Source organism: Ylistrum balloti, unplaced genomic scaffold (assembly GCF_031769215.1).
Source record: "Ylistrum balloti isolate Yb309-2 unplaced genomic scaffold, AGI_CSIRO_Ybal_v1 Utg369956, whole genome shotgun sequence".
Taxonomy (NCBI): Eukaryota; Metazoa; Mollusca; class Bivalvia; order Pectinida; family Pectinidae; genus Ylistrum; species Ylistrum balloti.
The window spans coordinates 76,311-148,399 of record NW_026782056.1 but is presented as its reverse complement, the minus strand read 5'-3'; the positions used below and the strand labels follow the sequence as shown (position 1 = coordinate 148,399).

Sequence of the window (72,089 nt, the reverse complement as noted above, 5' to 3'; positions counted from 1 at the left end):
TCCTGGCTGTTGTGATGATATATTATCTCAAGATAACCGAACCTTCTGTCTATATCTAACTTCAGTTGTTACAAGGCGAGTTCTTAAAACGATCATCATTTCAACTATAACACTATATACGCTAATGTAATATATATATATATTCTATTTATAATATTTAAGGAAATGTTGTATTGGTATTATTCAAAACAGTTGTCACCTGCCTGGAAAGCACCAAAACTAACCTATATCCTTTTAAGAACCACCGAGTGTGTATATATCCTAAATGTTTCCGCTTCTAGTCACTTTTTTTGTGTAAATGTTTGTAGTATCTAATGGAGGAGAGGAGTTGATATACGCTTGTATATGTAATCTGTTTTCAAATGCTTTCCATTATTTGTAATTTGAAATTGTTTAGAAATAAAAAAAATATATATTGTTTTACCTAAAAGAAATTTATGGAATGAATTTTTGGTTGTTCTGATTAATATCTCGCTTGCATGTCTCGGAAACAGTTGAAAATTACTGACGACATAATTTAAATGATTTCGACTGTTGTCATGTGGCATACAGCCCAAAAGGGAAGTAATAATTTTGGTTTGAAAAAAATTAGAATAACTTAATGTTTTTACACATTTTAAAATAAAAACGGAAAAACTCTACTTGTTTACTTTCAAACTCGATCTATCTCTGTCTCCGGCTGACATTATAAAGAGATCTTATTCTTGGCTTCGCCTAAAATGAGACATTATTACAAAGTATCAATTTTCGACTGAGATAAATCGTTCTGGTACAGATACAAATAGAAATCACATATCCTAACGGCTAGAAACAGGAATGTTTAAGGAGAAGGAAATTCTGTAACCAACAATTTATCTGTGAATCAGTTGAGGTGTTGTAAAATGAATGTGATATTTGTGATGATAAATGATTCTATAGTTAAGACACGGACCTAAATAGTTGACATCAGCATATCTTGTCCTTTTTAAAATTATTGCTCTAGCTGCCGTTAATTTTCCTTACAAGATTACTCAAGATTAACCTTCTTTGACGTAAATTACCGACCGAGCGAAGCCATCGTCTGTAGAACGTTGGTTTATATAACCTCAGGTGAAGAACCAAGGTGTGTAGTTCGACACTCTCTATCCATGGCGGGTTGGGTTTCTCGGCGGAGAAAGAGACGGTCTGTGCTGACGTGGTTGTATCCTTGGGCAAGATACTTCATCTTAATTATTCTGGATGGCATGAGACGGATGTATGCTGATCGCTGAAGTAGTCCTAAATGACTACAAGGAACGTCGGATCGAAAATGACCCTGGTTGTTCACGGGACGATATACCCTGACACAAATATACTGGTGTTGTATATCAAGAAGTAATCAGTTAAAGATCACCACAAAGTTTGAAGAAATTATCAATATATAAATGTATACAAGTATTCATCCTGTTGGTATATTTATTTCATACGCCATACAACCAAACGTATCTAATACAACTACTTCACGCTGTATTTGAATCTTTATGAAGAGTTGGTTTGGTAGGGTTCATTTACCAGTGTGATTTCATGCCAAAAAAGTGATGTTATATATAGCTGTCATCTTTAACAAGGACGTTGGAAATAAGAAAACCCGGTGTTTAGATTCGCCTCTGTGATAGCAGTTACCCTGGCAATTTACAGCCAGACTACCGATAAAGTACCGATACATGTTAGATCACGTCTTCCAGTGATACTTATAACACGTACATTCTAAAAACTCTCCTTATATATTTTATTTGTCTCATTCTCAATGACACTTTTTTCAAATACGATGAAAGTATCAATGTACGGTTTTAATGTACAATATTATACCAGAAATTACACTTTGTAATATGGAATCACTGAGGTCGATCACAAACAATGTAACCTTGAGTAATAATAATAATAAACTTTATTTATTGAGAATATGAAACATGTTTAGTCAACGGCTAATCTTCCACATTGTCCTCTGGTTAGTAAAATAATGTTAGTTAAAATCTACAAAGTTACATACATTAATCAAGTTTAAAATACAACTACATATTAAACAACAATGGGATTTTAAACTACATCTTAGAAAAAAAATCACAGACATTAATTAAAATCATCACAGAATGCACAGTTACTCATGCAAAAATATTTCATCAATTAAATGGCAGGTGCCTAATATACATACATGCTAATATAGCAAACAGATAAAAATTGACATAGTTATACGCTAATATAGCATAGTCTAAAAGTTAGGTCAATATGGTGGTAAAAAAGTTGAATAAGAATGTCAAATATATCACAAAGAGATCTAAGACATAGATATAAGGTGTTGAATAAGTTTTATTTTAAAAGTGGAAAAACAGTGGACATTCTTAATATCGTTGGGTAAAATATTCCATTCTTTAATACTGTCAGTAAGAAAGTGTTTGAATAAAACACAGTTCGATGTCTTGGCATCAGAAACATATCCAGTATTCCTGCTGTGACCATTCCGCAGTAGTGATACATTGATTGACAAATATTCTGGAACAGTCTGGTGATAAGATTTAAATAACATACACAACCTTCTAAATTTGTAATACATATTAATTGGCATCCATCTAAGTTGCTGAAACATTTCACTGGAAAGTGTGTCAAAAGGCACATTTGAAATAATACGGGCTGCCTGTTTTTGATCTCTGAGAAGATTTCCCATTCATGTTTTGTTGCAACCTGACCACACAGTACTACAATATAAAAAGTGTGGAGAAACACAAGAATTAAGAAACCTAAGTTTACCTTCAGTAGGTAGATATGGACTAATGCGTCGTAATATACCAAGACTTTGTCTAATCCTAGATACAACAGATGTAATATGACTTGACCACGTAAGCCCATCATCATTGTTTACACCAAGTAGTTTATCATTACAAACCTGTTCTAAAGGATCATCACACATAAAAAGTTCAAGATTGAAGTTGTTCCTCCGTTGTTTTTGCTTGGGTGAGATACACGTACATTTGGTTTTTCGTACATTAATCATCATTCTGTTATCTACAGACCATTTACTAACATTGTTTAAATTTGCCTGTAGTGTAACTGTGATATCTTCCACTGACTTACCAACAGCAGTCAACGTAGAATCATCAGCATACATATCAGTGCTTGATAAAACATGTAGGGGCAAGTCATTGATAAAAACTAAAAAACATAAGAGGACCGAGAATAGATCCCTGAGGCACATCATGTGTGATATTGCAAACATTAGACATATGACCTACAAGAGAAACTATCTAGGTTCTGTTGTCTAAATATGATTTAAACCATGACATGGACATATGTTCAATATGATACAAAGACATTTTTGTGAGTAAAACATCATGGTCTACCAAATCAAACGCCTTTTTAAAATCTAACAGTACAACTCCTGTATTTAAACCATCATCTATATTTTTTTGCCCAGGAGTTGACTACATTCAACAGTGCAGTTTCACAGGATTGATTTTGACGGAAACCTGACTGAGAAGATCAAATTAAACTATGAGTAGTAAGATAATTGTAAAAAGTACTATGAAGATGTCTCTCAATAACCTTTGGTAAAACAGAAATTGGTATTAAGTTGCTAACATCAGCAGTTTTACCACTTTTATAGAGAGGGGTAACTCTTGCCAACTTCCACAGTGTGGGAAACTTACCAGACTGGATACTAAGATTAATAACAAATGTAAGTGACTGAGCTATTTCCTTATGAACAGTCTTTAACAGTTTAGCACAAACATCATCAGTACCAGTAGCTTTGTGTTCGTCCAGAGTACTCAAAACTTGACGACGAAATCAACTGACACTTTTGGTGTGACAAACTGGGTACTATTACTTAGTTTACTATTTACATATTCTTTCCACTTCACAAAAGAGGTTGTAACATTTTCTAGCTTAGAAGTTAATTTACCAGCAACCTCTGTAAAATAACTATTAAAGGGATAAGCCATTTCAAATACATGTTTCTCATTTATCTCTAACATGTTTGGAGATGGTAAGCCTTTCCTGTATCAGATTTTTTTTCAATAACTGTTTTGTAGTAATTTGTTTTAGCCGCACGAACCATGGAAGAAACTTTGTTACGTTGTATTTTGTATCTTCCATGTTCACCCTGACGTTTGAACTCATCTCTAACCTTTATGTTTTCAATAATATCGTCATCCATCCATTCGGGTTGTTTAATTTTTTTCACCCTTCTCTCCATTTTTGGAGCATGGCCATCCACAATACTGAAAAACAGATACATCCAGGTATCTTGTGCATCGTCTACATTTTCAAATGTCTCTATTATCGACCAAGGAACACTAGCAATTAGATTAACTCATGTCGATCACAAAAACCGTAACTCCTAGTCACCGAGGTCGATCACAAACTCCGTAAATGAGATTAACTCATGTCGGTTACAAAAACCGTAACTGCTAGTCACCGAGGTCGATCACAAACTCCGTAACCTACAGAAAGTGAGGTCAATTACAAACACGGTAACTTCATGTCACCGAGGTCGATCATCAAAACCGTAACCTTGAGTCTACAAGATCGATCACAAACGCCTAATTTGGAGTCACCGAGAGCGATCAAAAAGACCTCAGCAAGGCGTAACTGTACCTGAAGTCGATCACAAACGCAACCTGGAGTTAAAGAGGTCAATCACAAACACATTAACCTGGAGTTTTTGAGGTCTGTCACAAACACTGTAACCTGGAGTTACTGAGGTCTGTCACAAATACTGTAGTCTAGAGTTAAAGAGGTCAATCACAAACACATTAACCTGGTGTTATTGAGGTCTGTCACAAACACATTAACCTGGAAGTTGTAAGGTCAATGGCAAACACTGGAGTTACTGAGGTCTGTCACAAACACTGTAGACTGGAGTTACTGAGGTCTGTCACAAACACTGTAGACTGGAGTTATTGAGGTCTGTCACAAACACATTAACCTGGAAGTTGTAAGGTCGATGACAAACACTGTAGCCTGGAGTTACTGAGGTCTGTCACAAACACATTAACCTGGAGTTATTGAGGTCTGTCACAAACACTAACCTGGAAGTTGTAAGGTGGATGACAAACACTGTAGTCTGGAGTTATTAAGGTCTGTCACAAACACTGTAGACTGGAGTTACTGAGGTTGATCACAAACACTGTAGACTGGAGTTATTGAGGTCTGTCACAAACACTGTAGTCTGGAGTTATTGAGGTCTGTCACAAACACTGTAGACTGGAGTTACTGAGGTTGACCACGAATACCGCACTTTGGAGTCAATGAGGAGGGTCACAAACAGTGTTTACAATAATCATCAGCAGTTTCTCGATCAAAACATACTTAGCAGATGTCGCACGGTGTTACTTAACCTTCTTCAATTAATAAGCCAAAATTCCACTTCATGTTATACATTTGTAAAATGACTTTTTTTTCAAACTTCTTTTGTCTAAGTATTCATAGCAGTCATGTAATGAAGATCGATATTCACAATTTCATTTACTGTCACCTCCACCTATGCTTACACGTCATTGCAAAGTCATCATAAGTATTGTATAACTTAATTGATACCGCCATACATGCATCTGAAGCTGGTTTGTACAGAAGAAAGCGTGGTAGAAACGTGTTACATTGTTCTCATTTTCTTCTGTTTGTCATTAGAAACCTTTTCATAGTTTGTCATAACAACTTTATGTAAATCAGCCGGAAGCAATCACGCTGTGTCCGGTCTGTCCATGTCCTTTGTGGTCAGATAATGAATTTACTTGAAGTTCTGGATAGGGAATTCGCTTTATTCCTTAACCCAGCTCTAGAAATCACTTTAAATCCCTAGGTAGAAATCAGAGCGTGAATTGAGAGCAAGAACGAGTCTTGATGTCGTCGTTTTCATCCTTAATCAGGTAAAGGCGACACTTCTGGGGTCAACTATTGGGTAGTGGACACGCGATAGTCAACACAGAAATAATGTTTTACATTTAACAATATAATGTTTTAATGTATTAACATTTAGGGTCGTCACCAGACGATCATCAATGACAATAACAGTCCTGGAGTCGGTAATTAGGACGTGTCAGCTGAGTACGATATTTACATAAATCGATGTGACCCGACATTTTACGTCAGTAGATTTTTTAATGAACCCACAAATGAGCAGAGGATTGTGATATACATACAGAGATATATTTCATATATGTCACACACATATATATGTATTTATCCTGCAACTGGCAGGTGAGCGAACTGTATTTTAACACATGCGTTAATTCGACAGGATTACTTTCTTACTTATTTAAATAGTTCATCTAAAAATATGAATAAGCTATCTTATTTATTGTTAAAAACAGTTTATTTTCAAAAAATGGTAAAATTGCTTTTTATTTCCATTGAAGTGTGGAACTATATTCCCGCGTGGAGCAATTATTTTGACCTGCGAGAACAGGCGCAATTTAATATAACGTCACCCTCAGGTAAACAAAGATTGAATAGCCCTAACAAACCATTGAAGTCTGAATTCTTAATAAATGTTACAGGATAAATAGAATACATGATCAATGTCTTAAAGTAATTGATGCATTTTGGTTCGGGACAGAAAGACAAAAGTGGCTCGCCGCGTGTTTTTCTTCACTCTTGTCAAATTATAGCTTATTTTTAAGACACTGACTAAATATTCTCTGTATATATTACAAGATAATGTATAATCTATGTATGTACCATTCTCTTCTTTTCTTTGTTTTTGCTTTGTTGCTTTTTATTATTATTACTAATGCGAAATCGTGTCGTATTTTGTCTAGGAATTCATATAAAAAATAAGAAATAATTGTTTTATCTATTTGAAAATGACCATATTATATTTAGATGCATGTCTGTGAACGTTACACATTGACATCTACCCTCAAAGTGTGGTATAACTGGTATACGAAGATTGTACGAAACACACACAGGCATCACCTTTCAATGAAAAATTTGAAAACAGCTACAGTAGAGTCAAAGGATGAATTGAACTAAACCAAACAGCTGTTTAGTCCTTCCAGAACTCGTTGGGGATGCTAAGGGCCTCAAATTTGAAACGTAGAAGGCGAATGGCGGATATCAAAATTGAACGAAAGAAATGTCAAAAGCTATTGGGATGTGCACTAAAGACACCAAGAAAATAACAAGCATGATAACATAATCACGATTCAAACTCAAATTCCACAAAACTTTGACAAAATATGAACAAAATGAAAAAAGAGTTACGAGGTAACTCCTGAAAAAGTGGAAGGAGAATAAGACCAGGTGTTCCGAAAGAGTAAGCAAGCATCTTCAGCTTCATCAACGATACCCGCCATGTAAACCTTGGTCAATCCATGTAAGTAATGTCACGTTTTCAAACGAGAACAAGGTATACAACAACGGAACCAACAGGCAAACTAACGAGCATCAAATACGTCCAGCTTCATACCGTACAACGGAACCAACAGGCAAACTAACGAACATCAAATACGTCCAGCTTCATACCGTACAACGGAACCAACAGGCAAACTAACGAGCATCAAATACGTCCAGCTTCATGTCAAATAGAAGATTTCTTAATGTGATCACTTTGACGACAAAGATCTTCTCCATGATTTTCATTTACTTGCATCTTTTGAACCCCTGTGTTACGTGTTTGTCGTTCAATTGGGAACAGGCCCTTGGATATCTAATCAACCGTGATATGTAAATACCGTAGGTTGGAGAAGCAAGATACTGCAATCCAGAAATGGAAAATTCACAATAGGAAAAATTGAAATCATCACGTTTATTATACAGCTTGATGGAAAGTTGCCCATATTGATTTCGTCGTAAGAAAATATAGAGATAAGCAGCTGATGCAGAAGAGTCTGTCATATCTCTGAGTTACGGTTCTGATGGATTTATACGATGGACGTAGTCAATATATTTCTTTTTAGGTAAAGACAAGACGTCATCAATATATCTGAAGCTAAAATTTAACGACTGTTCTTATAGAAGAAATGTTATATTAGAAGGTGTTGAAGAATGGTCAAAAGCTCTTAGGAGTTCGGGGTTCTTCTAAAATCCACATACTATTAATTCCACTTCTTGAATAAACAGTATCACAATAAGACTGTAATCCACATTTGATATAACTTAGAATGGTGGTTAGTAGTTAAGATAAAGGCGTGGTTAAACAGTTAGACGAGGCAGCCATAAAACGTTGTTTTTATGGATTCTTGTGAAGTTTGGGGATCCAGTATTAACGAGGGAGGTCCGTTTCTTTATCAGTAATAGGTAATCTAAATAATTGTAATACCGAAGCATGTAGCTAGTATTCATAGCTGGGTTTTTCTAGTTATCAAGCAAGGACAGTTATTTTTGTATACAGGAAATGCAATAATGTTTGCATACAATGATCAAGTTATTGAACTCCTTTTCGTCAGGTACAATTACATACCTGCCATGTAAATCTTGAAGTGTAGATTTCACATCAGGAACGAGGAAAGCTGACCTTTTTTTTGTTTTCATTTCCGATTTCAAGCTGAAAATGCTTTTACGAATGATGGACATAATGGACTTAACCCACTCAGAAAGTGAATCCAACATAGCATGTTCCCGTTTCGCTCATTCTCTGACATAGTTTTCAACAGAATCCATAAGTATCTTAAAATTCACATCCCATTGAATAATGTTTAATTCACCAGTTACTAATGTGCCCAGGTGAACCATTGTTATAAGTAGAGGTAGAACATGTTGACGGAGGACTAGTTCTAAGGTCATCTACATTCAGTTGCTGCAGAGTTACTAATCTTATAATTGAATAGATGTCGTAATTTTCACATATCTACTAATGTCTACGATTAGAATGAAATAAAACGTGGCATGCAGGTGACGGAAACCCTAATAATTCAGTAGCAGTGTCTACCATCTGCAATCTCGAAGTCTGTACAAAGGACACACAAATGAATAGCGCTTAACAGTACAAAATAGAATGTGTACCGAGGAAATGAAATAAACTGCATCACAAAGGAGTCCTTCGATGTCTCATATATCCAAATATTCGTTATTCTTATATCAATCTGATTTTAGATGGCGGTTAAACACAGGATTCGATACTCAACTACGTTTGATTAAACAGACCTTGAAATACGAGGATCGATCAGTTAAAAACAAAGCAATACTAACATGTCTTGAAAACTAATATCCATCCGAAGGAAAATAGAGAAATTCATGGTAATGTACGATTAAATTGTGGGTGATCAACCAGGAAGAAGGATGTAATTAACTAAAATGTGATATTTGTGGTAATATCTTTACTACCATCGATCGATTCTGAGCAGAGAGACTCGTGTCAAGGATTTGAAATTCATACCATCCTGTAGGTTTTATATGGAAATCTGAAGAATTGAATAACATAGAGTTGTGCCCACACACCGCTTTGTTTCATCTGTGTACAGCTTTGTTTGAGAATTTTTGAATTGATCCGTGCAAGTGGATATGTTTCGGTTTCGTATCGTCGTACATTCAGAAATGTTTCATCAAATTCCATGAAATAGTTAATATTTTATTGGTATCTGGTTGTTTAAGAACAATATCGAAGGTTGAAAGTTGCTGGAAATTTGAAACATTACATTAAACTGATAGTGAGCTTTCATCATAACAATTGAATAGTTTAAATACAAACAAGCAAATGTTACACACAGACCAAACAAATGTAACACACAGACAAAACAAATGTAATACACAGACAAAACAAATGTAACATACAGACCAAACAAATGTAACACACAGACCAAACAAATGTATCACACAGACAAAACAAATGTTACACACAGACAAAACAAATGTAACATACATACCAAACAAATGTTACACACAGACAAAACAAATGTAACATACAGACCAAACAAATGTTACACACAGACAAAACAAATGTAACATACAGACCAAACAAATGTTACACACAGACCAAACAAATGTAACACACAGACCAAACAAATGTAACACACAAACCAAACAAATGTTACACACAGACCAAACAAATGTTACACACAGACCAAACAAATGTTACACAAAAACAAATGTAACACACAGACAAAACAAATGTTACATAGAGACAAAACAAATGTTACAAACAGACGAAACAAATGTTACAAACAGACCAAACAAATGTTACACACAGGCAAAACAAATGTTACAAACAGACCAAACAAATGTTACACACAGACCAAACAAATGTTACACACAGGCAAAACAAATGTTACAAACAAACCAAATAAATGTTACACACATACCAAGCAAATGTTACACACATACCAAAAAAATGTTACATACAGACCAAACAAATGTTACACACAGACCAAACAAATGTTACACACAGACAAACAAATGTTACACACAGACCAAACAAATGTAACACACAGACCAAACAAATGTATCACACAGACAAAACAAATGTTACACACAGACAAAACAAATGTAACATACAGACCAAACAAATGTAACATACAGAACAAAAAAAATGTATTATACAGACCAAACAAATGTAACACACAGACCAAACAAATGTAACATATAGACCAAACAAATGTAATATACAGACCAAACAAATGTAACATACAGACCAAACAAATGTTACACACAGACCAAACAAATGTTACACACAGGCAAAACAAATGTTACACACAGACCAAACAAATGTTACACACAGACCAAACAAATGTTACACACAGGCAAACAAATGTTAAACAAATGTAACACACAGACCAAACAAATGTAACATACAGACCAAACAAATGTATCACACAGACCAAACAAATGTTACACATAAACAAAACAAATGTTACACACAGACCAAACAAATATTACACACAGACCAAAAAAATGTTACAAACAGACCAAATAAATGTAACATACAGACCAAACAAATGTAACATACAGACCAAACAAATGTATCACACAGACCAAACAAATGTTACAAACAGACCAAACAAATGTTACACACTGACCAAACAAATGTTACACACAGACAAAACAAATGTTACACACGAACAAAACAAATGTAACATACAGGCAAAACAAATGTAACATACAGACCAAACAAATGTAACATACAGACCAAACAAATGTAACATACACGGGACTAAGGAACCATTAGTCTGTCAATATGTTAATACACACAGGACTAAGGAACCATTAGACAGTCAATATGTTAACACACACAGGACTAAGGAACCATTAGTCAGTCAATATGTTAACACACACAGGACTAAGGAACCATTAGTCAGTCAATATGTTAACACACACAGGACGAAGGAACCATTAGTCAGTCAATATGTTAACATACACAGGACTGAGGAACCATTAGTCAGTCAATATGTTAACACACACAGGACTAAGGAACCATTAGTCAGTCAATATGTTAACATACACAGGACTAAGGAACCATTAGTCAGTCAATATGTTAACACACACAGGACTAAGGAACCATTAGTGTCAATATGACAACACACAGGACTAAGGAACCATTAGACAGTCAATATGTTAACACACACAGGACGAAGGAACCATTAGTCAGTCGATATGTAGACACACACATGACTAAGGAACCATTAGTGTCAATATGTTAACACACACAGGACTAAGGAACCATTAGTGTTAATATTTCAATATACACAGGAATGATGAAACATAGGGGGCGTTATCAATCTATTGTTTTTGTACTATAACTTACAAAGGTCAATTATGAGGTTAACACATAATTTAGATAAAAGTGTGACGTCCTCATGAAGATAACAGATATTGAGTCAAGAGGTCTCGAGAGTGACATAAGAAAGCGCAATTTCTTCAATATCTATGATCATGATATCAGAATGATCTTAGTTTGACTACAGACTGAAAGAATAGAAACTAATTCGAAATCTATATCGATGAACTATTTACCAATTTGTTTCAAAACGAGATCACAAATGCATAAATAAAAGTCTAAACGACAATATTTCAAAAGATAAAAAAACAAAACAGAGACTGCACCGAAGCACTTTGTTAATATTCAGAAATCAAGCACTCTTATCTCAGATATTACGTAAATTCATTTAAAGTAACTTTAATGTCTATGGATGCGAAGAGATAAGCGGTGACTGTGTCGTTTTTGTGTTCAAAGCCGTGTGTGCGTGACCCCATTGACCTTTTGATGGACAGACTGTGACATCAAATGTCATAAAGCACGGATCAACATTATCTTAAAAACGTTATAATGTGACTGCCTCATCTGCACTGCCGCCACTCCATCATCTTAAATTGTTATAAATCGGATTTCTCGTGTTTGCTTTTGGCAGCTTGATCAGAAATTAGATACATACTTCTATGTTATTAAAGTGAAATCCCTGTTCTGTCAGTTTTAAATTATCATTCTTAACAAAGAGTTGGATCCAATGATCACCAACAAGTTTGGTGATACTGAGAGAGTCTATTTCAAACCTTACATATATAATTCACTTATTTCTGATTTGATGGATAGCACTGTTTGCTAAGGTTATCACAATTTTTTTGAGGCGATTTTGTATATAGTCCTTGCATTTTAACTTTGACGATCATTGATAGTAGCATATCCAGGTTAAACTCTTATCATCTTCAAAATCCATCCAAACTGCACTTTCATTAAAAAAAAAAAAAAAAAAAAAACCCCGTGAAATAACAATTTTCTATGATATGTAATTAAATGATTTCATTTTCTATGGAGTTTTCATAACGACAAGACTGCTATAAACATTTTGTTTGATTGCAATGCTTTGAAGGATTTTCTCTTTTACTGTTCACGTCTAAATGTGATTGTCTATTATATAAATTGTTATAGTAATACCACACAGGTACGCTGTATCCTCTTGATACAAGAATTCTAATGGTTTTCTTTATTTGAAATGATGTATGTCACTTCTGTAAATTGGCGTTTGCGCTGTGAATTTTTTATATATCTACATTCTCTGTTCCAGTTGAAAAAATATTTGAGTATCATTATAACGTCATTTCGTTATTGGTCTGTATCAAATAGAATGGCGACCTGCTCGCGTGATGAATGGTTGATATGCAGAAGATGCAGTGGCGATCTTCATTATAATGATTGCGAAACGCAATGCATCATTCCAGAAAGGGTTGTGTTACCAGCTTCTATGACCGGACGACACTATGATGTATGAATTATGCCTCTGGAAGTGAGTAAATGATGAACGAAGTCGGCAATATACTGAGCGTTTTGTCGACGTTATTCTTCTGGGATACATCACGAAACTTTCCAGTGTTTTCCCTTTATTTCTAAAAGTTTCTGCTTTGATGTTGGTCCACTGTTGATGAAGCTTTCATGATGAATCATATTGTGAGCAGTTATCAAGCACTTATTGCCCTTACAACTTAGATATACTCTTTGTCCAAAGTGGAATTAGGAGCAACATAAGACATGGTAAATACATAAACCTACAGATATTATATTGACATTGCCTAAAGAACACGTTAATACAAATTAATAGTACAATACTATTAAGTCCTAATTAGATATGTATTAAAAGTTTTCAAAACAGGATTAAGTTCAAACATAACACATTGCAAGCATAATAGATGTATAGAGATCAAGGTAAGTGTTCTTCAAGGTAAAAACGGCTGACTATACATGTACAGGGTGAAATTTTAGGTTCACGTAATCAAACTCATTCACTAGTACATGCTATACTTAACTTTAGATTTTTCTCCAAAGATGTGTTTTAAGGAAAGTTATTGATGAAAAGGTTACAATCAACCCTTATGGAAGTTTCGAACGTTAGATGAATTGAGAATATTAGATTCCATAAAAGGAAGGTTGGAGTTGGCGAAAGTAAAAAGTACATGTTTCACAATCAGATATGTATATAAATATATGGTCAATATTCAGCATTCTCTGTGAAACTCTGTTAGAAAATTTCATCAAGATACCTAAGTTTTTACTTTATAAATACACTGTTCCTTTTCATTCATCATTCACATAAAGTTCCATTCAATATAAATCTGTTTACAAAACATAAGCGTCAACAACAGGAATATCAAATATGATATCTTTTTTCATTTCGTATAAAACTCAAGTCTTTCCAGCGTATCTGAAGAATCACGACTACTTGTCTTTTTATATAGCCATCTGCTAGATAAGCGAAACACTGAAAAACAGACTTCTATTTCAACGTCATCAATACAATCATTTAAATCGTTTATAACGCTTAGAACGTTTAAAGTTTTCTTTGGACATAATTTCTCATATTTTTTCAATGCATTTTTTCTTTTTCTCTTTTTAAAATATTTTTTAATTGTTTCCACTGTCCCAGAGTTGAAGCGAGGTAATGAGAGTTTACAGATTTTATCACAGCTGACTCTTTGTTTTTACAGTATACGTCCATGTGATTTTGACGTTGATGTTCCTTATTTATATTACTGCGTTTGTATTCCTTCTCTGGTTACCGGTCACGGTGTTTTTTAGCCGATAATTGAATTTCTTTTTTATGTTTGTTTGAAACATCAAAGTCAGCGTATGTACCTCTATTTTTGTTGCCTGGTTATCAAGTCTTTGCTTGTTTTTCTGAGATTTGTCGGAAATATCAGGACAACTGGCTTACATATACAACTACCCTAATTACGACCCAGTGGTATTGATGACACGTTAAGACGGATTAGAGGGTTCAGAGTTGCACAGCGTCTACCAACAGATACATCACTCTCTACTGCTCTCTTGTCCTTTAACAACACAAGTAGTTTAAGTAGTTAGATATGATAGTTAGGTATGATCTTTGTTGACTAAACGTGATATATATCATACAACATATTTTCTATAACATATATAGGTCACAGGGCTATAATGATTAGGATTGATTTCTTACATTCGCCTTCACTCTACGCGAATGCTACGTCACAACAATGTCGTGTTTAAGCTTAGAATTCTCGACGGTGCTGTATTGTGACATTTGTGCTTCTGATGGTGACTTCAATGACAAAACACATATCCCCATCTGGGTTTTACTTCCCAGATATATATAATTGTTTACCCGAGAAAGCAAAGATTGTATAAAAGACACACAAGTGAATATCGTCTTTAATACAATTTAGAGTAAGATACCGTGGGAAAAAGGAAATGAATTACAACGCATCATACATCTGTTTCATCCTTCTAGAACTCGTCAGTGCTAACATTATTTTATGTGATGAGAAAAGTCATCTCTTTGACAAAGGCATGTGACAATTCCTGATGTTTTCAGTGATGAGCTCAGATTAACAAATTGTTGACCACATGATTTGTTTTGATATGAACAGTCTTAGCTTTGCTTAAGTTTCATGCTTAAAACCATTTCTAACAAATGCAATGGGCATTTAACTAATTATCTTATTAGAATCACTTGTTGGTGTGATTTCTGCGAATAGTTTCCTATCCTTTTCACGTGAATACAATCATTAGTTATTCTGTTACCTGATTTAATTAATTCCATTCCTACACGTACAGACGCAATCTTTAAGCTAGGTGATGTTCTGATTGCTGATCTCTATATGTATAAACGTTTAATACCAATCTAATTAAGAACGACATAGACATGCGGAGATCCTCCACTCGTTTTGTTCAGATGAATGATGTTATCGTATCATTTTATCAGATAACCGTCATATCTCTACAAACTTGAGGGATTTACTCTAGCCATAAGATTGTTCACTGAAGTATGAATTCTGTTTGAAATCTGCATGACGTTCAGTCTAAGATAGGACCGTTACCTAGGAGATATGACGACGCATATCTTGGGCTTAAGTCACATGGATCTTCTCAGTGTCAGTGAAGCCAAAAATAAGTGACAGGTGGAGAGACACGAGGGTATCTTTGATGACAAAAACAATTTGGGCATTCATACTTTTTTATGTTTTAATATCTATGTGTAAGAAGAGTTTGTTTGTTTGTTTATTTTGAGCCGTCCCTGAATTTAGACATTAGCTAGATATTAACCTACAAGCGACAAGATGCCGTGCCGATTTCATTAAAGACATTATCCAATATTAGTTTCTATGCTTTCTTTGCTCCGAATTAATCCGAAGATTAAAATGAATAAATACCTTAGATCTCTTGATTATGTAACAATAATCCATCACTTCGGGTTGTCACCCAGTCGCAATTTTATCAAAAAGCATGTGACTTAATTCTACCGAAGGTATGCATGAATTCCATCAAAGATCGAAGAAGATTAACCCTGAGACAGCTTATCCTGACCTCATTTTGTCTAACAGTAATATTATCAATGTCAATTCTCATAAACATCTTGGTTTGTTTTTTAACAGCCATGGTTCATGGTCAGATCATATTAATTATATTTATGAAAATAGATGCTCTAAACTACAAATTATGCGAATGCTTAAACATAAACTTGATAGAAAGTCACTTGAAATTATCTACAAATCATTCATAAGGTCATTACTTGAATATGGGAATATTGTTTGGAATAACTACACAGGGTGAAAGTGATCTTCTGGAATCAGTTCAGTTAGACTGCCTTCGAATTATAACTTGGCTAAGAAGAGGTACTAGTCATAACTTGGAATTGATACATTGAAAAAGGGCGTTATGATCATCAATGTATACTATTCTTCAAAATACTGCAGCATGACTGTCCTCATTATCTGTATGAATGCATTGTATCATATTTTAACACTGATACTAATTTCCATCTCAGACACCAAAGATTGTTTGCATCTCCCTTATGTAGAACTAATCTATATAAGAATATTTTCCCCCCAAGTATGATGACCTTATGGAACAAGCCAGACAGTAATTTCCTACAAATGACATCATTAAGACAATTAAAACATGAAGTACACTTTCTTTCAATCCGTGTGATTGTAGCAACATTTTTAAGTATGGTGGTTCAAGGAAATACAATATGATACCATGTCAACTACGTAACAATGCAAGCCAACTTAACTATGATTTGTTTATGGATCATCTACCTGATAATCCAAATTGTATTTGGGGTGATTATATTGAAGATGTAGGTCACTTTTTCTTTACTTGTCCGAAATACGTCAATGAAAGACAAATTTAGTGAAATTAGTAATATCAAAATTGATATTAATCTCTTTACAAAGGGTGACATTGACTTAAGTGCTCATGCTAATGTTTTATTCTCTTCTGTGTCTTGGAATACATAGAAAAATCTGAAAGATTTCACTAGCTGTATTATATTAATTATTATAATACTTATTACTAAATGATTCCGTACAGCTCCTGTATATAGCTATCTACTAATCTTAGTAACAGTAATCGTCCCACATGTAGCTGTCTGCTAATCTTAGTAACATTAACGTCACACATGTAGCTATCTACTAATCTTAGTAACAGTAATCGCCACACATGTCTGTACTAATCTTAGTAACAGTAATCACCCCACATGTAGCTGTCTATTGATCTAAGTAACATTAATCACCACACATGTAGCTATCTACTAATCTTAGTAACAGTAATCACCCCACATGTAGCTGTCTATTGATCTAAGTAACATTAATCACCCCACATGTAGCTGTCTATTGATCTAAGTAACATTAATCACCACACATGTAGCTATCTACTAATCTTAGTAACAGTAATCGCCACACATGTGTCTACTAATCTTAGTAACAGTAATCACCCCACATGTAGCTATCTACTAATCTTAGTAACAGTAATCGCCACACATGTGTCTACTAATCTTAGTAACAGTAATCACCCCACATGTAGCTGTCTATTAATCTAAGTAACATCAATCGCCACACATGTAGCAATCTACTAATTTTAGTATGATTGTTAGTAAAATCTCTTTTGAAATATTGATCTTGTGTTAGAAATGATATCATGAAACAGTTGTCCAAGTTATTAAAGCAATTTAGTTCCGGTCTGTGATATGTTGAAAAGGTAGAAACAAAGTCGCATACTTTCTGCGAAAGACAAACTTGAAATTACATTAAAGTCAAATCATGGATTAAAGTGCACCATACAGTTGCTTCGTCTCTCTCGTGGTAGGAAGATACACTGAACCCATAATTCAATAAATTTCGATTTTTCACATGTTTATGCTGAGCTGATACTCTAATCGAATAACATGGCATGTAAAATACGGAAAAAAATGGAAGACAACTAAATGAATAGTAACTGATTAGAAATATAATTTAGACTTATCCAAATATTAAAACTATTGGAACAAAGTGTCAACATCATCATGATTTAAAATCAAATTCAATAAACATAGGGCAAATATAAACGAAAGAAAGATTTACATCTAGTACAAAGAGAATGAGTTTTCCGGAAGAATAATCGTCTTCTGTATCAATCGCCATGTTAATCTTAGTCAATCCAAGTAAGAAATGTCGCGCTCTTAAATGAGAACAAGGCATACAACAACGGAACTAACCACAATCAAGCAGTCGCCAGTTCTAATTTCATGCTGCGATAAAAACTGTTCCAGCGACCAGTTGTTCCAGGCAATTACATTTGCAGTTTGTTCAGTATGTTATTTTCATCTACCTTGGATTTCCAAAGACAATACTAAAGCGCACGGGAAAACATCACTATCCCCCTTGTAGCTTGAGATTGCCTTGACTGATCATTATGCAATCTATCAAAGTAAGCAATACGTCCTTTTTTGGTGTATAGTAACATTTCCCACGTACATCGTATCAGACACCCAAGCATGTAAGTATCAGGTCGTCATCTTTGGGGTATTGTCAAAAATATGCATGGTTAAACAACGGAAACGTGTTATTGTACCGGTATATTATGTAAATCTAGACGTTTTTCACAGCAGGATGACATTTCTTGAAAAGCTTTATGGATGGCAAGACATTAGATCTGGGCTCTTACCAAGCCGGTAACCTTATTTTTTTTGTGTTAGCATTGATTGTCAGGGTTTAGAAAGTCGACCTTTAAAGGACGTGTTGATACATCAAGTATTCCTCTCGAGAAAACTCGGATCGGTTCGCCTCACAATCAATTCTAATCTTCATTATCTCTTAACATTCACCTTCTATGTAATAAACCACGCCTTAATCTATCATTTTTTGTATACTGGCATGCTTACCTACAGTACGGCAATAACCAACTAATAATAATAATAGTAAAAAAAAAATTGAAGTTTAAGATTCTAAAATACAGAGAAATGCCTTTTGATTCGATACTGAATACGGAAAAAGTCACTCGTCGCTGTGCCACAATACTTAACGTTAAGAATGGAGTAGTAACTACATTATCTAAAGACTGGTATGTTCTGACCATGGGTTAGAAACCAAGGCCTGAAAGTCAAACGCCAATATGATCAATGGGAACACGAAAAAATGGTTGTTTTGAACAAATAATGTTTTTGTTCCAAATTTAATCGTCTCTTTACGAATCATGCAGTGGGAACGGCATGTACAATTATAACACCGTAGCTGAAGGGCGAATTTTCAAAGTGGGAAAGAAATAGGGGATATCATTTTCACATTACAAAAAACTTGAAAATGCAAGGATAGTTGCTTGTCGAGTCTTTAATAATTGTCTTTGGTTGATGACTAATTTGTTGTGCAATATAAAGCAATATAAAAACAAGAATCAAATTCAGAAGCCCTGTTTATGTTTTACGTAATGTGGTGAACGTTGAATACATAGATATATCAAAATGTATGGAAATATCTACCAAATTACGTGGTGAACGTTGAAAACATAGATCTATTAAAATGTATGGGGATATCTACCAAATTATGTGGTGAACGTTGAATACATAGATACATTAAAATCGAACTGAATAAAACATTTAGATTACATTCCTTGGTGTTGGTGGTAAAGATCTCTGGTAATGAAGTAGTCAGTGTAGGGTACGCAAAAAAATTTCTCACTCCTGCCTAGGTAGAGAGAAGTAATGACGAAGATTGATTCATCGGCTGACTTCAGTGTGTCTAATTCTAAGTTATATTAAAAGATGTAATTCACTTGTTTTCTATTGAACAAAATGAAAAAAATGTATCATTGAATAATTAAAAGATAAGACGTGAGGTGGTCAAGACGCAAAGTGTTTTTAGCGAACACGGATAATGTAATCAAGTGCCATATAAATGCTATTTTTATTATGACATGTACATGATATGTAGTTTATTCATAATCCTTTGCAATCCATTCAATTAAAAATATGGATTTGAAATTGTGTTGGTTATCGATTTCTTTGTAGTGTACAGATAATTTGCTGGTCAATATTTCAATGGAACCTTATTGTGGGTTGAAAAACTACAGGCACGATTGGGTAATTTGAAACACATCTATATTTATTTCCACATCAACAATTATCGACTACACATCGGTGTAGTAAAAAACAAGTCATACTACAGTATTTCTGATAAAATGGAACTCCTACATAAGAGATATATACACGTCAAATGAAAAATTAATCCAAATATTAAACCACGATTCAATTATATGTTATACATAGAATTCTAACTAAACAATTCTTTTACAAGATGTGAAAAATCAATGAAGTAAATAAAGACAAAACGTATATATAAATATGACATATCCAATTAAAATGTACAATTGAAAACAATAGAAGTAGGGACAATTTTCGTTTATGATCATAAAGCTAACAATGATATTAATAATCATGCACAAGTTGACAATGATCAAGCAAGTTTGCAACATGATAATTGGTAGAATGGAAAGATTTGAGAAAAAATTCACGCTGAACACATTTACTTAATATTTCATAAAAAATATCTTGCATAGCGCTCAGTGCGAAAAAGGATAAGCTGTGTGTTTGGCCATTATTGTCGACATCTCATGTCATACAGGTCTGTCAGTGTGCGGCTGCCTAATGATATTAATGCTTTTAAAGTGATATTTTACCATATGCATAATGATGTTAACTATTAAAAACACACTGACACATACTAACAATTAGAAAAAAATATAAGACACAGAGATATACTTTTTCCTTAAATACAAACACTGGCATTAAAAAACATGGGTCAGGACCATACACCTTTTAAACAAATGGGATATAAGATATAACCAAGGTCTCACAAACAATAGATTAATATGTTCCTTTTAACAGAAAAGGGATATTTCGGCGGCAGTACCTAGTTCTTTTAAACAGCGAAGCGATACTTCAGGGAAAGTCTCGAGTTCTTATAAACAATTTATGGATACTACACAACGGGCAATATCGATTTCTCAACAACAATGGAGAGGGGGGGGACTTTGAGGGGCAATGCCAACTTTTTATAAACAATTCATGGGTCATCCAGAAGCAGTGTTGAGTTCTCATAAACAATGGAGGGATACAGATATGTCACAGGGCAGAGTTGAGTTCTTCTTAGCAAGAAAGGAACACTTCAGGGAACAATATCCAGTTTCAATATATAAAATGAGGATATTCTAGGAGCATTGTCGAGTTCTTATAAACACGTAGAATAATAAGAAAGCTGTACTTATAAAAAGTAATGAATGATGCTTATTAACATTTGACTAAATCTGATGTAAGATACCAGTAAATGAAATACAAACCATTAGCACAAATAGGTGAATAACGAATGCACATTTAAATGGTCTTAACAACAATTGTATTGCTAATGCAAATTAAAATGATTACTTAAGTCATTCAGGAAAAAAAGGATTGTAAAAAACGATTGATGCAATAGAACACAAATGTCATCTCATTTTGAAAACTTATATTTGAACGCACTAGGGATTTACAGTCACCCAGAAATTTATACCATTGTTTGACCATTAATCTTTATCGTTGTTGTCGATCGTGAACTTTTACATCTTAATTTATTGACATAAATATACTGGAACGCCTTCTGGAAGTCGTTATTGAAAACTGTGTATATGATTGGGTTAAGACTGGAGTTGACGTATCCGAGAACCACCACAAACATTTCAACGGTGGCAGTACCATCCTTCATACAGCTCGGACAAAAGGGCATGATTACATAATACAGAAAAAATGGAAGCCAACAAAAAATGAATGCACCCATGATGAACCCAAGGATCCGAGCTGCCCGCCGTTCCTTGGAGAGGGAAATCCGCTGTTTTTGTTCGAAGAAACTGGATATTTTTTGAGCTGATACTTGGTTGTTATTAACGGCTAAGTACACACGAGTTTCCCCAGAGGATCCGCTAGGGTCGCTCGCAGTCACTGTTTTAGACTTGGCCTTTAAGTGTTTATTTTCTTTCACAACTTGTTCATTGCTTGCTTCGGACGCGGGATCACTGCTGATATTTGGGCTAGGTCGGGTTCCAGACATGCAAGAGAGTTTTGTGGCAGCAGACGCCTTCGCTCTTTCTCGGAGACGTTTCCTTGTTGCCAAAAATATTTTCAGATAAACAAAGGACATTATGGCAAGTGGAATATAGAATGAACCACACGCTGAGTATATGACGAAACCCTTTTCCTCTGTCAGATGACACTCTCCACTTTCAGGATCGAGCAAACTACCGTGTGTTTTATCACTCCATCCAAATAATGGTGGCACGGAAATGGCGGCGCTCGTGACCCAGGCTGCCACTATCATAAACAATACACGCTTTATAGTCCTTTTAGCGGCATAGTTCAACGGGTCATGTATGGCAAAATAGCGATCCAAAGCAATGACACATATATTTAAAATCGACGCCGTACACAATAAAATGTCAAAAGTCAGCCACAGGTCACAAAATGCAAATCCGTAAATCCATTCGTTGAATAATATGTTAGAGATATGGAATGGCATGACTAGTATAGCTACAGCCATGTCGGCAACAGACAGGGAAATAACAAAGAAGTTCTGTACGCTCCTCAGTGGTTTATAGATAAAAATGGCGACCACGACATACATGTTTCCTACAAGTGTCAGGACGATCAAGAACGACAGAAACACTGAAGTAACGTATCCTTCCCAATTTGTATTCGGTGGGAATGAAAAGTTGCTGAAATTGTTTGCCATTTTGTTGTGTCTATCGAAGTTACCACAAGAGACCACAAAATTCAACGGAAATAAATTATCTAGAATATATCAATATGGAACGCCAAATGTTTGTGTTGGAAACTCACTGTTGTTATTGTTACATATCATGTTTTGCAGACAAGTCTGTTATAGTCGATTGTTGATGACACGTATTTTCCAAGCTAAACTTCAATATCTTAAAATACCATGTAATGCATGTACACACACATATATATATGTACTGTCTGGTGTCCTGGGCGAAGTCGTTATTCTGCCGTTCAACTTGAACACGCTACTTCAGTAATCCGGCTATACAAGTCACCGACCAGCTGATGAGATCTGGTTTTCTTTCAGAATTTAGCAGAATAAAGGTAAGAAATTACATTAAATATGTTTGTAATTAAAGCACAATCCACTATAAACATCCGCAAAAATGAGTTTCATTTAGTGAAAACCCTAGATTTAATATGGTACTATCTAGAACATACTTAATAAGTATGTTGTAATTTGCAACTGGACTAATGGTGTCTTTAACTAACTCCTCACCTATAATCAATCTACTATCTGATCGATTGATGATAGTCTATATGATAAAATATAAGTTCCCTGAAATGAGCCAGTCAGTTCAGTAGCCTTGACGCTATGACGCCAAACAATCCATTCTCTTCTGGGAGCGTATCCGTTTTGTGAAATCAAATATGCAAGCACGTCCTTCCTGTATAATTCCACGATCGATTATTGGGAATTTACCTGCTAATTTGTCTAATGTTTATATTGTCCTGTTGATGTATGTGTAAATGAAGCCCACATAGACGTGTGCTCGTTTTCACTTCTTCTCATTGATGACCCTTGGCACCACTCACTTACAGAAGAGTCCTACTTTATTCCGGGTTTATTTATAGCTTCATGTTAGACATAACAATGATCCCATATTTTTATTGTCTCTTTACTGTCTTTATCTGATATATAACGACCGAATATCGTCAGGATCACAGATTTTTCTGAGGTTCCGTACAATGTCCATTGCAAATGTTGTATGTTAAAGAATTAAGACAGTCACGCGAACTACACGCATACTGTAAACGAGTGGTATTTTCAAACTGTGAAATCCGTCAGAATGACCTCGTTATCGATCTGATCATCAGGAATTCCATCAAATGCGTTTGAAAGTAAGTAAGAGTCTCTCGGTATAACACGCTATAAATTGCAGTTCTTGACACAGATTCCCCAAAGTTGTACACTAATGTCCGTCTAATACCCTTCAATAGGACTGCAATTTATCTCATCACCCACAAAGCTTTTACATATAACGTATTTCCGCTGTGTAATTTCAACTTAAGACGCGAAAAAAAGGTTTCCGATTTATTTCCCAGCGAAATGACGTAGGATTAATACGTGTTTACTAGTCCATTTGATAATGGTGTCACCAGAAGCTGCTGTCACATCCGAGGATATAGTACACAAAAGGTTTTCCAATGAATGTGTTGTGTAAAACAAGTAGCGTGTGCTTGATAATCTGGACACTCTTTAGATTCTTGATATATAGAGCGACATCTTGTTAACATACCATCGACTCACTTTCTAATTACCCCGACACACTAGCTAGGTATAAACACAGCAGGGTCGTAATCATTTAACCATAATAAGTAAACCTAATATGCATAATTGTCTATAATGATTCAATGGTCAGACCTTATTGGTTTTTTTTTTTCAGGTAACTAAATAGGTCATGCTGAGAACAAAGATCAAGAACGTCTGTACCAAAAGTTGGAATTGAGGTTTTTCTGTGAATGTTAGAATGCGTGTGCTCAGTATGACCACTCTGTGTCGTAGGGTTGAGGGAAGAATCGTTCTTGTAACGACGTATCCCGGTGTCCGTCTTTTCTGTATGTCGATGAGTACCACTGTTCTCTGCCGTGATGTGTGCTGGTTTTGTTGATGTCCTGGGTTAGCCGTCTAAGTCAGTGCCAACTTGCCTGTAAAACACCAGATCAGATGTTCATGAATGACACTAGGAAATCAGAATACACAAACCATCATCACTCGATAATAAGGCACGGCAAAATGTGTACAGCAAGCAATAACCAGTGGGTAACATCTATTTCATATATAATACACAAGCTCTGCATTGATTGCATTCGACAAGAGTTTGTAATGAAGTGTCCTGAAATGTACATTCTCTCTCCTAAAGGAATCGTTACAAAACAATATAGCAATCGGTAAACTTACTTGCATTGTAAGCATGATTTCTTGTTTCAAAATTCAGTGACCCTATTAGACAAAGTATCCATACTAATAATACAGACCACTCTATTACAACCTTTAAAGAACTCCTGTTAATACATATAGCACTACTGTAAGCTTTTGTGACAGCATTACTCAAATGATTCGTGTTATGACATGATATGACCAGATAATGGAAGCTTGGGCACAAAAGAAAATTTGACATGATGTTTCCATTTTTTTTATTTATTCGATATCGAGATTTACGAAAATCCTTTTATGGTTGTGTTATTGCATCTCTTCATTTAGTTTTTGTCTTTTATTTCGACCAATTAAGGTTTCCTCATAAATACTTTAAATCCCTTGATTAACTGACGAGTCCAAGTTATTATTTCGCTATGTTGTGTCTACTTCTAAATATATATTGGAAGTGATATTCACTTACGTTCGTTAGCCCAACGAAGATTAACCTTATTTGCCAGTTAGGACCATTAGAAGCTTAAAAAATATAGATATGCAGTTCAAATTGATTATATAATATATATATTTAAAAAGTTGTATTGATACAAATGATTCATCACATTAGAGTAATTAACACAAAAGCGTTATCCTGAAATGAAGACAACCACATTTCTTTATAGATTGCAGAATGTTTGGTATGATCAATTCGATATACGTATTAACATTGGGTCACTATCTGCAAACACAGGGTAAATCATTGTAACTCGGAGAAGTATGACTAGGATCCAAAAATAAATACCAGCTAGTCTTATTGGATTGTTTCAGTGTCCCTTGTGTAAATAGAAACACATCATGCTTCGAATTGATACAGCAAATTAGCATATAGAGACAGTCAATGTCAGCATATGGCCAATGACATCCTTACGGGAGTGTAGTACAAACATCTATATATCACCTCCGCTAATTTGAGCTTATTGATCAAAACGTGATAAGAATCACAACTGACAGCATAACTCTATATTTAATCACTTATCATCTCTTTGATTCGTAGATATTTTAGCATAAAGTACGACAAGCATTAAAAGCTTATTCAACGTTTCCCACAACTGAACAGAGATATAATTTATTATAAATTCATAATGACATCGTCCTCACAGACACAGGTGCTTTCGAGAAATTGCCATTATTTATTACACATAAAAAATGAATCATTTTTAGAAGAAATACTTTCTGTGTGTGCTTTCAGTGAAACGTTAATGATCAATTGCTTTCAACGAGAGATCAAATATGATTTTATAACATTGCTCTTACCTGAGAACGTAACATTACATACTTGAACTGACCAATATTTACATGGCGGGTGTCGGTTGATGAAGCAGAAGGAGCTTACCATTCCGGAACACATTGCCTAATCTCCTTATACATTTTGGGTTTCTCTACGAAATCATTTGAAGTTATCTATTAGTATTCGAAATACAAATAAATATTCGTGATTGACTAATCCTTACCCTCCACAATCCATGAGACATTGTCAAGATACATTTTGGTGATTGGTAATAACGTGACGTGTCGGACATCTTTTTTTTTTTCTAACTTAGATGATCTAGCATTGAAACATCAGTGTTGTCTATTCTTATAAAGATACCAAATAAACGTGAGAAATCGAATGATAATGTTCGGTAACTACAGCGTATCGAGGCTCTAGCCTAGCCCAGTATCTTTGAAGAGAGCATTAGATAGAAAATACCATTTGGATGGAAAGCATAATGATTTAATGATTAGGGAGCTATGGATTTTCGTGACAGAACGGCCTTGTACAGCAGTAATAGCCATTGTTTGTTGACAAGCATAGATACCGTATGTAAGCACGATCTAGTACAAGACGAGAGGCAAAGCAACACGTTGTGTGTTAGATAACTAATGACATCCAGTTCAATATCAATTAAATTAGTAAACTATTTCAAATCAGTCAGTGTTATCGATGAACTATCTTCAACAGTGGTGAGTAAGGTGAAATCACTATAAGGCACAAACGATGAAAATGTTCATTGTATAAATATATGGTATTAACCAAGTATTCAATCAATTTTAATCTCTGAAATAGTTATGTTTGTTGTATGTGTTACAAGTCCTTTTAAATTGTAATCTTTGAGGTTTTTATGATCTTATTATTTTTTTCATTTTTCGGGGATCGAATATAAATCTATATAAAAGGCAATGCAAATTAGAAACGAAAAATAGTAGTCGATTTCATGACGTTGGTGAGATATCCATCAAACCATAGAAATTTGAGTCATAAAAAAAAAAGAAATCATTGCACTAACAGAGGAGGGTATTTCTGTAAATGCTTAATTTTGCAAGGTGATTTGATTCGTGTTTGCGCTAAATTCCGTTCACATATATTAAATAAATATACATTCACATTGTCGGTAGGCAATTTTCTGTACTTCATTGTGATGAATGAAAAAAAAAGATAAATTGGTCTCATTGTAAGTATGACCAAGGACATAGCCATCAAGATCCCCTGCCCATGTTCATTTGTCAAATATATATACATTTAAAGTGGGCAACATGGAAAACTGGAAAAGATATCAGCCAATCAGGTCACTGCATTAAATGAACGCAAAATCTGCCAATAATCACACTTGAATAAGGGGTTACGGTAATTCTACCAGGAAAGTCTCATCATAGTTAATTTGTTCCTTCAAAAGATAACGTGCGGAAAGTATTCAGTTAAGGTGCCGAAAGATATCAGCCAATCAGGTCACAGCAGTCTCATAAAATGTACATATGATTTGCCGATAATCGAACCTGAACAAGGAATTACGGTAATAATTCTACAGAGCAAATTTTCTAAAAATCTTATCATTCCTTCATGAGATAATGTGCAGAAAGATTTCTCAGAGTGACGGACGGTAAGACGGAAAGACGGACGGAAAGACGGACGGAACACATATGAATACCCCCGCCGCGGGGGATAATAAGTGAATAATAAGTTTGTATCAACTACTATGCCATGCGACATTCTTGTCTCTGTCTTCGAACAGGAACTCCAAACAGATAGTTAATATCTGTTAATGTCTAGTTAAACACCACAAAATCTGTTTTCATCTAACCTGTGTAATAGGGTCCAATCATTATGTTTTACAAGTGTTGTAGTGGATGACTGACTAGATAGAGATTTCTTCAAACAGATCAGTCAGCAAATATGTTTTCCTTATACAATAGTGTGACCGATTTATATATAAAAAACCCTGACTAGTGGTGGATATATAGTACAAAGATTGGATTAAAGGCAGCCGCATGAAGGTACAAATGCATAAGTGATGAACAACTTGCAGAAAGATCGGTATGGTAAGATCGGTGATTGTACAACTGGATAAGTGGTCTATTGCTAGTAGAAAGAACGGATTAACTGTGCTTTCATGGTAGTACAGCCGGATAAGTTGTGTATGGCTAATGGAAATGTCATCTTCATGCTGAAACAAACAGATTACAGGTAGATGGTAGCAATATCGAATTAAAGACGACGTAATGATACTACAAGCGGTTTAGTGATTTAACTATTGAGATAACCAGAACAGCGATTTGATAGTGGAACAACCAGATGTGTTATGATAATCAATAGATTTTCAGGAGTAGTGTTGACATTTCTAGCGATACAACCGGATAAGTGATGGCTGAATGGTAACCAAAACTGTTTGTGATGAAATGACACAACTAAACACAATAACTCAAAAAGGCAATATAAATTTTACTTTTATATTAAATTTTCTCCTAATCATACCCTGTTTATTTCGCAATTGAATAATAAACAATGACAAAAATAATGGTTTTTCGTCGATTATTGAAAACTTCAATGATAGTGCTAAGTATAAAGTAAACAGCACTTTTTTTTTTATCTTCTCGGTTGTATATATGTTCTAGATAAATCTATGATTCACTTCAATTAGCTGTGCGAGTGCTGCGTAATATTTTTTTCTGTATAGATTAAATTAGAAGCATTACAAAATCAATTAAGAAAGTCCGTTTCATTAATAGATTACCTTACAGAACGCCCCGTACAACCCTTGACATTTCCGACCGTTCAGCATGAAATTCAAGCACTCGGGTGATAATAACGTGTATGAATGGGAATTTAATATGCGTTCAGCAAGTTCTATTTCTGCATATGCTCCATAAGACTCCAGTTGCAAGATATAAAACCATTTCTTGGGGAAAATCAATTTGATTTTCAATTTCTTTTGCATAGAAATGTTTCTAAATTCTCTTAAAGTGCACATAGCAAAGCGACTATTGGAGATGATATCTCATACAATATCTCTCCAAAGAACATTGTCAGATTTCCATTGCAGTAATTTGTAGTTATAAATGAATTTCAGAATACGAAAGTGATTTTCTGCTGCTAAGGGAAAATTATTAAATTTCTTTGGGTGGTAATGTTAGTTTTTTTATTAATTTACGAGAGAATTCAACACATTTTTGGAATGTTAAGTTTGACGCTATCTACCACTACCTATGAAGGCATAGTGCCATTGTTTCTGGTAAATACAGTGTACAGTATCACACAAAAGTAACTGTGGATATACGCCTACTTGAGTTCAACACATAATGAAATCAAGCAAGCCTGCCAAACTTCACGAATAAGTCATACAAGAATGTACAACCAATATCTTAATATCAATTGACATTTCCTGATGCCGACGATTTGATTTTCTTTTGTTTAAATATAATGCCATAAAGCATGAATCATATTAAGTGTTAATTGTTTTTAAACGTGAGAACAAAGCAGCTCATAAGTTTTATGGATTTAAATTATTTCATTAAATCACGATTTGAATTGACCTCCTGCACGAAAGGGTGAAGCAATAAAAATGATTCCATGGCTCCAATACATCCCTTGTATTCTAAACGCTATCAAAGTATACACTTTACTTCACTGGTGTTTCCTTTAGTTTAACTCCTACGTACTTTACGTACTTGAACTTGTCTTTTAATCCAGCTCCGCCCAACGTCACAGCTTATCACGATTTGTCATCATCCTGATGTTTGAAGAAATCCAAAGAGCTTTGAACCAATCTTCAACACCCTCTTTAAAAAAACATTTCTCCTGTAAGAACATTTGATTTTTCCACCCTGAACACCACCATATCCCATTCTATATTGAAGGAACGCCTTCGTTTTCTTGTTATGAGAGCGTTCTTCTCAAAGAAATTTGAATTGCGGTATAAATATATGGTTATAAACTATACTGTAGCTTTTTTTTTTTATTAAAAAGACTTCCAATTCCTACAACGAAACCAACATGGACAGCTTTCCACCAAGCTGAATGATAAACGTGATGACTTAATTTTCCCTATTGTGAATTTTCAATTTCTGAATAGCAATATTCGTGCATCTCCAACCTATGGTATTTACATGCTACAGTTGATTCGATATTGAAGGATCTGATCAAGTTATCACGATTTTCGTCAACTGATGGACAAGCTCGTAAACAATGGTTCAAAAGATGAAGGTTGATTGAAATCATGGGGACGTTTTATGGTCGCCGTACTGACCTCATTGAGAAATATTACGTTTCTTTGTGCGATAAGAAGCTGGGCTTGTTAGATGCTAGTTAGCTTGCTTGTTGGTTCCGTTGTTGTATACATTGTTCTCATTTGATAACTTGACATTACTTACTTGGATTGACCAAGATTTACAAGACGGGTGTCGGCAATGAAGCAGGCGTTTGTTCTTTCGGAACACCTGGTCGTATTTTTCTTGTCATTTTTGAGAGTCTGCGCGTTAATCTTTCTTTTGTTCATAGCTTACCCTAGTTTTATATATGTTGAGTTTGGATTATGATTATGGTGCTATAATTGTTTTTTCTTGACTTGTTTTGATTCAACGACACGTCCGGGGGCGAGTCTCAGAGCAAGCTGATGTGTTGATTGGTGATGTTCTAAAATTTACGCTCGGTGTCACATTACGCATGGCCTGTCAACATATCGGCGTTGCTTAGTGTAATTTTCCGAGAATTTATACAAATCAACAGGCATTGATCAGTTAATTTGATATGTTATACGTCAATACTGTTTACTTCTGTAGCACGAAAAACGGAATCAATGTACAATTTAGTATCAGCTATATAGAGCGACGTGACGTCCTAGGGGAGAATTCGCCGGCACGGGTTGTGCTATCGTTTGTAATGTATTAGAACTACAACAGATGACGTTTAACGATACAATTTTCAGGCGCAACGAAAAATCACTACAAAAGTATACATGTATATGTCATGGTATGAACACGTCATTTGAATAGGAAAATGTTTGTGTTCCGTGTAAGATTAAGTCCGTTATACTCTGAGTTCCTTATCATTGTTGTACATATTTTCACCCAGAAACAAGTAAGGAGAAAACCTTGACCTGAAACTAGTTAACAGAATCTATTATTACAGCCTTGACAACAATGATAAATAAATGGTTGTGACCATGACGCATTTCAAGTTAAGAAAAAGACCAAATTTCTGAAAAACGCGCCAAATGTTATCCATTAAATAAAAATAAAGCCTTCATGGACTAGCATTTTGTTCAAAATTTCTATTTACCATGCATGCTGAAAAGCATTCAAATGAAAAAAAAAAACAACAACAAAAAACAAAAACAGACATCACATAAAGTAAACATCAACCGTCACGATTTGAATCTCAAAATTGCACATCAATAAATAAATCAGATATTCAACGGGAGCGTAATCCAACACGTGTTGTTTTTCACGTACATGTATACTAATTAATTATCATTCTCTTTGCATTGAGCTGATTTGAGAGGCGATCCCTCATGCCTTCTTATAAAGATACTGTTAGCATACTTTATCAAGCTAATGACTACTCATGCTTTCGTCTCACGAATGTGCTTTTGCAATCACCTAAAGACATAAATATTACAGGACATGTCGGCAAAGCTTATGTTGATCATCAGTGTTATGTTTCGGGGCATTTGTGACTGGCTACCACCAGTTATGTGAGAAATAATTTCTCCTCAATACCGGGTTTGGGAAATGATTATAATTATTCCGGATCATAGAAGCGCTTCAGCTATCAAGTACATTTGAGTAATCTACAAGAGTCGATATTTCTCCTCCTTCTGTGCCTGAGAAACCTCTCATTTGCAATTGCTAGACGACAATCCTGTTTGAGGAGGGGTCAATCACTTCACACGAAGGCTCTTACTCTTTACAGTGACCATTCTTGACTGTACAACACAGCGATATTAACGTAAGAGCAGAAAGTATTATTGTTCTCATACCAAGACTCACTTTTACAGAGTTCTGATCGGAATAAATTCTACCGTTTGAGGTTGGGTTATAAAACTATGACAACGTAGAAAGCCATCAATATCAAGTGTTAGGTAAAAGTATCGGGCTGTTGGTTTCATATACTGTCAACAATATATAACAGTGTGTTGTCGTGTATTGTGACGGCAGTATTTCTTTCTTGCCAATGTTTCTTGTGATGATATGAAAGTTGTTTGCGTTTCTCGCCGTTACGGTTGTTATCCATATTTACATGTGTTCTCCTGACGAAACTATCTGAATTTTTTTCACAATTAAGTCATCAGCATTTTAAATGCCTATTTAAAGTTGCTATAACCGATATCTTGCGGTCTCACCACTGTGTAAAGCTAGTAAACCCCAGATCCCATTGTGTCCCAGAGAAATAAAAACTGAAATGGATATTAAATAAAGGAAAAGAACCTAAATAGAAATACTGCAAATATTACGAGCAAAATATTGACAGCGGTTTAATATATATAGAACATAAGATATATTTTGTAAATTACAACAGTGATAGATGGCTTCGGATAGCAATAGTGCTTCCGAATCAAATAGTGTAGTACAGGTTTCTGTCATTGTGTTAAGATATGATTTTGTCCTTGGCTATTGTTTCTAAATGATGTAAAAACTTCATTTCATTTTACAAATATGTTGTTAAATCAATTTGATTAATTAGGAATTAGCCGGCAGACAAAACCTTTACATGCCTTCTCCCTCAACGTGTATAACAGAGTCACCTGGAACTTTATAATATTAATCATTAAATGAATCAACACAATCACTCAAAATCATACAAAATTAAAACTTTGTAATCCTTGCATACATGTACATATCCCCATGTTGACATATCAGTTATTTTTGTTCTATCCTTACAATTAGTAGACCAGTAATTGAGCATCGTCAAACCAGTGTCATATATACATACAGCATGGAGTATATAACAGTATCCAGATTTCCTAGGTAACGTACACCTTTACAGTTTTGAGCCATGCCTTTACTACCATATGAAGTAAGTACATTTCGACATCCCAGTATTTGTGTTTTCTTTTCATGAAATACACAGCTAAGATTTACATTGGAAATAAGATTCTCCCAAGACCGAGTGTCGACCTCATAAGAGCCATGCTATTGAAACTCCTCACCTCACACTAGGATCAGTTACTCTAATTCTTAGCAACATGACAATCGAACAGTGGCATGACTATTGCTTTTTCTACAGCTTTTTAATAACAGTTCTGAAATGAAAATCCTACGACTATCAAATCAGCATCACATGATATCTTATCTCCTTCGCCAACACAAAATATCCAATATCCCGACCATCATAACTGTCGACATTTATCCTTCCGTTAAATTACTTAAAAACGCTTCGAGGTATTACGAACATCAGCGGTTCACAAGGATGCAGATATTGGAAAAAAACCCACAGTTGGTTCAATGATTTGTCAAAATCTTGAAAGCCATGCATCATTTTATCGGGTGACTTCTTATGTTAAAGTTAGTAGAAATTTATGCTGATCTTGGATAGCTAGACGCTGAGACGAGAGTATAGAAAAATACTGGCATCGAGACTACCTTTCAGTAAACGAGAATTTGCCATTCGCTTGGTCATCTTAGAAGGAAAGCCTGCTATTGCTTACGCGGAAGTATGATGGTCCGGTCTATGAAATAAGATATGATTTAAACATTTACGTATCTGCATGTTCATCTCTATGTAATTAGTTCTGTTTATCATGTAATGCTGGTGGATGGGCATTAAGATACACGTAGGAGCTCCTCCAGTGGTTCCAAAGTGGTCTAGAGATAACATGGCTATTTGAGAATAGTAATTTTACCTTAACAAAAGGTGTGAATATAATGTTGACGCGAGATAGTCTATATTACAGCTGTCTTAAAGGTTGTATTTTACGATTGGAAAACAGTGGGTCTGAAGTACACGTCAATCTGATCAAGACTTGCAGGAAAAAACAAGAATCGTTCCATCAGAATGTTATACATATTAATAGAAATATATATGAAATTTCATTGTCCTTTAAATGGTATTCGGACAAATAGTCAGTTACAGGATTGGTCGAAATATGTCTATCCAAATTGTATTATTCTTTTGTCATGAACAGACTAATTGACCCGGAGGATGGAGACGAAATGCGATTTAGTTACAGTATACTGTCTGGGCACAATTACATCCAGGCGTATGACCACAGGTGGACACACTAATAGAATGTAACAGAATCAGGAAGAGGCAACATATGTCGGCGAAACGGACAAAACAATATCACACTTACTCAGTGAATCGTATAATAGATTACAAATCCTCTGACATAAACGTATTGAAATGTCCAAGTTCCTATTACAAATCCTCTGACATAAACGTATTGAAATGTCCAAGTTCCTATTACAAATCCTCTGACATAAACGTATTGAAATGTCCAAGTTCCTATTACAAATCCTCTGACATAAACGTATTGAAATGTCCAAGTTCCTAACAGTTATATGGTGCAATGTGTTTTTTCAATAAAAATTATCCGCAAAAACATTGTTTGTAATCGATGACAAATAACAATAACATATCATGACAGCCATACCACAACGTACCATTATGGTATAAAATATATGGTGAATGTTGTTCATGACCGCATACAATATCGATACAGTCCTTTTTTCTTCGACCGAAACATGTTCATATCAAGTAGTCTTCAATGTGTCATTAAACTTACTAATGACACACAGAAGGTATTGTTCGCTAATGTAAACAAGGACCAGTGACACAAAGCCTTAAGATGGTGTTACCATTTGTTCTGTCGTTGAGCACTGGTTAGAGACCGGAAATCATCATCTTCCACAGTACCCTATACTTTGTAGAGAGTTAAGAGATTGCACTTACAATTACTAAAATGAAAGGGTTATCTGGAAAATCTTGTGCATAATTAGGTAATGTCCACCACGAAAAGTTTTACCTTCAAATAAAGTCGTAGACTGAAATCACTTAAGTACCTAGTAACATTTCATTTTACACGACCCATAGACGAAACTATACATGAACACGCGAAAAATCGTATTTGAATCAAGGCTTATCAGTCATATTGTCCTTAATATAGCAAACAAACGCCTACAATGCCTCTCATCAACGGAAATATAATAATTTAGTTGCCTTAGGTACATTATCCTAGCTTATAATTCCTGTGTTAAACCTTTCTGAAAACAATTTCAGAAACTTACCTTTATTGTCTGTAGATCTTGATTACGTCTGAGTTAGTATTGATACTGTTAAGCTGAGTCGACACTTACGTCAAGACGTTTCTAAAGATGTAGGTCCCGGGTGATCATTTGGATGTAACCTACTGTTTGATGCTTTCTGATTGGTTTAGCTAAGCTCAAGGGCGGAGTAAGTAGACAGTGAACGAAACTTTAAGTCATATCACTGAGATTGATTCCAACAATCAAAGCAATTAATTTTCGTTGTGACAGCATTCCTTGAAGGAAATACAGCAGGTGATCCTACACAGTAACTTGAACAACAAAACGGAAAGCTTCGAATGTACGTCAATCAGAAAAAGAGCCTCTTCCTCCATTATCTGTGCCTGCCACGAGACTACGAATCTTTATAAATTGTGTGAAAAATTGATTTGGGAAATAAATTATGTTGTTGCTGACGCTTGCCAAGTTACGAAATAAGAATCTCACCTATTCTTGAAATGTGATAAAACTGTAATGAAATGAAAAATTCTTCCACAGATATAAACAGGACGAGAGCTTGAGTCCAAGAAGTAATTGTGTCCTAAACTGTTTAACGGCAATTCAGTAAACTTTGACAGATTAAATCTAAGAAAGGATAGAAACGATTGTGTATGTAGGAGAGTTACTAGGACAGAAAACGAACTCCAGATCTAACAACTTGCTCCATCCATCTACTGCAAATATGTTGTATCGAGTTTTAAGGGACATCCCTCACGGGAGGTAATATCCTGTATATCGAGTTAAACTCACCATACTAGGCCAGTTGGGACACCAAAACATCATTATCGACATGCCAATATCTTAATTATACCATACAGAAATTTGTATTTATTTTCACGTGGAATCGATTCTAAGGGAATGATGTTGTTTTCACTCACATCAGTTACTGACCTGCTTTTCCAGTCGGCCTAATGATAAACGAATTTCGTGTTAAACTTAATGTCAAAATAATCTAATTTACATCGCAAAATACGGTTCAAGATTGTAAAAATGACACACATGTGAATAGCACATTTCAAAACAAGCTAAGAATTACAAAATATTTATGCTAAAAATACGCGATGAAAATATGTCATTTCTGTCAAATAATGCTTTTATTTGTAATGTTCTTTCTAAATAAAGCTGAGGAAGGATAAATGAGAACCTAGTTATTGTTGGAAATTACATGTTTGAATATAAAGAACAATTACGTAAGGCCTGGATTCAATCCGTTCGTATAGATTGCTCAACAATCTAATGAATCCGAACGGAATGTTGGAAAAAATAAGAGAAATTCCAAGCCATTTATTTACATCAGAGCAGATTCTAGCATATAGAGGGATTTTATAGCTTGTAGCACGATGTGAGCAGGAGTGTGTTAGCTTGTTTATGAAAACAACAGAGATATTTGAGACAAGCGGGGACGAATGTATCAATGTCATTACGGGGAATTTGGAGGGCGCCGCAGTTGCAATTATGACAGAATCAAATTTGATTTGAAGGTTAGTTTTGGGACCGTTTGGAAGTAGGACAATTTCAAATAAAGTTTGTGCTGGGTCTTCTTTAATGACAGTTATTTTACTGTACAATGTTCCATCCTCTACACAGACTCTGAGCAAGCGAAAATTGCATTCGTACTTAAGTAGAAGATGTATGACTCGTTGACTTACCCAGTCATTAGTTGTGGCAGGGACACACCATGTATATGATTATACGCAGAACTCAGCTGTGATTAACGAAAGAAATGCACGCCTTTTCAACAACTGGTATATCTCGGCGCCTCATACATTCGATTAGCCTTTACTTTCTACAGAACAAATACCAACTTTTAATTAGGACATGAAAATGCAGTGTGTTTTGCACAGAATCTGCAAGGCACAGTTCATCGAATCAGGCATAAACCAAGCAAAATTTAAAGCCACAACAGACATCTCCGGTCTGTGTGTAGCAATCCGATTATAATTTGCTTGAGACTGAATTGTATATGATTTGAATGATATATATTCTGTTTAATGGAACAATGTAGTGTTCTTCTCTGTATATATTGCGTTAAAATAGAATATCGTCTTACTGTAATTATATATTGTATACAGAAATAGACTATAAGATTAGATTCCTGCTGTCGGTCCAGCATTCTTTGTGTTTTGTTGGCTATGATATATCTCATATTACAAAAGCAAAATAACGCCACGTGGTTCAGGACACGGGGAATAGGTCTGCAATATGCCGTCACATAGCTCAGCACAGTTGTATCTTGTCACGGGGAATAGGTCTGCAATATGCCGTAACGTGGCTCAGCACAGTTGTATCTTGTCACGATGAGCAGGACTGCGGTATAAGTGTTTCAGGACGGTTATATCTTGTCATAGAACTTCACTATACCGCGGTGTGACACCGCGCGGTACTGTTTTGTCATTGGTCATAACGCATGAATGTATTATGTCCTGATTAATGACGTTCGTAAATGATTTGTATATATATATATATATATATATATATATATATATGAGGGTTTCAAAAATGTCAAGCACAATGAAATGCACACATGTAGTTGTGCTCAAACCATAAAACGTGTTGAATTTCTCATTCCTATCATGGACAATGAATTTATATATATAGGATGATAGCAATAAGAAAAGACAAACGTTACAATATCAGTCACATGTGTAATATTATACAGAATACATAATAAGAGGAGATGCTGTCATATTTTCTAGTATAATGAAAATAACTTTTTGGGAGGGTTTCAAAAATGTCAAGCACAATGAAATGTACACATGTAATTGTGCTCAAACCATAAAACGTGTTGAATTTCCCATTCCTATCATGGGCAATGAATTTACCGTCGTTCTAAGTAACGCTAGTACGTTAACTGTTCATTTGTTTAAATTAAAAACCACCACGAAATTGTGTACTTCTGTGAGATGGAATCAAAGTTACGTAATTGGAAGGCGGCCTACAAACATAAATATCGCATCAATGTATACTAAAATCAAATAGAGTGTGTGATTCATTAGTGCGGTAAAGACTGATTCTGTCTGACGACATGTCCCGAGTCTACAGCAATACTGATTAAATAATCTGATGGCAATATCCATCAAATGACGCTTCATTTGGTACAGTAGATTCCGAAACCAGCATGTTTCCGAGGTGTTTCAAATTGCACTAATTTATTTTTCTATAAAATATTGTATTTACCGGGACGTTGATTACTCGTCGCTAAAAATATCCTGAACTTAGCATGAGCCCGGCAATTTTGCTGAACTGGTATGGGCAGGGGTCAAAAGGACAATTGCCTGACCTCCACTATAACAGTAAATAGTGACATCGACAAACAACGCCTTTTTATACTCTGTCTTGAAACAAAATATCATGTTATTGATACGAGGAGATCGGCAAATGTGTCATAAGAAGGAACATACACGAGGTGCATATTGTATGTTAAATCTGCAAATATGTCATAGTAAAGACGTAAAGATATGCGTGGAGAAACACATGGAAATAAAAAAAGAAAACACAAATATTTATCTGTTATATTGTATGCAAATAATTTGGTTTCTTTACGGTATGCGATTAAATACACCGACAAATCCTCCAGAATAAGTAACTGGGCACAGTATGTTTGATACATGTACCAAATGTATAGTGTATGTTTTCTGACCTGCAAATAAACTGAAAAATATAATATCATTTGTGAGCATGCGATAGTGTTTTAGAGCAATGTAATGTTAAAACATTCTTACGTAATAGTTTTATAATACGTAATTTCCACTTAAATTCGAACACCAACATACAGCTCCGTGGCTTTCGTGTGTGAACAAAGAAGCAATATACAGATCTACTGTTTGAGCACTGCATTATATTGAGATATAAGGGCATTAGCCATCATTGATTTCTAAGAAACTTGTCACGATAAACGAATCTTATCTAAGTCTGTGTTTAGTCCCTTTCACAATTTCCATATAAAAATGCAATAGTCCTGTGATTGAGAAGAAATGCTGCCTTAGTTCTTTGATCTAAGACATGCTGATATCAGGTCTGTTATATAGATTTCATAAATCACATCTTCATACGTGTAATTTACTTTGTGGCTTTTAAATCCATCACTTTCAAGCCTATGTAAAATTGTATGTCCTAAATTGAAGGTTGTATTTAATACGAAGATAGCAGCAAGCCTGATCAATTATTTACTCGTGACGTAAACTTTAAATATTCTGGTAGATAATGACACGTTACAGTCGAATTTAAATCTGGTCTTTACGATATTGACATTATCAAATAAATCATGTTATATAGCACATTATTCAGAAACCAAATAGTTTGATGTTGAATAATTCATGTACACAAATACTATATCACTTGGCAGTTTTGAATAAACTACATCATACATATTCATGGCTGACGTCAACATAGCCCACGAAATGTATTTTTAAAGCAGCTGAGAGCGCAATGGTACATTCTTTGGCGGTAACTCGATTGACTACCAATGGGTGATTTCCAAATGCGCCGTAATAGAACAATAACTTTATCAAAATAACATGACTCCCTATTATTCGTTTGCCGATTTGATTTATTACACACTCACCGAGAGTCCATGAGTCCTTTGTTGGCCTGACATCATACTGATATAGCGTGATGCCGATTGTTTATTGTCATGTCTTTTTCAGGGACCAACAACAAACATCTACACTATGCATAGACTTTATCATTGATTTACTTAAGTCAACAATTACGTAGATATGTGGTGTCAAATCATAAAGTGATATCATAATTTGCTTAAAATTTCTAACTACACGTGAACACGTCACGTGACGGATTTAGAAACGATCGATGGACCATTTTCCCGGATTTTTATGAATTGGAAAAATATTTCAGCTTGTTACTTGATCTTGGTGGAAAAGGAAACACTTAAATCACGGAGACACCTTTTTTTGAATCATTAAAAGTATCATCGAAAATCTCTCTATCCAAACATAAAGTCTCTTTTGAAGTTTAGTCCTTGATGGTCAAATAAAGGAACATTTTCATTTTTCGGATGATATGCAGTTTAAAGATCGTTTAATCAAGTGAAAAATATAGAATTTTTACCTTATTTTTCTGATTATCATAGAAAAAACTAGTATGGCAACATATATAGTTTTTGCTTTTAACCTACTTTCTAAAGTCAAACGTTTAAAAAAGTCCTCACCAGAAAAAATGTGAAATACTGGATTTTTTTTCTCAGAAGAAACATTCCTTACAGTACGGAGATATGCGCCGACTTGTATCAAAAACCTTTATCAGTCATGTAGAGAAAGTATACGTGTTCGTATACTGTGTACGTTTTTATTGTATCACAATAAGAAATGCTTTTCAGTACTTACAAGAATGACAAAAAGCTTCAGAATTTCTTATTTAATCAACGATCGTCTACAATAGTACATTTTGATTTGGTATTTTCATTTGATTAACGCACGATAACTCTGTTATCAAGGACTAGACGAGAAGGCATCTTAATCGTGTCAATATGTCACTCATTGGAGGTATCCTCCACTTCAAGTAGTCTTGAGAGAATAACAGCCTTACGTACCGTACACAAGTACACGCACTTTCTAGCATATATCAGGTACAGACCAAGGGACATTCGTATCATTTCTCTTTCTGGCACGGAAGTCATGAATTTATCGCTCCAGTTCGTACCACTAAATAACCAATCTAAGTATTTATGTTAATGTATATATCTATATTTCAATAACAATCTTGGAAAGAAATCAATATAATTTTCAGGTTTCTCATACCAAATGTAATTATGCGTGTGAAATATTATTGTAAAAGTAAATAAAATACTGTTTAAACTAAAAGCAACCTAGGGAAAACATTCAGAGAGGAGAAGCAAACATCAGGGCGTATATGATATACTACATAGTTTATAAAATGAGCTGGGACATTCTACAACTTCCATTTTTGTAATAGGCAGTGTAATAAATATTGGTTGAGCGTTTTGCTTTTAAAAGGCAAAATGTCATTTGAAGAGTGTCCACAGAAGAGGCATTCCACCGAAGAGGCTGTCGATAGAAGAAGGTGCCCACAGAAGAGAGTGTTCACAGAAGAAGGTGCCCACAGAAGAGGGTGTTCACAGAAGAAGGTGCCCACAGAAGAGAATGTTCACAGGAGAGGCTGAACAAAGAAAATGGCGCTCACAGAAAAGTCTATCCACAGATGTGACTGTCCATAGAAGAAGGTGCCCACAGAAGAGGGTGTCCACAGAAGAGTCTGTCCACAGTAGAGGCTGTCCACAGAAGAGGCTGTCCACAGAAGAGGCTACCCACAGAAGAGGGTGCCCACAGAAGAGGCTGTCCACAGAAGAGGGTGTTCACAGAAGAGGGTGCCCACAGTAGAGGCTGTCCACAAAAGAGGGTACCCAGCGAAGAGGGTGCCCAAAGTAGGAGACAGGCAATTACATCAAGGGAAATTATAACTCGGGTGTATTTTAGCATGCCATATTTGACTGGCAGCGAGCGCAGCAAGTGAATCTCGGAAAGTAAGTGGCCGAACGAGGCCTGGCTGAGGAGAAACTTGGCAAATATGTCTGTCTAGGCAGAAAACGAGTTAGCCAAGCGGAGGAGAAAACTAGGCAAACATATTTATCTGAGGAAAAAAATGTTTTTAACCACGTCTATTTTAGAAGACAACCAATTGACTGGATCTGGAAAAGGGGAAAGCTACTATAGGTTCGACTGATGAGGCAACATGTTTAACGAACCTGATTAAGAGACAAGTGATTTACAAATTTGACTAACACCACACATTTACAATGCTGACTAAGACCACAGATTCACAACTGTGAATAAGAAGATCACAGATTTACAAGTCTGATTAAGATGACCACAGATTTGAAAAGCTGAGGAGACAATACATTTTCTAAAAGGTCTGGCTGGGAAAAAACATAATAACCATTTTTTGTTTTTTTATATTCACAACAGTGGGAACAAGAAGACGTAAATTTCATGTCAGTTCACCGATATAAATCACTTCTAACCCGTATTTATGGCTTTAATAGCGTAATCCTAGCAACTGTCGTATTACTGTATCTGTCGTGTCAATTTGTATCGTGTTAACACATCTGTTCTTTAAATAATACATTTTCTTGATAAATTCCAAAGTAACAGCTTTATTTTCATAAGATTTATTGAGAGTTTCAGGAGCGTTACTTTTTCCCTATTTCAATCGAGCACTCAATGTTATAAATCAATGGCAAAAGTCCTACTGCTCCACTATGTCCCGATGCATTCAGATCCTGAACAGACGATCACGCAACACACAACTGTAAACTTAATGACTTGTCATGCCTGACAAGCGTTCTCGTGACATACAGTCTTCTGTATCCACCATCATTACAGGAATCTTGATGGCGAACATTTCAATATTTTTGCATTGTATCAAGAATGCTAATTGACATTAAGTTGTGTACTATACTACAGCACATTGGAAGACGAAACGCAAGATCTATCTCTTCGTTCTCGCTACAAATACATTTGTATCACCTAAAGGAAAGTAGGCTTTGTGATCCGTATGAATACAATACAATGCTTACTTCATTTACTTAAAATGTTGCACTTTCATAGCATAAATCTCACCTTGAAAACCGCGGTCAACTTTATGGAGGAAACTAATTGAAACCTACAACAAACAATGGCAAGTGATCGGAGAGCTACATAGTAACTTTAGCAATATATCTAGTCTTTATGGTGGTTGATGATAAAGTCTCGGTAAACAAACAGCACTGTCCTTCTTGCTCAAATGTTCAAAATTCAAAATGATTTTATTTTTTTAAATGTAACACTGGCTCGTGGTTGGAAATAGGGAATTATACGTGCAATTACCAAATATTGCAACGATATGCAGTTTCATTTAAGTAAATAAAAGTAGTATGAACGATTTTTTGATTTGGTATTGTGTTACTGGTGAAGAATCGAATTACGTTGTCGAAAAAGATGGCCGTAATTTCGATTTCAATACCTCGGAGTAACATGAGGAAGTTGGTTGGTTTTGTTTGTTATTTCCAAGAAGCAACATACGAGTATTGCATGGTCATCGTTAAGATACGAAATCTCTGACATAGTGTTAAGTATATCGAAAACGAAAGTCAGAAATAACTCATTATTGAAATATGTGATAACTCTGAGGGGAAATTACGTATTAGTTCCGGTATAATTCGATCCTAGATCGGTTACAGATGGGGCTGAAAAATAATTTTTTCAAGCTACATAAAGGGAAATAAAAGTTTCATTTTGGCCTTAAAAAAATCATGCCAAATATATCCATGACTGGAAAATATTTTCCAATCATGGCTACAGGAGACTACAATGGCCAAAACATTTTCATTCTGTTTCTTTTAAAATTGTATCTCTGTTTCGGATGTTTTCGTGAAATGTGTTCAATGAGTTGAGACAAGAGGTATCGATTTCCTATTAGAAAAGTAGTTGTGAAGAGAGGACCAAGAACCTTTCAGGTTCTCCATCTGACGCTCGTTGAAATATTGCCCCAAAGCATTTTAAAACAAATTTGAAAAAAGAAATCGCTGACTTTATGAATATTTATAAAATGCAAATTCAAATAGAATTACGCATACTAACGACTGCATTTCTGCAAACATTGCTAATTTGCATATAACTTGGTTGATATGACCCTGCTATATTTTCCCAAATTAAATGCACATGTATGAAATTCTGTTTATCACTAACAAAACTGATTACAATAGGAATGTCCAGTATCTGTCAGTTTCTGTTAAATTCAGACAAATACTTCATCAAGCATCTGATGTGGAAGTGTAAAACCGTGTATCTTTACTAATTGATATATATATTTCCTTCTGAGTTATGATTCTAGAATCTGTACAGGAACGCATAAGGCTCCAGTAGTATGCAAAGTGCGAATTAGAAGCCAAAATACTATTGACACTTTTAAAATACAACGTTGGAAATACCATTTGTGTGATACTTATTGGCAACAAATTCATAAGTCGCTTTCTGCAGGTTTTCGATTAATAGAACGATAATGAAATTATTTGATCTATTCTACTTCACATCATGGACTTAGATGTAGATAGACTTTTCTAAGTCCTAGTTTACACAAACGACGTCATAATCCCCACGCCAAAGCTTACGTCTAATTGTCTGCAGCAACTTTTGGTAGGGCAATTGTACCACAGTGGACAGTCACAGTGCGCCATATTACATTTAGCTGTGGCTATAAGAATTATAATGTTAACATTGAAGACGATTTTTTTTATTGAAAGCGAGTCTTAATTTGTTTCTTTTCTCAATAAAATCGAAAAAAAAAAATATAGTGAACCATATATCAGAAATTTTCTTCGTGTCAAGGCAATCAATTAAGTGAGTAAGCAGTGGTATCTGTGTAATTATCTGAGGCGCCACTAAGATATAATGTATTTAAACGACGGATTATAAATGATTAACAGCACAAAGAAACAGGGCATTACAGTAAGATATACCTTAAACTTTAGTTTAATTAGTTATAAAGAGGATGCGGGAGCGGAATTGTAATTATCTTTGGTACGTGTTTCTCTTGTTGTAAACTCGTAAAGAAGCGAAAGAGAGAGAATGGAAAGGCAGACATTTCTTAAAAGTAAAAAAATCATTGAACATATATCAGTTTATAGCTGAGAACTAAACAGAAAAGTGCGTGCTTTTATCAGAAAAGCGACTTATTTTTTGATAAGGCCATGAAGGATGTCTTACAGCTTTTAGTGGTAGTTACATATAAAAAAAAGCTGAAAGGCTGCAGCAAGTTTAATTCTACGAAGATAACATTAAATGGATTAGTCGATCATTGTACCGGATTTCTCTTAGCCTTAGTATCGATCTACGACATACTAAATTTCCCCCGTTTATGATTTTCTTTATATTTTTAACAATAACTCTCGTTTAGTAGCACGTTATTAACAACGTGCTGGTCTGAGAACACCACGCTAGATATAATGGCGCCGAGCCGGACCCGCGGGTATCTCTTTTTGAGTGTTACTGTTGTGCGGCTGTGTTCCGTACATGCTATCATTGCAATTTTCACAGATAAAACCGTGGCATTAGAGTCTACTAAATCATTCCCCCGTAATTTCCCGTAGAGCCATTTTAATGTCCATGGAGGGGCGAATTTTCATTTTCAGAAAGTTATTAAAACTCTTTGTGTGGTAACTTCTCTCCTGAAATAGGAATGGTGTCTATATTTCAAGATCTATGAGTGATTCAATATCTTACTCAACAGGAAAACGCTCCAGAACACTTATCCTGCATTTCGCTTTATATATCTTTATCTAATTCACGATTTAGAAAGGATGTGCGGTGGATTCCATTGCGATGGAAAAAAAAAAAAAAAAAAACGCGGATTATGATACCAGCAATGAAGTAAACGTTTGAGGTTTGAGAGCGTTACTACTTTTCTCTTGTAATAAAACCAATTTGTCAGTCCCTTCCACTACACAGTGTATCCGCTCTTGAAAGCTAGCAAACTGCAAGAATTTTAAAGGATTACTGGACAGGTAAATGGGTTTATTAGCCACCGCTCTCTTCGATAGCAGTCACGAGGCACAGCGTGATACACTCAAAAATAAAAAAAAAAGTAAGTAATGTCTTGTTCCCAAATGAAAACATGGTAGTCATCGATGGAACCAACAGATATGCTTAGTAACGAGTAAAAAAATCGACCAACATCATATCGCGTATTTTCCATAAAGATAAGTATGCACAAAAATCGTGATAATTAGAAAAATGTCGAATCTGTAACATGTAAACACCATGGGTTTTGTATGAAAGGCATTCGCTCTCAAAAAATCGAAATTCACAATAGGGAAATTGAAAACGTCATGCTTATATAGTTTGGTGAAAAATGTTCCTGATTCGTTGAATGTAAAGATCGACATAAGAGAGCCTGTCGTGTCCTTGATTACCAGTTCAGGGTATATATATTATGGACATAGTCATTAAATTCCCTGTTATCTAAAGAGAAGACATCAACAACAAATCTGAAAGTGGAAATTGTAGGATTTCGCAGGGTCGTTCTTGATGATCAGCTTTGATAAGCTCTTTAATGAATTAAGCGTCGTATAAAAAGTTTGTTTCCATCGGAATTCAAAATATCGAATCTTTTTTTATTTGGACATATTTTCTCACAAAAAACACTTAATTACAGTTAACAAAAATATCTTTGTACTTCCTTTCACCTTCATAGGAAACGGAAGATATCATAGGTAAGCACGAAGCATTCTTTTAGTTTGGAATGGGATTATGGAAGTATACACAATGGAAATATCAAATGATTGACGTTATAAAGGAATGTTAACTCAGCTTCACCTACATCACTCGACGTTATAAAGGAATGTTAACTCAGCTTCACCTACAACACTCGGCGTTATAAAGGAATATCAACTCAGGTTCACGTACATCACTCGACGCTAAAAAGGAATGTTAACCCAGGTTCACGTACAACACTCGGCGTTATAAAGGAATATTAACTCAGGTTCACGTACAACACTCGGCGTTATAAAGGAATGTTAACCCAGGTTCACCTACAACACTCGGCGTTATAAAGGAATATTAACTCAGGTTCACGTACATCACTTGACGTTATAAAGGAATATTAACTCAGGTTCACGTACATCACTCGACGTTATAAAGGAATGTTAACTCAGGTTCATGTACATCACTCGACGTATTATAAAGGTAATGATTTCTAAATTTCCTTTACAAATATGTAATTGATATTTCAACGACATTTTGACTCTCTCCTGTTTGTTTCACAAGATATGTGGCGACATGAAACTGTAATATCACATCTGAGGCAATAAAAACAGTTACTCACAATACTTATAATAACGTGAGGACGAAATCGGACACCGGGTATTGTAAAATATATGTAATAACATTCTGTTATCCTATTACTGCAGTTTGATTTAAAAAAAAAACTACTGGTGTCAACACTATCACCTACTGAAGTAGTTTTTAGACTTGCACAAGTCATCAAGTTATGTAATTGAGCCGAATATCTCATCAGCAGAACTAGGATTTGGGTTAGGAGCGTTGGTAATTGTTCGGTGACAGCGAGGCAAAGAGCAGTGAGCCAAATTAAAGTTCGAGACAAGACTAGTTCTAGGAGCTTTTATAATCAAAATCATCCCTCGGAGTTCTTCTGATTTAACATACCACTATAACAAGTACATTATGAAAAATATCAATTTTATGTTACTCATATGTCAATTTTCCCATTGGTTTGAATCATTATTAGGCAGTTCTTCAAAAATTCCACAATTATAGTCTTGACCAGACTGGACAGAACCTGAATGTTATTCTCTGTCTCCTTCGCTTCTCACAATGAAAAAGTTGGTTTATCGATTTAAGACCAGGAAATCGCAGGATTCAATAGAAGGTAGAGGGTATCTGGAGGATAGGGACGGGGTTTACACACGGGAAGAAACATCTGAGGTTTAGGTTTAATCAGTTGTATATTCAATCATTGTAAATATAACATTGCCGATTCAACTTCGGTATCTGAGGGATTTCGGTCTTATTCCCTTCGTAAATTGCACATCATATATAGAAATACAAATTTCAATTGACAGCTATTGAGAAACAAGTTCCATAGCTATGCACTGTATGCTTCTGTCAATCACTCTAGGTCCGAATTAAAAAGGAAGGGTTTTACAATGGAAGGAAACCGGAGTACACGAATCGTGTTAGCAATAGACCACCCGACCACTCAATGAAATATTTTCATAAGAATGCATACACTTTATAAACCACAACAAGTCTTCATTAACCAATGGCGCAAATTATTGATTGTTTTGGACTGTTTGTGCCGAAACCTTGCTAAGCGACATAGTAAAACTTATCTAAAGAAATAGATATGTTGTTTGGCCCCTGCGCATGAATTTAATGTCATAAAGTTTAGAAAGATTACAGCGATGAAATTGAAATAATTTACCTGCCAGCTAAACTGATGGCTTACCCAGTTGAACTTGACATTAGCTAGTACACTAAAACAAATGACGGTGTACCGTCCGAACTTTCACGGTATCCACGGTGTTACAATTGTCAGAATATCCTGCAGTGTTATAAAGTATATCTGAAAATAGATTTCTGTAAAAATAAAAAAAAATAATAAAAATTAAAAAAAGACAACGGAAATCAATTATCTGGGGGTATATATAATTAGAATGATTAAGACTGAAAGGAAGGACAGCTGGGAGAGAATTTGCAATTATGATAAACATCCAGTTTATCACAAAGTCTGTTAACCTGTTATGACCAGTAAATAAATATAAATAGGTTTTAAATAACAAAGCATTTCAGTTCCCATTCAGCGAACTCCAGTTCCCACGAAGAACAGCACTGAATGTAATTCTACAAGAAAATTTAATAAGAACAGGTGGTATGGATATGAACTTTAAAAAAAAAAAGCAGTGACACATTTCCTTTGGGTTAGGAATATACTGGTTACCTTTTGAAAACATAAAATGCTTCCATTATCGGCGAATGGCGTGATGTTAAAGACGCTGGGTTTCGTCATCGCATAATCAACAAGTAGAGTAGAACAAATGGCCAATTTTGTATGCGTTGTAATGTCGTTTTTGTATTCATTATATTGGTCTTCATATCTGTTTGCTAGAAATGATATGTTTTGATTCCCAGTTTAGAAATGATTTCTTTATGCCTTTACTTCTAAATATAGTCATTTTCATCTTATCTTATTATCAAACGGGGCGCTTGGTTCAAATTGGAAACGTAAATCATAATGGCAATTTAAATGGAAACCTATTTCCCGGACAAAAGTCGATTGATTCAAACTGTGATGCTATTGAGTATCTGGTCATTGAACGATACTGACCTCCATACACAAAATGTGTTAAACATACATCATAAAAATACAAGCCTTTTTCCTTCTATCATTACATGTGTTTCATAATAGCTGGAAACTCCCATGGTTGGTTAGTATTTCAACAGCAGAACATACCACAGGTTGTTTTCTAACTTACACAAATAGAGACACCACTACACATTTTCTCCATGATATGCGACACACACGATCTATCCATGTAAACAATATGGGCGTAACAGCCAACCGCGTGTGTTTGGTATTTATACAAGAAATGCTGGATTTAGGGACTATAAACAATTTGGCGAAACAAACCTTTGCACTTCAAAATGTAGAAACGTTGTTCAAATATTATTTACAATTGCTGTGTCAGTAATTAAAACAGAGACTTGAGACTCAGATTTTGTTTGGGAGATCTAGTTTTTGTTGTGTTCGTTAAAGGGGATCACCATTTAATTTAAATGTTTTTCTCACGTGGAAATCATAAATCAACGGTCATAGATTGATGATATCTATATATAGCTCTAAGATATTAATAGACAGATATAAATAAACATTTAGTGTTGTACAAATTGTATTATAAGATTACATTTACAGACAATTTTAATTGACAGTCTAGGCACCAGTCATTGTAAACAGCCTTCGTCCTTCATTCAAACCATGGTGTTATCTTATCAAAATGTATCGTGAGCTTTCACGACCGAGTCGATTCGCGTGGGATGGTTTACGTCATGATCACAGGGTGTGGAATATGAAATAACAATATCCTAATTGAGTAATGAAGCCTAATTAGTAGGTCTGTTTTGTTACATTGGTGTCATGTTGATACATGTGGTGTCATTGTAACCAACAATTCACTAAATGGACAATTTATACCTACACGTGATTAACAAAAAATGATTTTTTTATATATTCGATCGTCTCCCTTTCCTGTCCAACAGATGTTGACCACATGTTTATAAAACACAAAAGTGCAAGTTGTTCATTTTTATAATCATCCCGGAATATGGTCGGGTCAGACAAAATGACATGGCAGCTGTTTACAATCATGTTTATATGCCAGCAAATTGAGTGCATCGAAGGCTGTATGACAACTACAAAGAAACACTCCACAATTTCATACTTTACGGACAACAACCGAATCGGGTTACTGAGAAATTACAGAAAGCTCTAAACACCCAAGAAAATTAAAGAAAATTTCTAGTTTAGATATTGGCCGATAGCCAATTAAATCCGTCCTAGATATCAGAAGTGTAAATACATTAATGTGGCGTAATGCTTATAACCATGGAAACATATAAAACATAGTTTATACCTATCAGAAGATGGAGGGTAAAAACGAGATCAAGTACAGCAGAAAACCCCACTGTTAATCGTAAAACCAGCAGGATTTGGAAACATTTAAACGTGAAGAATTTAGAGTTTAGAGCTGCATGTTGTAATAATCTGATTTCAACGAAGAATTTAGTTGGAAATCAACCTTTAAGTGAACATGTCTTTATATTAAAGTTTATCAAGGAAGGAGACAGCCAATATATTATTTTGTTTGTTTGTTTTTCTGCTAGTTATCACCTTATCTCACAACTTAGAACAAACAATGCACTGATTTTAAATTAGTGACTTTATAGGCCAGTATTTATAGAGTAAATATTTAGTGTTGTAATGCATCATTGAAAAATAAGAAGGCGTACTAATGAAAAACGTATCGCTTCTTCCTAAAGTTGTAACATTTTCTAACGAAAATAATACCGAAAGTACGTTTTCTTCAAATCACTCACATTTATCAATAATATCCGATATCTACACGTCACCAACATATCTGATGTATAAAATACATCGCACACTATTCACCTGTCACTTACCTAAATATCTCATACGTAAAACATAAAGCACACCATTCTCCTCTGTCACTTACCTAAATATCTTATACATATAACATAAAGCGCACCATTCTCCTCTGTCACTTACCTAAATATCTCATACATACAACATAAAGCACACCATTCTCCTCTGTCACTTACCTAAATATCTTATACAGTACGTTTAACATGAAGTATACTATCTTGTACAACATAAAGCACACCATTCTCCTCTGTCACTTACCTAAATATCTTATACAGTACGTTTAACATGAAGTATACTATCTTGTACAACATAAAGCACACCATTCTCCTCTGTCACTTACCTAAATATCTTATACAGTACGTTTAACATGAAGTATACTATCTTGTACAACATAAAGCACACCATTCTCCTCTGTCACTTACCTAGATATCTTATACAGTACGTTTAACATGAAGTATACTATCTTGTACACCATAAAGCACACCATTCTCCTCTGTCACTTACCTAAATATCTTATACAGTACGTTTAACATGAAGTATACTATCTTGTACAACATAAAGCACACCATTCTCCTCTGTCACTTACCTAAATATCTTATACAGTACGTTTAACATGAAGTATACTATCTTGTACAACATAAAGCACACCATTCTCCTCTGTCACGTACCTAAATATCTTATACATATAACATAAAGCACACCATTCTCCTGTCACTTACCTAAATATCTTACACGTTTAACATAATGTACACTATCTTCCTCTGTCACTAACCTAAATTTCTGATATACATATATATGATATAAAGAACATTATTCTCCTCTCTCACATATAGTACAATGTTAAACTCAACGAATTAAAGGATAATAATATTAAGAACTTATTGTAACTTACCTGAGAGTTAAAACTGTTTACTTTCCACTTCTGCAGATTCTTAATTTCTAACTTGTAACAACACCCGTTCTCTGTTCTATGTTTGGTATTCCCACACTGCTGTCTCTAGCCACGTCTACTACCATTGGAGTTCTGTCGCGTTTCTGTGTCGCTCCTTTAAATTCCCTGCTGGGTGATCATGAGAAACACGTGTTTTAAAATCAGATATGTTTTCTTCGTGTCAGGTTTTGTTTCTCTTTACTACGAAATTAACTTAAACGTAACTAGACTTGTCATATTCGTGTATTTGTTGACACGTGGTGTTTACATTCTGTCTGCAACTTAAGAAAGTGATCTCGCTGCTAACGTCCTTTTTTATATGTCAAAAGAATTAAAACGTTGATGGAATCTACGAAAACAAGTAGGCTGAATAATAAAATCGATATGTAATATGGGTACAAGGATATGACGTACAGTCCTCTACACGTGCAGGTAGATCCGCTCTGAGCGAAGTCGTGCGAATATCTATCACCACGCTGGAAGGAGCCATAATATAAACACAGAAAGGTCGACTGGTAATCAATAAAAGGTTAAAGCTCGTGCATAGCCACGACCAGATATTTTATGCTGACCAGAAAGTATGGCCTGGGTACGTGCCAAGAGGTACTATGTTATGTTTAATCCTTACTCAATTTTTCAACATCTGATATGTTGTTTTTAAAAATTAATAATTCTAAATATATACACCTACACGTTAATGCACCATATGCCTGTTCAGCATTGCAATAAAATCAATCATCTTTAACGGTAAATGAAAAATGAAATATATGCGTCCTTTACTGTTAATGGAGGTGATTGAATCGTTCTCCATTCATTTACTATAGGTTAGAAAGTCACACGTTGTGTTTAGGAAATACACTGAAGCTATGCGTTGTTTCAAAGTGCAGAATACACACAACGCTATACTTAAGTATTATCTCAATGTACACAATTAACCGAAGTCATGTTTTTATGAATATGCAAAGTATGTTGAAATCATGACTTATTCTGACGTCATGAGTTGTTTCCATGTACCCAATATACTGAACTTATACGTTGCTTCAATATAACCAATAATCATAAAATATGTGTTAAATTACTGTAATATATTGAAGTCATGCGCTGACAAGTCATGCGTTGTTTCAATGTACTCTGTACACTGATGTCAAGTCATGCGTTGTTTCAATATTCTGATGTGAAATAACGCTGTTTCAATGTACTCCGTATACGTCGTGCATTGAAACAACGCATAACTTGACATCATTTACAAAACACATTGAAAGAGAGCGTGGTTTCACATCAGTATGTGGAGTACATTTTAGTCGTTTAAATATCCAAAGTCTGGGAAGGAATGTTCGTTCATGTAACTGTTCCTTAGACACGGCTCTAGTAACTTTAGCTGGTAGCTTCTCGACTAAACACACAAATATACAAAATAACATAAATGAACACCTTTCATAATTTTTCTATCAACCGGTAGATAAGGAAGATAAGTGTTGTTTGTAATGAACACTTCATTCATGAATGTCCTATAACTTCAAAGGATACAGACACAAATTAACCAGTGTAGAGGACCCTAACAGACAAGTATATCATGTTAAATAACAATTCTACATTGCTCTCTATCAAACAGTGAATAAATGATACCGTGTACATTTGAATGTATATGTACATTAACAAGTAAAAGAGAAACATCAAAGTATTAAATTATGTAGCGTCAAATGACACTTAGTGATATATGGATATTATTGGAATTTAGACATTCAGGAAGCCAACGCAAGTAATCCACCAATGGCGTCCTTATTCTGATGATAGGGGCATGACTTATGGAGCAACATGTCATGGTAATGAGGGTATCACAAAACGAATGTCCTTTAGTTACAACCGTCCACGACATCTTGTCGGACGCAGACAAATTATTACATCGTTTAACATAAAACGGAAATCACCAGTAAATTGGAGTTGTAATTTTAGTGTGAATTATCGGGGAGGCTTTTTATGAAAAAAGATATCCAAATTATCGAAGTAATAGTATCGATCTAGTTACGGAGACAGTGACCAGCTAGACACGGGGAGTTTGACGTTAAATCACATGCCTATCGTATAAGCGGTTAACATCACGAGACTTGATATTTCAGTATTAGATTTACGTAAACATTATCGAAGCTGTCAGATCCGCATCCGGGAGAATTTCCATTCCGAAGACATCAGGAAATTCTCTACAGCACAGTCTTTATGTATTAGGAACTTCATTTATTTTACAAAATCCGTGAACAATCTATCGATCATATTAATAGCTTTTGCTGGCTCGAATTAAAGCAAGCTAGAAGTCTTACTGCAGGAGGATATCGGAATACCCGCTGAAAACCCACGTGATCTTGCAGGTGTCAATATACATTTTCACGTACTATCATGACAGAACTTTTTGTCACACTCGTGAAATGTATTTGTTTGGATTGTTAATATTTTGGAATCTTTTCGTAAGATACGTGTGTTATAGATACTTGTTTCTTTAATGTTTCCGTCTACTTCAATAAATTAAGACAACCCTGTCTCCATATTTTCTTCTCTTTAGTTTTTGTTCTAGTTTTACGTTGTTTTTATTAACAGATAATTCAATAAAGATTAGGATATATCGGTTATCGGTTCATGATAGTTTATATTTTACGATATCCTTGAATAGCGGGAACGCCAAAATATTATCCCTGTTTACATGTTAAGTGTATCAGAATGAATGGACTGTGGGCGTCGTCACAACCGTCAAGGAGTCTCCAGCAGAGACTTAGACACAGATGTCCGTAAAATTGATACTCCATATCTGTTGTGGAAGAACGCCGACGTCACCAATACCTAAGGCAAGATTCACTAGAGAAGGACTTGTAGCATGAAAACATGCCGTCGATTTTGAATAAACCGCAAGAAACGCTCTCGAACAAACCCACATAAACGAGTCATTTAGATGACCAGGCGGGCCCACTATTGCCGAGAGTTGAGGGAAAATGCCGCAGACTGGTTTCCTTCGTTCCTGCCTCTGTAATATCAGTCACTAATAATGAACATGTCACATTTTCAGACGTTCAGATGACACATTCCTATTTAGGGCTTATTATGTATTATATTACAGTGTAAAAAAAGTGACATGTTCAAACAATCGCGTTACTATCGATCCCTACAGGAAACAAAGTATCCTGTATCACTACCGGTAATTCCAACTGACAGGGATTACTTAGTGGACCATTTGCATGAAAGAGGAAATCGGAGGTGGAGAGCGAAGGCAAGGAAGAGAGAATAAAAGATGTGACATTTAGTCCCGGATATAATGCACAAATTCCAGCACAGATGTATATAAAATGAGATGTACGACGAAAATCACAGTGATCTGGCCGAAGTCGACAGAATCGAATCTTTATTGACATTGATATGTATTTTGCATAATAAAAGACCCGATGGAAAGGCTGAGGTCTGGTTGACTTTATTGATGCTGAAGTGACAATGATCGAGACATGACTACGTATATGAGATCTCAAATCAATAATTGAAACCGATATTAATTACGTTCTGACAGAAATGACTGGGAATATATTAATTACACTGACGTCGAACCAATGTCATATAACTTACATTGACATATACGACGTCGAAATTACTTCTCATCAATATGATGTGTTTATATCACCATCGTAAAAGACAGGTGTATGTCATTTCAAAATTACAAACAAGCACAATAGTATTTGATAGAATCAATATAAAACATGTTTCATCTTCTAACAGTTTTTGCAATTATGTTTGAGTTGATTAATTTTGCATAAATATGGTTAAAGTATTTTGAAAATGGTTGTGAAACAACAGTTATGTATATATTCGCTATGTTATTTCTATGTAGCCTTCCATATCTCATGGTTGTTACCATGATGTCTCACGTGGAGTGATGTTTGCTATATTTCTTATCAAGATTGTACAAAAGCACATATTCACGAGAATAACATCTTTCAATACATTAAGAGTTTGATTCCGTATAGAAAAATATAAAATATTGAATCATGTATCTGTTACAACGACCTGAAATGTTGAAACCGAGTAGGCTTCTGTAGATGGTGGTCTACAGTGTTACTAGGATAATGACAATAAATCCCCGTGAAATTAAGATTAAATTTCGAGTTCAATATTATAATTTGGATGAGAAAGGCAAATTATTTGTGGTTTTATCATCTTCATATTTTGCGGTAGTGTCAGACATGATGTATAGGTTATGTTGTAGCGACATAACGAGTTAGGCACAAGGAGACTCGCCTTCAAGTTAGGCACAAGGAGACACGCCTTCAAGTTAGGCACAAGGAGACACGCCTTCAAGTTAGGCACAAGGAGACACGCCTTTGACTGCTCCTTAACAGAAGAGGTGTTTGTCCTGAACGTGTAAGACGATAATCGCCTACACAAAACACACCCAGCTGTATACATTAATTGAATAAAAGTAGTATGTGGTAAAGCTTCAAAAGTTTGCGATTTCTGAAATATACTTAGCTTTCTAAGAGTCGTATTATATGCTTACTGCCATACGATGAATACGTTTGATTCTAGTAAAGGAATTTCAAGTATGTATATATATCGAAACTCTTTTTTCCCCGAACATTTTACACTTGGATTCCGTTGACAGCCATTTGATATTTATACTGTGTTAATGAAATGTTAATGAGCACAGATTGTTATCACAGGACATTCCCGGCAAATATTAAATGATCAGTTTCCGTTTCGCTCCTAACACACCAGCGGGGTACCGGAGAGAAATAAACAGCAAAAAGTGTAATTAGAAGCAGAGACCGGAAGCACTTTAAAACATTTGGAAATATTATAGTACATTTCAATAAGTAAACAAAAATCATTTTCCGGTGTTGTAATGTTGCGCCTGAAATAATAATAATAATAGTAAAAATGTACCTTTCAATGCAAATTTTGAACCACATAAGTAGCTTAACAATTAAGTTAATTTCATCATTTAACTGTTTCGTCCTTCTAATACCCATTTAGAATGCAAAGAGCCTGACTTGTTGAGGCCTTAAATTTAATGTTTGAATAATAGATATCATGAATATCACACAAAACAGATCGAATAAAGAATATTGAAGCAAGGTCTATTCGTCTGTTTTCTTTGCTGCAAAAAATAAGGATTTTCCTTAATTAAAGGAACGTTTGTAAATTGTAAACGCCAAACGACTTTCCTCGTGAATCGGTTCATGGAAGTCAACTATAAAAACTTACTGAAATTTACCTTTAAACCCTAATGGTTCAGTATCCACGTATGAGCGTACTGAAACGACAAAATAATCTGAAAGGTTGAAATAGCACATTTATAAGCGACAGGCGGTGTCATAATATATCATTACTTTTTGACATCTAAATATTGATTAAGACAAGATGGAATCATACGATGAATTCGAAATCAATTCGAAATTTAATAGTTCTGGTAAATGTGGAAAGCTTGCTCAGAATTCATGCATCCTTTTTTGGTTCTGGAAAGTGAACAGTAATTGAACTTGAATCTGGAGATAAGAAGATTGAGTCACTGACTGGGGCAGGGTTTTAAGTACTAGTATCAGTCATTGTCAAACCATACCGGATAATTGGGAATCGGGAAAGTTTTCTGCGGCCAAGGCCTACGTGTTAAATATATCGTCCCAATCATTGACGTAGCGACTGGAAGTATACATGTTCGTATACATTAAACATACAGCGTGTCTCCTTATCATTAGCATGTTGTAGACAAACTAACATATGGGCAGTGACGAATTGGGGTGATGTTTTATCCGTATGTACAATTTGTATATACTACACACACCCTTACAGCTGACATATAAACGCCTCATTGTTCTGCACAAGCCGTCTTACCTTTACACATTGCTTGTGATATATCTCGGCAGTTGATGTATATGTTGATAGAGTCCACAGTCTCGCTATATTGAATGTTGGTATTATCTGGTCCGTGAAATAGCAAAATGTTTCATTCCACTGATTACTACATTAAGAACACAGCACTCAGTGGCGTCTTTGTTTAAAAAAATCTATATCGGATATGGTTTCGATGTTGAAACTTTAACAAGCCCAAATACCCCCCCCCCCCGCCCCGCTTCCTACAACCCAGAAAAATCCATTAATTGAATCAGGTAATGATCCTCGAAATAGTGAGCTTTTGACTATGGAACCGTAACAGTTACATATTAGGTCCAAATACCTACGTTTATATATAATGGATATATATGTAGAAACACTAAATACTAAATATCATTTACATCGCAAAACTAATACTGTCAAATATTGTCATAGCGTAATGTTACGAGTGTTATGTATAATTTAGCAAAGAGAATAGTGGATTAACTTTAAGGAAAAACACCAGAAGTATCTAGAAAATCAAGATATCACATCTTTCAACAAATATTTACAAGACAGATTCCCATGCACTCAGTCGACCTGGATTTATAAAAGATGCCTTTCAAAGAACGAATCATGTTAGCCTAAACCCCGTCCAATACCAATTTTTCGATATGTCGAGGGGACAATTTCAAAAAAGGATTTTTGTGTTCTGGTATTTTTAATGGTTATAGATTAAAGTAGATACATGTATCACAATTTTCATTGAAAATGGGATATTTCGTGGTGTGTCTTTCGTTTTCTTCTGATTTTTTTCCCGTCCAGCTGGTTGGTAAAATGATGCATGTTAGGAGTTTATGCGCCCATCAAAGTGCTCCGGTGGGGTTTCCGTATAATAAAATCCGGGATATTGATAAATTATCCTTCATTTTTTTCGTCTTTTATTATCCGTACGCTTTGGCATTCGAAATTACTAAATTAGAGAAAGTTATGAATCTCACTAACATCAAACCAAACTGTTGTTCACATAATTGATATTTGAATACGTATCATGGACGGACCGGAAACATACTGGTTGTGTACGGGCAATGGAAATCAATAGACAATATGTCTGTGACAGAGAAAAGGTTTAACTAGCGGTACGGGTTCCATCAGAGGGTTTTGCATTTCGCTGGATAATGTTTTCAAACGTTTATTTAAGGTGAATAGAGAAACATGCGAAATTATTGCATTTAAGTGTGTCAACGCCACGGGACTGTCTGGTGATCTGAAGTGGCTGTATATATATATCTGTATAGGAATATACATTTTATAAGTTCTGTGACTTGTATCTCGCACCACAGCCATCTGTATAAACATATCGTATATCAGAAGCCTTGGCTATTTTCAGATATAAGAGGTTTGGTGCAAGAGAAAAAGGTAGTTCGGTGTAAAACAATGCTTCATACTCATAAATTATTAGTCGGATTTAATAATTAGTAATTAGGTATGGAACATAGGTTTTGTTACCTGGCAAGCCTCATTGAACTGTTCAAACCGCCAAGTACTGCTTGTAAATATGACACTGCTGTGCAGCACTGTCATGTGTCGTTTTAGTGGTTGCCGGACAATAGTCAAAAATATTGATCGGGAAATATTTTAAAATGTCATGTAGTTTATACTCTTGTCATGAAGTATTTTCCAGTGAAATGATTGAAATGATGTGATATATGTGCACGTGTATAAAGTATTAAAGTAACAAAGCGAATTGACACACTAGTCAATGTAACCACATGGTCAATATTGAAATAAATACCATTAGTTTTCAAAGTACTAGTACAGTACTTGACCATGATCTGTATGTGTTTACACACACTCTATTAGTGCGAGGGTAGTGCTTGATATATCTGTGAACTGCAAACTGCATGGGAATATTTAGTCTGGTAAATGGATGACCGAGATAACATAGATGATTCAAAATAAATTTCTATCCGATTTGATATTGAGCAAACGAAGGAAATCCACGCCGTTACCTTAGAATTAGACATCAGACATAAGAGTACCTGCAGTCGTGTCATTCGGTATATGTCTAATAGTAGATATTTATAGGAGTACCTGTCACGTCATTAAGTGCAAATAAGACTTTAGCCATTACACACAGATGACAGTAGGCATTTGTACTTGAATATATGTACTTTTCACGTCGTTTCACGCCAAGTACAAATCTGACAGGAGACGTTTGTACGAGTACCTGTCACGCCAAGTACAGATCTGACAGGAGACGTTTGTACGAGTACCTGTCACGCCAAGTACAGATCTGACAGGAGACGTTTGTACGAGTACCTGTCACGCCAAGTACAGATCTGACAGGAGACGTTTGTACGAGTACCTGTCACGCCAAGTACAGATCTGACAGGAGACGTTTGTGCGAGTACCTGTCACGCCAAGTACAGATCTGACAGGAAACGTTTGTACGAGTACCTGTCATACCGTTACGTACAGTAAGGGCTCCTACGTATTTGGAAAGCAGAAGCCTTAAAATCTCATGTATATCGTGTGCAAGATTCTGCTGAATATCACGTTTGTTTCGGTGATGAAATGTTTGCTGTTTCCATTCGCAGCAAATATGCGTACAGACATTTCTTGGTTTAGAGGTTTATTCGGCAGATTACACGATATTCTAAGACAGAAATCTGTACTTTACATCCGTCCCTTAGTAATAATTCAAACACTGTACATGAATAGAACGTATTATATCAGTGATGTAACAAGCAAAGTTATTTGTTTGGTAAATACTTTACAAACGTAATATGTTGCCAGCAAACCTAATCACCTAAAATATGTATTCCGACGTTATTGTGGGTAGACAACCAACGTCAACACACAGCACAATACACCAAAGTTATAAGTCAACACTGGAGGTCATACTTGTGGAATTTATGCTTCTGACTTCCGCAATGTCTGATCACTAAAAGAATACATTCGTCGATAATACGAGAGCGATAATATATGAGGTCGTGTTTATCAGCTGACGTTGTAATACCTAACGTGGTGAATTATCGTGAAATAGTTAAAGGGATTAATGATAAGATCTCGTTGCTTTTTCCACGCTTCACAAAATTATAGTATTTTTTGAGAAAATTTGATAAAGATTATCAGCTTTAAACTAACACTCGCTGTTGTGCCTATCGCCATTCGCTGTTTTGATTGAAGATAGCCGAGCTCATCATGTGACCGGTCGGATTCTCGTGTTAACCCGTCGCTTTGTTATTTAATATTTTTTAATTTTCTCGCGCCACGCATGCGCAAACAAATTGTTTACACATTATTGAAATGTAAATCTTTAAATATTATGATTAACAGAATGTGTACAACCTTAAATGAGTGTTTATATATTATAATGTTTTGTCAGTTATGAAATGTAAAACTAACCATTTAGTCTCTTTAAAATTTTCATAATCAACTGTACATGGCTACCTCCAAGAACAACATTCAGAAGTCCCATCGCATGTCATTCAAAGCAATCGTGTTGCCAAACACAGCAGTCACATCAGGACAGACTGGTCAGTTTCTCTGTTATTTGAGAACCACCACGATTAGAAAGCCTTAACCATCGAAGTCCCTTACTTCCAGTACAACATGAGGAGGTAGTAAATGTATGAAAGTTAAAATACGTTATGAAAGTACCTACATGTATTAGGTAAAGTAAAACAGCTTTTGTTGTTAGATACTATGAATTGAGTTATTTTTGTAATTTGAACATTAGATTAAAATCATAAAAAATGTGATAACACGTAATGAAGTAAACCAACATTCAACACAAAAGGATTTTGGAAGCACCAGGCTAAAATATACAGTAACACTGACGTCAAATACGTTTGTCGTATTTCTTCCCCACTTAAAGCGATTTCCTCGCTGATCCTATGTATATTAGTCACGTAGTCTATTTGTCTAGTCTGATTATTATAGTTATCTCCCCTGTATGATTGACATTGCAGATATATTGCTTGTACGACTTGCAACATTTATCTATCTATATATATATATCATATATAATTATATCAAAATGATTCGAATAGAAACTAAACCTAATTTCCATCGTGATCGAAAATGACAATGAGATGTAGATATAATACAATTCCCATTATCTCAAACAATGCCGTATGAGTGAAGCAATCCTGACAGCAATGAAACCGCTTTTAGATGTTTTTTGTGTGGTTTCTGTAGCTAGATTCCGGGCATAGCTAATATGACTTCTAACTCTCACTCTCCCATCCAAGTGCAACGGAAAATGTCACAGCATTTTACACAAGCAATGATAATATATAATGCTGTAGTAATGAAGTTTGATTAGAAATGATTAATTCAAACATAGTCTAAGAGTAATATAGTGTGACAGGTCAGATGACTTAAAAATCATTCATTGTTTAATGTTATAAAATGAGGTCCATGAACTTCGGAAATCTAATTATTTATTAAATGCATTAATAAATGTGATAATGTTGTAAAGTTGGTATAACGAAATCTTGTTCTATGCAATGCGCTGCAACGACCTCAGCTCACATTCCATCAACAGCAACGAGGTCTGATTCGATTTAATGAACTGCAGAGGTCCGACTCTATCCCGGAACAGCAACAAGGTCAGCCTTTATACCAGAACAACCAGGAGGTCAGTCCCTATCGCAGAACAACAAAGAGGCCCGACTCTATCCCAGAACAGCAAGAAGGTCAGCCTCTATACCAGAACAGCAAGAAGGTCAGCCTCTTTACCAGAACAGCAAAGAGGTCAGCCTCTATACCAGAACAGCCAGGAGGTCAGTCCCTATCCCAGAACAACAAGGTTAGCCTCTATACCAGAACAGCAAGAAGGTCAGTCTCTATACCAGAACAGCCAGGAGGTCAGTCCCTATCGCAGAACAACAAAGAGGCCCGACTCTATCCCAGAACAACAACAAGGTTAGCCTCTATACCAGAACAGCAAAGAGGTCAGCCTCTATACCAGTACAGCAAGAAGGTCAGCCTCTTTACCAGAACAGCAAAGAGGTCAGCCTCTATACCAGAACAGCCAGGAGGTCAGTCTCTATACCAGAACAGCAAAGAGGTTAGCCTCTATACCAGAACAGCAAGAAGGTCAGCCTCTTTACCAGAACAGCAAGAAGGTCAGTCTCTATACCAGAACAGCCAGGAGGTCAGCCTCTTTACCAGAACAGCAAGAAGGTCAGTCTCTATACCAGAACAGCAAGAAGGTCAGTCTCTATACCAGAACAGCAAGAAGGTCAGCCTCTATACCAGAACAGCCAGGAGGTCAGTCTCTATACCAGAACAGCAAGAAGGTCAGTCTCTATACCAGAACAGCAAGAAGGTCAGTCTCTATACCAGAACAGCCAGGAGGTCAGTCTCTATACCAGACCAGCAAAGAGGTCAGCCTCTATACCAGAACAGCAAAGAGGTCAGCCTCTATACCAGAACAGCAAAGAGGTCAGTCTCTATACCAGAACAGCAAAGAGGTCAGCCTCTATACCAGAACAGCAAGAAGGTCAGTCTCTATACCAGAACAGCAAGAAGGTCAGTCTCTATACCAGAACAGCAAGAAGGTCAGTCTCTATACCAGAACAGCAAAGAGGTCAGCCTCTATACCAGAACAGCAAAGAGGTCAGCCTCTATACCAGAACAGCCAGGAGGTCAGTCCCTATCCCAGAACAGCAAGAAGGTCAGTCTCTATACCAGAACAGCAAGAAGGTCAGTCTCTATACCAGAACAGCAAGAAGGTCAGTCTCTATACCAGAACAGCAAGAAGGTCAGTCTCTATACCAGAACAGCAAGAAGGTCAGTCCCTATACCAGAACAGCAACGATATCAATTCGAATGAGGCCAGTTTCAATCCCAGAACAGAAGCAAAGTCAGTCTTTCCCCCAGAACAGCAACACGATTTGTTCATTCCCATGAACTGCAACGAATTCTGTTTCAATCTATTTCACTTCCACAAAACAAGTTTATATCATTCATTGTAACAAATTCACATTTAATCCTAGAACAACACCAGCCCATTTTTATCCAAAATCAACAAAATTACCAGCGTCATTCCCATGAACTGCGACGAATTCATCTATTATCCCATGAACGCAATAGGGTCAGCGTTTATCTCGTAAACAGCAACGAGGTCATCTTTAATTTCTCACACCGGAAGATCACCGACTACTGACTTGTAGGTCAGCCAAAACTGGTTATGGAAAGGGGAATTAATATTTACGAAGGTCTTTTAAAGATTACAGAAGATTACCAAGAGACGGAAAAAATTGGATTCCGCAAGGTTTACTAAGACTGACAAAGGATCAAGGGGTACCAAAGGGTCCATCGAAGATGACAAAAACCGTTCCATAAACATCTATCCGGCACCATAACGTTTATCAACAATATCCGGTCGTAGAACACGATTAGTTTTAGTGATGTGATGAAGGTATTTACGGCCACAAAATGCTGTATCCCATTGATGGGGCATTGCAGAAACAAAGCTTTCTCCATGAAACAGTTGAAATGTTTACCTTTACCTTTCTGAAGCCGGCAAACTATGTTATAAGATATTCATGACACTAAATAATTTACATATGATGACAAATATAATCATACATTACCTTTCCTCTGCGTTTTAAGTAATTCGTCCCTAATTTTCCGCATTAGCAAACCTCTGACAAGATAACTGAAAAATTATCTGTCATAAACCGCTTATTAAATGGAAACGAATTTAACGTGTAAATACATCATCACATACTCAGAATAGTTTACTCAAAAAAGCAGATAACATGTGTCCTTCTTAATACAGATATATCGTCTCCATTTTACACATATGACTTCATCCTATAATCCGCAATTACATGACGTCATTCCGTTATCATTTCATGACGTCACAATAGATACAAATGTAATATATCAAGATTTCATAATCTGAATAACAAGGCAAACATCTAAAGGTTAAACTATAAGGATCATTTAGGAGAGATAGCGTAAATAAGGTTACAACATGTAACATTGACATTTTTTTATGTTTCCTCATTAGGAAAACATGTATCATTAGATTCGTGAATTGCTCATAGCTCTCTTTTGGATTTTATATCGACGGAATGTTATATATATATATATATGTTGAGGTATATTTACGGTAGAAAGAATGTCAATGATTTTAAAAGGATTTACACCACGAAGAGGTAATAAAAGTATTAGATTTAACTTCATCCCTATTATAGAACTTCAGAAAGACTATGAGGGTCGGAAGGTCGTTGAGTGTCAAAGGTTTATTTACGCATCATCATTCGTTTACAAGGATAACTAGGAAGGTCAGAGGTCATGGATTTACGATGAGAAAAGATGGCGAGGTGGAAAACGCACGAGTCATGTATCGAGAAAATTTCCTCATCAAAGGTTTCAAATTAAAACGCTATCATTATTTCATCTTTAAGGTTTTGAATTTCCATATGTTTACACTAAGTTTGGATGTAATGTGTTATAAAAAGGACTGATTTAAGTATTCACCAGGAGGAGCAATATCAGAAAAGGCTATATCGAGAGTCGTTTGGAGGATTTCAGAGAAGTAACCGGAAGACGATAGAGGAGGCACGGTTGTCGATGACGATGGTAGAATAACATGCTGTCTAGCTGTGCTTTATGTTCTGATTGGTCAGATTTCTTCCCTCTGACACGAAATCGGCGATCGATTGGCTTCTAATTAACGGATGACTTCCATCGATCTTTTGCGTCAAAAATAGATTCGCAGAATCTGATAAACGCTTGAGCACAAAGAAGCATACTTATGTACACACTGTCCCATAAAATCACAGAATTCATGAATAACAAGGGCTAATTATGTAACACACACTGAAACTGCCCAATCCAATATCGGGAGCCAGGAATAAAAAAAAAGTTGATTGTTTAACACATATACAAACTGCCCAATCCAATATCGGGAGCCAGGAATAAAAAAAAAGTTGATTGTTTAACACATATACAAACTGCCCAATCCAATATCGGGAGCCAGGAATTAAAAAGTTGATTGTTTAACACGCATACAAACTGCCCAATCCAATATCGGGAGCCAGGAATTAAATAAAAGCTGATTGTGTAACACATATACAAACTGCTCAATAAAATACCTGGCCCCAGGGATTAAAAGAAACTAATTGTGTAACACACATACGAAATGCTCAATCAAATCTCGGGACCCAGTAATAAAACACTGACTGTGTAACACTCATACAATTTGCCCAATCAAATCTGGGGAGCCAGGAATAAAAAAGATGATTGTGTAACACACATACACACTGCTCAATCAAATCTCGGAAACCAGGAATTAAAAGAAACTAATTGTGTAACACGCATACACACTGCTCAATCAAATCTCTGGAGCCATAAATTAAAAGAAACTAATTGTGTAACACACATACAAACTGCCCAATCAAATATCGGGAGCCAGGAATAAAAAGCTGATTGTGTAACACAAATACAAACTGCCCAATCAAATATCGGGAGCCAGGAATAAAAAGCTGATTGTGTAACACAAATACAAACTGCCCAATCAAATCTCGGGAACCAGGAATTTAAATAAAAAGCTGATTGTGTAACACAAATACAAACTGACCAATCAAACCTCGAGAGCTAGGATTTAAAAGAAACTAATTGTGTAACACACGTACAAACTGCTCAATCAAATCTCGGGAGCCAGTTATAAAACACTAATTATGTAACACACACTGAAACTGCCCAATCCAATATCGGGAGCCAGGAATAAAAAAAAAGCTGATTGTGTAACACGCATACACACTGCTCAATCAAATCTCAGGAGCCAGGGATTAAAAGAAACTAATTGTGTAACACACATACGAAATGCTCAATCAAATCTCTTGAGCCAGGAATTAAAAGAAACTAATGGTGCTAAAGGACCCTGTCGTCTGTCGGACTGAGTAAAAAGACCCTGTCGTCTGTCGGACTGAGTAAAAAAACTTTGTCGTCTGTGTCTGTCGGACTGAGTAAAAAGACCCTGTCGTCTGTCGGACTGAGTAAAAAGACACTGCCGTCTGTCGGACTGAGTAAAAAAACTTTGTCGTCTGTGTCTGTCGGACTGAGTAAAAAGACCCTGTCGTCTGTCGGACTGAGTAAAAAGACACTGCCGTCTGTCGGACTGAGTAAAAAAACTTTGTCGTCTGTGCCTGTCGGACTGAGTAAAAAGACCCCGTCATCTGTCGGACTGAGTATAAAGAAACTGCCGTCTGTCGGACTGAGTAAAAAGACTCTGTCGTCTGCGTCTGTCGGACTGAGTAAAAAGACCCTGTCATCTGTCGGACTGAGTAAAAAGACGCTGCCGTCTGTCGGACTGAGTAAAACGACACTGCCGTCTGTCGGACTGAGTAAAAAAACTTTGTCGTCTGTGTCTGTCGGACTGAGCAAAAAGACCCTGTCGTCTGTCGGACTGAGTAAAAAGACACTGCCGTCTGTCGGACTGAGTAAAAAAACTTTGTCGTCTGTGTCTGTCGGACTGAGTAAAAAGACCCCGTCATCTGTCGGACTGAGTATAAAGAAACTGCCGTCTGTCGGACTGAGTAAAAAGACTCTGTCGTCTGCGTCTGTCGGACTGAGTAAAAAGACCCTGTCATCTGTCGGACTGAGTAAAAAGACGCTGCCGTCTGTCGGAATGAGTAAAAAGACCCTGTCGTCTATCGGACTGAGTAAAAAGACCCTGTCGTCTGTCGGACTAAGTAAGCGACTTTCGTCAGACCAGTGGACTCCTCACCAAAACCTCATAATCCGTGTCGAATTATCACGTGCCCATTGCAGTCCTCCGAGCTTATTGTCAGTGATGAATGGGACATACTTCTACCTTCTCTATCTGTTGTCTTTCGAGGTCTGCTAGAAATGGGACGGTCTTTAAAACTGTCGGTTAGGTTTTAAAAAACGCTGCATTATACGGAAAATAACGGAATTGCTGACATTAGAACGTGTAGCTTTTTGACTGTATGTTATATCATATTGAACCATTCCATAACCTTGCCATCCATCAGCATTTGCCCAATTTAAAGTACAGTATGAGGACAAGTATGATTTTCCAGTAAAACACGTGCAAACGCAGCTTTAGGTGGCGAAGCAAACTTGTGTTTTGTTAGAGTACGTGGCGCCCAAGCTCAATCCGGGTTATCTTTAAGTTGGGTATTTGTAGCATACGGCACCAAACACACATATGGACACTGCAAGGAGTACAACAAAATCAAATAGTACGTGCTTTGTGCAATAGCCGATTTTCACGTAAATGTTTGATATTTTTCAATCTTAAAAAGAAAATAAAAGAAAACGTGACATATCAGATGAATAATTTCACCCTTGCGTCCAACCTGATAAAAGATGAAACATGATCTTTATCGATTATGCAAATAGTAACCTAAAACGACCGTATACATTTTAATATCCGTAAAATGCCAACCAGGCAGATATAAGAAAGGTCCCCATTCCCTGTAAAATCCACGCTCATTGAATATATCGTAAACAAATTAAAATCTTTCATATTCAAAATGACATTGATTCCCGTGAGTGGGTGTCAATGTGTTGATATATCAGACCGGGAATAAAAACACCAACTTGTCATTACTGCTTAGTACAACGGATCAGCAATGACAGGATACACGAGTCAGGTATTACATCGGGGACGTGGCCGCAAATTATATTGCTCACAATAATCTGTGGAGATTGAGCTTTAAGCTCTTACGAATGGATACCCACAGGTCACGCACTGATCTAGATACAACAAAAACAACCTTCATCCACGGCTTCCAATCACAACATCTCCAAAATACGTGGTTGTGTTGCAGCAGCGGCGTTAGGTGTCATTTCTTTACCAGATTTGGTATTTGTTACGGTCGTAATAATAATATTTTCTTGTTTGGTAATGAAGTTGTACGTGTTTGATGCGCTTTAGTATGGCTGGTGTTGTTAAACTTGTTCTCATTTCAAGTGGTGGGTATTGTGAATAAAAGAGTCCGGAGACGCTAACCCTTCCGGAAAATCTGGTTTCATTCCACCTGTACTTTATCGGTGGTTTCCGTGCAAATCTTTCGTTTTCGTTTGTAAATAGTTTTGTCCTATATTTTTCAGATTTGAACCTGAATTCATATTCCACGTAAAAGACATCACTAGAATCTACACGTAGGTGGAATTCGAATTTATTTATTATACAGTGTGGTATAGACACCGTCTCTGTACTGACTAGTAATCACAAGTTCGGAAGTTATTTTATAAACGCCTTGGCTGTATATCGGAATTGCATTAGCCCGTATAAATATTTAGATAGATAGCATGAAAGCTTGCATTCCCTGTGTATTATAATGCCACTTGCTTGTAATGCTTAATATGTTTACTACTTACTAAATTTAGCCTTTAAATCGACAGATCTTTATCCACAACATGGATTTTGCCGCTTGGTCATTTTTTTTTGTTGTTTACGAGTTGGGTATTTTCTCTTCTTTTCCGTTCTTTCTATTTGAATTCAAAGTGGGCACATCCAATCGATTTTAACAAATTTTCACAACAACGAGCTTCTAACAGTGAGAGTTATGACTTTGATTTTGAAGTAAATGCCAGTTTTTTTTCTGGAAATTCGTTGAGCTTGGACCTAGAAACACCTTTCCATTAAATATCATGCTGCTCAGACTTTTAGTTTACCAGAAACATTTTACAGATTTCAAGACATTTGATCACTGTGACCTTCAATACTGGTCCAAGTCATTTTTCACAAACGTTAGTCATCATACTAGGAACCTAACAGCCAAATACCATTCTTTTACAACTTCTGGTTAGTCAGAGAAGTCATCGAAAGGTTTACACATTTGACGCATGTGACTTTTAATAAGGATCAAAATAATTTCTTTGTTTCTTTTCGCAAAACTTGTTGGGCTTCATCCTAGGAACCCAACAACTAAATATCATGCTTCTGTGCCTTTTGGTTAGTCAGAAAGAGTCGTTTAAAGATTTCAACAAATTTGACCCCTGTGACTTTTAATAAAGGTCAAGTTCATTCCTTTTCACAAACTTTGTGGGGCTTCATCCTATGAACCTATCAGCCGGGTATCATAATTCTACACCGTATGGTTTGTCATTTTAAGGTTTTAACCAGTTTTAACCCTGTGATCTTAAATAATCGTATTTAATTCCAGGAACCTATCAACTAAATAACATGCTTTTGTGCCTTTTGGTTAGTCAGAGGAAATCGTTAGAAGATTTAAATAAATTTAACGTCTGTGACTCTGAATAAAAGTCAAGGTGACTTCTTTTTTCGAACTTTACCGGGATTCTTTCTAGGTGTACCTATCACTTAAATATCATGCTTCTGTGTCTTTTGGTAAATCAGAAGAAGTCGCTGAAATGTGTAAACCAATTTGAACCATGTGAATTCAAATAAGGGTCAAGTTCATTCCTTTTCACAAACTTTGTGGGGCTTCATCCTATGACCCTTTCAGCTGGGTATCATACTTCTACAACGTATGGTTATACAGAAGAAGCTGTTGAAATTAAATTTATCCCAGCAACCAACCAGACATTTACTATGGCATTTGGTCTGCTGGTTATTGACAGGAAATTGTTTAAATAGAAAAGTTGACACAGGATGTTCCAGCGACTAATACTGCACCACAGTATAAGCTTACCTGGCCCCCAGTCAGCTTTTTCTTTCTTTTCCTTTTCTGATCAGCCCCAAATTCAAAAGGGCACAACTAGGGCTCAATGGGAATTTACATAAAATTTTAAAAATATCTGTCCACTACTTCTCAAGAAATCGCAATAACAAGATTTTTTTATGATCGATGGATGGACAGACATCCTGATGATGGACCTTGGAGCAGAGGTAGGAAGACTTTAACGTCCAACTATCTATTGATGGTAGTCTAAAAAACTTATTAGTATCTTAAATAACTTAACACTTGACTTCCATTGTATCTTTTATTGCCATTATACAAATTTATGTGTAAGATTACTCACTAAAACATGTTTAAAATACTGAGATAAAACTATTTGAGATCTAAGAAAAACATCAATATAAACAAATGCATATAATGCAAAACATACACAAAGATATTACAATGTAACTCTACCATTACTATGAAGGGGGCAGTTGTCGACATGGGAAGTGTTACCTTTAACACACTTGTACACTCTTCATTTACACTCCCTACTAAAAAAATTCACAAAGTATACAATATCTAGTCATATGTATACTAGCACACATATGGGTCTATTTCAAAGAATATGATACAAAATCTGAACAACTCCAATAACTAACAACAGACCACTAATCAAAGACCATTCTACATGATGTGATTGATGCAAACACATTAGTATTTTTACACAGAAAGGGGAATCAACTAAGTATATAGTTTGCCTTTCTTAATCACCCTAAATCATTTTGTGTGAATTTTTCCACATACGGTACATAGTTTTTAAACCAAAAGTCCTTGTTCGGTTAGAGTATCACCCAATGGTTAGTGAAAATTTTCAATATCAACAATGCCAGAGATAATGATTGGTCAAATGGACATACTTTGAATTTACTGGGTGCAAACAATTTGATTTTGTATTCACAACCCAATGGTTAATTCTAACCAATTAAACAAGTCGACTTGAGATACAGCCTGGTAACGAAAGGCTTTAATCATCTTTTGTGCCATAATGGACTAGGGGAAGCAACTCACTAATTGTCAATATCAGCACAGAGAGAAAATATCATATGATATTGATGAAACAGTCATTCAGGTAAAGTTTCAATAATTCCATAACCTTTCATATCTTTTACAGATATATTGCAGTGATAAGAAGATTTAAATCCTAATTCCAAATATTTGTGGCAATTACATGTGTATCAACACCTGAAAAGTCCATATCTTTACACGAGATGTAAAATAAAGGCTGTTAACTTTATCTGGCTTGACCACTCCATATATAAATGAGTATGAAAACAGAA

The 72,089-nt window shown here is 35.6% G+C and overlaps 2 protein-coding genes across 2 annotated transcripts in view; both read right to left on the bottom strand.

The window, feature by feature from the left end:
- Nucleotides 1-20,520: 20,520 nt before the first annotated feature.
- On the bottom strand, nt 20,521-52,362 carry LOC132547461 (tyramine/octopamine receptor-like). The gene is made up of 2 exons (XM_060211217.1): nt 52,244-52,362; nt 20,521-24,899 (listed from the first exon to the last, which is right to left on the bottom strand). Exon 2 carries the CDS (start codon nt 22,921-22,923, stop codon nt 21,706-21,708), a length of 1,218 nt encoding a protein of 405 aa, XP_060067200.1. The 5' UTR covers nt 22,924-24,899; nt 52,244-52,362; the 3' UTR covers nt 20,521-21,705.
- Nucleotides 52,363-71,057: 18,695 nt separating this feature from the next.
- LOC132547463 (uncharacterized) overlaps nt 71,058-72,089 on the bottom strand; it is a 2,952-nt gene continuing 1,920 nt past the window's right edge. Inside the window, exon 4 of the mRNA XM_060211218.1 lies at nt 71,058-72,089. This exon is cut by the window's right edge and continues 579 nt beyond it. The gene's annotated coding sequence lies outside the window, so the exon portion shown is untranslated.

Coding starts and splice junctions, on each gene's coding strand:
- LOC132547461 (XM_060211217.1), bottom strand. CDS start 22,923: ATGGCAAACAATTTCAGCAACTTTTCATTCCCACCGAATACAAATTGG.